This window comes from Dermacentor andersoni, chromosome 2 (assembly GCF_023375885.2).
Source record: "Dermacentor andersoni chromosome 2, qqDerAnde1_hic_scaffold, whole genome shotgun sequence".
Lineage (NCBI taxonomy): Eukaryota > Metazoa > Arthropoda > Arachnida > Ixodida > Ixodidae > Dermacentor > Dermacentor andersoni.
Genome location: NC_092815.1, coordinates 173819753 through 173891841, shown reverse-complemented (window position 1 = coordinate 173891841; position 72089 = coordinate 173819753). Strand labels below are relative to the sequence as shown.

The 72089-nt window shown below is 45.2% G+C and overlaps 1 protein-coding gene across 1 annotated transcript; it reads right to left on the bottom strand.

The window, feature by feature from the left end:
* Positions 1 to 38007: 38007 nt before the first annotated feature.
* Positions 38008 to 58221, bottom strand: LOC129387411 (uncharacterized). Its single transcript, XM_055076338.2, has 5 exons — positions 58085 to 58221; positions 47394 to 47545; positions 45052 to 45119; positions 43794 to 43880; positions 38008 to 38250 (listed from the first exon to the last, which is right to left on the bottom strand). The coding sequence occupies exons 1-5, from the start codon at positions 58199 to 58201 to the stop codon at positions 38120 to 38122; spliced, it is 555 nt and encodes a 184-aa protein (XP_054932313.1). The 5' UTR covers positions 58202 to 58221; the 3' UTR covers positions 38008 to 38119.
* Positions 58222 to 72089: the final 13868 nt, after the last annotated feature.

Below are 72089 nucleotides of genomic sequence, written 5' to 3'. Positions count from 1 at the left end.
AAAATAGTAAAATCAGTCACTGCTTCCTCCGTTCTTACGCTAAGGACAAATTATTGGTGTTGTCTTGTTGTCAGTGAGATCGGTTGTTTGGACAACGTTAAGACTGAGATGCCACCGAGAGCCGCAGGAGACCCGCAATAGTGTTTAACGTGTTGCTCACGAGATTACGCCATGGACATTCACGCTAGTCCCATCGAGCGGATTGCCACTGGTGAGTTACACGGCGGCAAAGTACATTCACGGGACATCAATCGCAGACCAGCCGCAGCGTCTGTTCGCGAAAGCGGGATCAAGACACGTTGGCCCCTCTCATGTGCGGATCGAGCGGCTTCGTCGGCGTGGGCATTCCCGCTGATGCTAGTATGCCCTGGAAACCATTGAATAAGTTGTGTCCCGTGTCATGGCTGCGACGACATATTTGTCGAATGTCTGAGGCCAGTTGTTCATTGGGTCCATGGCGCATTGGGCATTGTATGCACTGAAGGGCTGCCTTGGAGTCACTAAAGACTGTCCATTGTTGCGGTGGTTCCTGATTAATGAAATCAAGTGCAGCATGGAGTGCCGCAAGTTGTGCACCCGTCGATGTGGTCGCACATGAGGTTTTTACCATGTGTCGTTTGCGTTCGTTGTCTCCGGACATAGGCATGCACCTACCGCCTGGGTTTTCATGACGTGAACAGACCATGCTGTACCATCTTATGCTAGGCGTTGCATTTAAGAACTTATGCGCCTTCGTTAGTGGAAAGGCCAACAGCCCCACATGCAACACATGCAACAGCGATGAGGCGCTCGCACATGTTATCTGTGTCTGCCGGCGATGGGGCTTCACAATAGACTTTGACTTTAGGAAAGCCGTCCCCAGCGCTCTATAGTGTACACGGTTCGTTCGTGCTCATCTCTCTTCGTCTCTCTCTATTATCCCTTCCACTCTTTTTCTTTTTATCCTCCTTAACCCTTTTCCCTCTTGCAGGGTAGCCAACCAGAACTACCTCAGGTTAACCCCCCTCCATTTCTATGTATCCTTTTCTCTTTCACTCCACTGGTGATGACTGCATAATAAAGATAGCTCTAATACACTGTGGTTAAAACATTGACCTGATGGTACGCCTTTGCTTTGTTTTTACGAGCGTATGGTAGTATTTATTTGGACAACAATGTAAATTTGTCGCTACATCTTTCGCGATGTCGTGTCCATGTTGTTGCTTCACGCCGCGACGCGACAGAGCGACAGCGTCTGCCTGTCGCTCGTTTGTCGCTGTCGCTTGAATATCGCGTGTGTGTAATTACTGCATTATTACGTGTGTGCTGTGGTGCAGTGTTCCTGCTTCAGTGGAGCCCGCGCAGATGGGCTTTCATCCTTGCCGTAACAACTGCCACATTTGCTTCCATATCGTTCGTGCGCGCTCTCAAAGCAAGAAATACACATTCAATTCGGAACAATCTACAGGAGCCTATGGCAACGTGTGCTGACCCCAAATAGAGGAATGCTGCTATTACTGTTCCCTATTGATTCACTAAGTGGTTAGTGGATCCTCCGTTCCACGTTATTGGTAAGATGACAGACCCGATTGTTCGCGCATACGCCTAACGCAGCTTCAGACACTTCGTTAAATTAAAGCGAAGCTTTCCAGGCGTGCTCATGCGGACTTTCCTAACCATGGCGGTGGCGGCCAAAATGCGCGCTCGATCAGCTTAACGTACATTATTTGAAGGAATTTGAGCGGTGAGAACTTTGACTGGGTTATACGTTGGCAACAGAAGCCCTAATGTTCTGTGCAGCTGGTGCAGATAGCACATGGATACTGGAAATAAGCGGTCACGAGGTAATGCTGCCATTATACGATCTGCATGCGCTAGAATAAGAAAATATGTTCCTTTCGTGCTAGATTACACTGCAATTTATCAGGCTGAAAAAAAAAAGACGTATACGTCATCATAAAATACGCGGTAATAAGACGTTAAATGAAATCAAGAATGAGGTCTGTAGGCAACATGAGATGTCTTTTTATTAACATGCAAAATACTTGCCTCATGAGTTCTTGACGCAGTTTATATACAACGTTGTGAAGAATTAGGGCAGGGCGTGTCCGACCTTATATCACAAACGAGCGTGGACGCAACACGAAAGCAAAACTACTGAACTGATTCAGGAAGACAGCGGAAACGCATCGGAGATGGTTCTTTGTGAACGACGATAAATAATGTTTTGCAAGACACTTCATATGCAAATACTAGCCCTTCTTTATAAAAAAAGGCTGTTTAGACGCGGCTTCGTAGCAAGCATCACGCAAGAGCCAACCAACGGCGCGTGTCGGTGCGCTCGCGTCCTAAGAAACGACGCGTGCACTCGACCTCGTGCCAGTGGAAAGCGACATGCAGAACTCGGTGCGCCTAGTAAATGGAGACAAACGTACTGGCCTAGTCTTTAAAGAAACAGCGCTTTGTAAGACAGAATCTCGCTTTTTGGGGATTATAAGGTGACATGAGGTCGACTCGTTGAACCTGAAATACCAATTCAGTAGCTGCGCATACCTTCGTGTTTTTTTTCTTTAAGCGAGTAGTTTTCTGTGCCTGCTTCACTCGTTTTCGTGGTTGGCAGTTGGTGGTTGGACTGTTTGATGCAAAGGCACTGGTGCAAAGGCCGTATGCTCTCGAGCAACCGAGATGCTGGGCAAGTTCGTCGCCTGTCGCCAACTACAGCTGTTTGAAGCACACGTGCCACTACTGCTTTGGTTTCACTAACATTGGCGAGTGTTAGCTAAAATTGGAGCTTTGCAGTGTCTAAAGCTTTAGATTCTATAGTGGAAACGTTCGGCAAACACAGTCCTTCTCTTCTCGCCACGATCTCCCCGTACATGCAGCTTTTTCAAGTGAAGCTTTTTTTTTCCCCGGTTCTCTCAACTTTCCGGGTGCTGTGATGGTCTTTCCGCGCGTGCTGATGCGTTTCTTGCAACACCACAAGATAGCGCTCGCCTCCGCGCATCCGGGCTGGTGCCGCCGCACGCCGGCCGGCACGCCTAGTTTGTGCATATTGCACGTGCTGTGCTGGCTTTCCTGTGCAAAAAAATTTCAGGTACTGCGCTGCAGAGGTAGCGCTCTGGGCTGTGATTATGAATCATTACAATCGTCAGTAGCCTGATGAAAACGCTTGACGCTGGCGCCTCAACAGCGTGCTCGTCACGTATGCAGAATGAGAGTTTGGAGCCAGCAAAATGGCTCCAAACCGTGCACTCAGCGCCAGGACACCCAGGTCCGAAAGAACCATCGCGCGGAACAGGAACGTCTACGCTACGCAGCAAAACGTGTGCAGACCCCGAACCCATGTATACATACAGTTTTCTAATAATCAATTGAATTATGTGCAGCCACATAATTCAAATAAAGCTTAGCACTTCCGCCACGATGCGATGTACAATGTAAGACAATGATAATGCTCAGCCCTCAGAGAGTATGGACAATGACGCAGAATAACGCCTCAAGCAAACACGTGTCCCGGTGAGTTCTGTGGAATACCCGTACAAACACAGTGGTGCACGCAAAGTAACGGTTAACATCAACTCACCACTCTCGTATTGTAGTAAACGCTGAAGAAATTCCGCATTCACTACCAAATTCACCGCTAATTATCGTCAATGAAAGCAAACAGCATACAAAGGTACGCTTACATCGCTTCCCGCAGGGCATGGGATCCGCATATTTCTTTCGTTTTTCTTTATTACCTCCGATGCAATTGATGCTATACGGAATGCACCCACAAAATATACAGATATGCTTAAATCATACACAATTCTGGAACAGTCAGCCCTATAGGGCTGACAAAGCGTAATTCGAATTTGGGAGAGCTGAGCACCAGTTCCACTTTATGTATTGTCCTTTGCACTTGTATGCATTTTCTGAGCTGCCACAAAACGTGGCAAGGGTTCACCAGTGTACTACGGCGCATCTTCTACGTCAACAGCTGCATGTCTTACGGAGATCGCCAGATACTAGGCAGCCCGGCAACATAATCGCAGGGTTCTGATCATAGTGTCGAATTTTCGACACTTCAAACGTATGAAGGTTCGGCTAATATATGTAAAGCCACCTATGCGGCCAACGCAGGTGCGCTGGTTAACGGCGGAAAAGAATAGTAAACTTCGCGAGTTAGTTTAGCGCTGCCCCTGCAACCAAGAACACCTACACCTGCAACTATGGTTAACGGTTGTATCTGTTTAGGGATTGCGAAAGAAACGAGCGATAGCTTAGTAACCTCACTGCAACAATTATGGGCCATACTGCGCGTGATTCCTTTAATGAAGAGGATGTTTTTCTAGAAGCATTCGGTCATTCCCTTATATTCACAATCATGGTCAGAGATTTGTGAACAATGTTTGTGCCTGCGCCATTATGGGACTATAGACCTTTTCAGAGGGAGAGGAGAAAAGGGCGCCCGGCGAGCCTTCCCTCCTCTGTGGCTTGTGAAAAGGCGTGCGTCGCCGCTCGAATGTGCTATAGTGTGTTCGAGATGTCCTAGCTCATTCTACGTGCAATTAACGTGACGCCAGTTCACAGAAAGTCGTCGAATAACTACTGTGTAGCCTTCCGGTGCAGCTGCAACTACAGTATGCTGAAACTTCTCTTTGCTGCGCAAAAATGGGACGCCTCGAAAAAATGCATCAGCCGCGGTGTGTGTATGTGTTGTGAAGTATTTTTGGATTTATCGGTTTTTGCTCCATGAAGAGAATCGGCGTCTCTGAAATTGCAAGTGTTGATTCGAAAATCTCGCTATTTGATCCGTTGGTTTGTGAACAAACACAATAAGAGTGCTATTGTAGAGCAAACGCAATACAATCCCGAAACATCTAAGCGCCAATCCTTATGAAACACTTGCATCAGCCTCTGGCACCATTCTTACGCATTTAAAATCTGCTAGACTGTAAATTATTATGCTATGTATGTCTCTGTTAGCATCTATGAGGCCGATAGCGTGGCTCAATACAGGAATCACTGAGACTGGCAAACCAGCATAATGCATATAACCATTGTGCTAAGGCATTGCCTTTTGACATGTAAAGCAGTAAAACCAAAGGGAATCGCATAAACTGAATCCGACGGCTGTTTCTGAAGACACAATTTCCGTAACACGGGTGAGTACGTCGTAGAGGGCGGGACGACAAAGACTGAAATAAAGAAAATTGGTTTTCATCCTCTTCTACTGCGAAAAAGAAAGAAAAACATGGGATAACGCCGCACTAATACCTCGCATGGTGAGAACGCATCTTTGGTCTATGTGCTATATAGGATAAACAAATCTATAACCTAGCATGTACTGCTGTTTTGGACATTGGCGCAGTCCGCAGCCCGTCGCTCGACTACTCGAGAAGAGTAATTCACATTGTACAGTATGCTCTTGTTACTAACCAAGACTACTGTATTCGTAAGCGAAAATCTCGTTCAACGAACTACGAGTCGCAAAAAGTATCTACAGACCACGACTTCAACACTTGTCGAAGTAAATAACCTGTTCCCTGACACAACGGTATACGCGCTGTTAGGAACGTATATGGTTCCTAACTGCTCATTGCAATAGCTCATAGCTTAGGATTACAGTGATAATGCTGCTTTAAGGCCGCATAAGTGAAACACATATTGAGATGCACACAACTGATCTCCGAAACTGATTGAAGGCTCAAACAAGCGTGGAAACGTGCTTTTTTCTCCGTCCGTCTCATCGCCCAGAGAAACTCCGGCCCTGGCGCCTCAACTCACTTCAGTACGTCTCACAGAACGGTTTCCCACTTAGAAGACGCCATGTGAAACTAACTAGACCATGCGAGCTCGAAAATAACCGCTAAAAACTGCCGCCGAGAGTGTACCAGGCCTACAACAAGGAGGGACCTCCCAAGCCAGCATGCCGACTGCCAATATGTGGCATCACTGCCTGAGCGATATAACAACAAGCTCCACCCCGAAAAAACGCAGTGCATCGGCCCCTGACCTCTGACAGAGCCGGGCCAGCTGAAAACCGCTCACTCCTTAACAACCTTGCTCTGCTGGTCGAAATGACAGGTTAATTAGAGAATCAACGATCGCTGTCTCAAGCTAAAATATTTTCTTTGCCTGATCATTGAGATGTGGATCCGATATGTAATCGCGCAAGACACTCAGATTTTATCATGAAGCCAGTCACCAAACCACAAATCTGCATAGAGAAGAAGCTGTTATGAACACGCAAAAACCCCTTCACGTCACGAAAACAATCAAACATATTTATTTATTTATTATTACCCTCAGGGCTTACACAAAGCATTATAGAGGGGAGGGGCTTTAGTATATCAGTACATAAAATACAAGGAGAAGTGAAGAACAGTTATACTGCAAAAAAGATATAGCAACAACAGGTAAATGAGCACAAAAGTAACAAGGCAAAAATAAACACTTAAAAATCAAGTAACAAGAATAGAAAAACGAAAACACGGAATAATAGCAATGAAAAAAAACAATAGCAATAGGTGACAACGTGGTAGTGACGCAGTTTTGAAGTAGGCTTATAATTCGGTTGATAGTGCCCTGCGACAACGGTGTGTATCAGTGATAGCGACTAGTGACGCAGGCAGGTGGTTCCACTCAAGACATGTTCTCGGGAAGAACGAGTATGAGTAGGTAACTGTGCGCTGCGCAGGTACATGAACTTTGAAGCGATGATCGATACGTGCGGAGACATAAGATGCTGGTGTAATGTACCGGGACTTGAGCTCGTTGTTACGATAGTAGGTTTTATGAAAGAGGGAGAGACGAGATAATTTTCTTCGGGAAGAGAGAAGGGGAATGCCAAGAGCAAGTTTCATGTTAGTAACGCTAGAAGTAGGTGATAATTGTTAAGAATGAAACGGACCGATCGATTTTGCACACTTTCAAGGATATTTATTAGAGTAGCATGCCCAGGGTCCCATATCGAGCATGCGTCTTCTAGGTTAGGTCTGACATAAGTGACGTAGAGTTGCTGTTTTACTTTCGGTGGAGCTAAAGAAAAGTTACGTCTGAGATAGCCTAGCATGCGTTTAGCTTTGGACGTGATGTATTCAATGTGTCTTTTCCATGAAAGATTGTTAGCAATATGCACACCGAGATATTTGTAAAAAACTTTTTGGCTGATGCAGGTTGTGTTTAAGTCGAACAGTGTACATGCGACCATTTATTCTTAGGTTGACACTGATTATAGATCAAAGGGGAAATGCCATCAACGAACTACCATGTGCTAATGAACAGCTTTTAGACGAAATAAACATTCGTTTCGTAAACTGCGTTATACGCACACTTGAGAAGTGCCCAAATGTTTGCTTACGCAGGAATGACATGAGCAAATACATAGCATCGTATTACCCAATTTACATAGACTTCAACGTGTGCGCTGTATTTACTCAATTTTTTTTGAAGAAATGTTTGAACCGTTCCATTTAGCTTGCGAAACGTGCCGCTAAAGGTCTCGAACGCTTGTCCTGGAAATTTTTTGTAGATGCTGTAAATAATCTAAAGAGTTTAAACTCGTATCGCCCATCACGGATACCATACCCTCCTACCTCGTCTTCCGCATAATAACTTTATCACCGTGGCATATTTATGTCTCCCAGCAGATCAGGAAATCGTACCATGCAATCCGTGGGAAGCTTTTGAAGTGAGATTTAATGAGAATTTAGCAAATATCTCACAAGCGTATAATTGTCATTTACACTTTAAAGTTTAGCTGTGTATCAATCAGTACACGCCTTGTCTCTTCTACAAACACAAAGTTGCCATCCCCTCTCTTTTTCACACTACATAGGGCAAGCTTCCTTTCGTTACATTTTAATCTCCAAAGAAAACGAATTTTTGTGAATTTTCACTCGGACCGTTATTAGCTTAATCATTCATTCTTTTCCCGAACATCAGTTGTATCATGCCTCTCATTTCTTTAAAGTTCGACTCGGCGTATTGCTTATTTATTCTAGAACACCGGTAAAACATGCATATAACGGTTTCACGCATTGGTAGTCTGACAGGTTTGCTGCGGCGTAGATTTCGTCCGTCATCATCGATAGTACTTCCGCGTGCCCGCTTTACAAGTCATCACCGTGGCTCGTTGACAATGCTGTCATCGTTGGATAGCCGACTACGCGACGTGCCGAGCCTAAAAGCACGACAGCCAGCTGGTCACGTCATGTATGGCGCGCCGGGTCACGCAGGTGAGCCGAACACGACACTCGCCTGTTGTCGTGCCGAGAGTGTTCCGGTACAAGGAGCACAGAGGGTAACTGGCCTCCGCAGGGGCGTCGCTTTGTCGGTGTCATATCCCGTGTAAAGCTGTCACGCGTGACGACGTCTCTGGCTCTCTCGTTCGGCATCTCTTCTTCCACGCTCTATGGATGCTCGGCATCGAATGTGGTGCCCCCTGAGGGGCACGTCGGAGCAGAAGCGTTACTGCGACAAGACAAGCAAACCGAAAGGAAGACTCGTCGAGACGTGTGCGATGGTATTGCTGGCCGCCGCTTGGCTTGCGCTGGCGTCTCGACTGCTGGCACAGTTGGGGCCTCTGGAGTTGACCGTGGAAGTGCTGCCAAGCTTGCGAGTAGTATCACACGGCACGAAGTTGGGCTTGGGCTTCCCGTTCGAGTTTATTCTCGCCTCTACCGAAGACTTGGAACCCATGAAGAGTCCCTGCCATAACCACGCATCGGGTGCACACACACCGACGAAGTCAACGGGTAAGTGGAAGGAGTGTTGTTCGAGTCGTACGGAAGTTAAGAATTACTAGCTTCACAATCGGCGCGTCAGCCACCTGCGCTGTAGTCCTCAAAATGCGCACCAGGGGAGCTTTATACTGCGTTCAGACAGGCCAATTTAGTAAAATATCGCGTTAGAGCACTTCACCACAACGAGTGCGACTTCGGTGGCCTTTTACGGGATGGGAAACTAAAGGGTTACATGAAATTCATGACAGCTGATCGATAAGTAGGCTGTCACATTGCATATTGCTTATATGGCAAGAGAGAGAGAGAGAGAAAGCAAGGACAGGAAAGGCAGGGAGGTCAAGCAGAAGAGTATCCGGTTTGCTACCCTACACTGGGGGTGGGGGAAAGGGGAATAGAAAAAGGAGAAAGGGAGAGAGTGAGCACTGAGTACGTGTGTGCGGGACACTATGCACAGGGACACTATAAACGGTCTCTTAAACCGGTGTACCTCAGGTATTGCAGTAATGCACGATTCGCTTTTCGTGCCAGTGACGGGTGGGGCCACGGTCCGAGTATCTTTGACTCGGTGAAAGGTCGTAAGTCTAGTCGGTGCAAAGTTTCCCGCAGAGGGAGGCGTTGTACATCGTAGCGGGGGCAGGTACACAATAGGTGCTCGATGGTCTCCTCGCACCCACAGGAATCGCACATCGGGCTCTCGGCCATTCCCAAACGAAAGGAATATGAGTTTGTGAACGCTACTCCCAGCCACAAGCGGTACAGCAAGGTTGCTTCACCCCGGGAAATGCTAGATGGCACTTGTAGCCGTAGCGTGGGGTCCAGTTTATATAATCGACAGTTGAAGGCACTTGAACTCCAGAGATCTTGCGACTTTTTGCGTGCATGTAGGCGAAGTTCCCTGGCAGCGTCCGACCTCGCCAAAGGTATTGAACGCGTCTGGGTATCTTCGTGGGCAGACCGGGCAGCCTTGTCTGCTAGGTTGTTGTCGACAATGCCACAGTAAGCAGGAATCCATTGAAATGTAATGGTGTGCCCTCTTTCCAGAGCATGGTGGTGCACTTCCCTGATGTCAGATATCATCTGCTCGTATATTCTGTGACGTAATGCAGACTTGTTGCTGTGAAGGGCTGCCTTAGAGTCACAAAATGCGACCCATTTCTCTGTTGGCTCTTCGGTGACGTACATCATAGCGGCATGGAGAGCTGCAAGTTCTGCCGATGTCGATGTAGTCGTGTGCGACAATTTCAATTTAACTGTAACCTTCTTGGCTGGAACGACGAATGCGGCAGTTGAGCTGGCACGTGAGGTCGAACCATCGATATATATATGTATGCGGTCATGATACGTCTGGTGTAGTAATAGGAGCGTAAGTTGCTTCAGAGCCGGCGATGGATGATTGGACGTTTTTGTAATTCCAGGAATATCAAAATTCACTTGAGGCTATTGTAGGCAGCACAGGGGAGATGAAGGCTTTGTCGCCGGTGCAAAAGCTGACGGTATGCACTCTTGATGAGCGCTAATCACTCGTGAAAAGGTCGCTTGAGGCCTTTCGGCTGGTAGGGAGGTCAAATGATGGTCGGGGATCCTTGACAGATGGCGAATGTGCGCTCTGAGAGAGTCGAACACTACGTGTGTCTGGAGCATATGGTCCCCAGCGATGGCAATTGTTGCTGCTGTTGACGTGCACCGAGGCAGCCCTAAACGCGTGCGTAGGGCTTGACCTTGTATGCTCTCCAAGGCGCGAAAGTTCGTCTTGCATGCATTTGACAACACTGGTAGACTGTAACATAGGAGTCCGAGAAACAGTACCCTGTAGAGCTGCATCATAGAACGGGCTGGTGTACCCCAGTTTTGCATATGGCAATATTTGCATTTTACCAATAGCCTCATTATACAAACAAAAAGAGGCCAGACGGCACTGCATCCAACACACCAGCAACATGCGGGGGGTTTGTTCGTGCTCAGAGGGGCGAAGCGCCGGCATGTAAAAAATGAAACGGCTTTTGTTAGCACAGGAAGAATGGCTTTTTGAAAAGGTGTAAATGTGTGTGACATTTTAAACAACAAATCATTTTTCAATTCTACGTATATAGGTCAATCGGTGATAAATGAAGTTTCTCTGATGATTCTGAAATGTCTTCACTGCACTTCTGAGTCAATCCATGCGGAACCTGTCAGGCATTAGGCTCGACCACCTTCAATTTCGTTAAAGAAATGTACTATATCTTGCCATGTTTGACAACTATGTCCGTTGCGTACTATCGACCAGAAGAATGTTGTTCGGTTCCTGGCCTTCTTTTCGCACATACGGTGGAAACGTCCTCTGGGAAAAAGATATTGAAAGATCGGTTTTAGCACTGCTATTAAATTTATGAAATGATTGATAAAGCAATGGTTCGTTGAGGTTACATTTGCTCCATACATTTTCTTTATTTGTTATGTGGTTACACCAGGTAGAAAACGTGGAAGCTCAACAAAATTAATTTTTTTGATGTATTGTTCGCTACAAAGTCAAGTTAGAGATATTTTTTTCTGCGAGGAAGAGTGCGCAGAAACCGCCAAATATATTTCGTAGCTCGAGAACAAAAAAACGTGCACAAGTACACTGCTTGAGATTGCAAAAGGTAAGTTAGTTTCTTATATTGAGATAAAAATTACGCAAGGAGGTACCTCGATGAAAAATTAAAATAATCTCGCGTTCTTGTTAGACATAAAAATTCATATATATTTGCGAGAGTTTAAAAGATATATATATATATATATATATATATATATATATATATATATATATATATATATATATATATATATATATATATATATATATATATATATATATATATATATTTTATTTTAGGCGAAAAAATTATTTCTGACGATAGGAACTCGTGCACCTACCCAGCGTCTCTTCGCCATTCAACTTTACCTTGTAGCGACCAAATCTGCCGGAAATATCCCACTTTTATGCTCTATGTGCTAATAGTCTGTGTCGGCCATGGAAGAGCCTCAGTGGGCAACTGTAGGCGTATGCAGATTAGCCGCCATGTCGGAAGGGGCTATTTTCCTCACTTTCATGTAGCTCATGAGCCGCGCTCAATTTTCTGCTGGCGAATTTCCTCCTCGCGTTTTGTGCTGCTTGTCTATTCGGACTATTCGGGCACCTACCCCATGCAGAGTAGCGAACACTTATTGCCTCTGGCTAACTTTCCTGCTTTTATATGCACCTTTTCTATGCCGCTCTTTCTATGCCAAAAGGCACTTGCGAATCCTGGGGGATTGGTCAAAATTGCTCCCACATGCAGTGGTACATGGTGAGTTGCAAATGTCCAGTGTCCCAAATTGTCTGTCCTGTTTATACCCAGCGGCTCGCACAGAGTGGCGAAAGTTGTAGTTAACTCGACAAGGCAGCAGCCAGCGCGCGCAGAGAAACAGGAAGAGCCAAGGAAATCGTCACTTATAAAAGTCATTTCAGGCTTGAACCCGATCCTAAACAGAGTATTATGTTAAAGTTGTAAAGGGGGTTTATTCGGGTCGTAGAGAAGCAGCGACCAACGCGGCAACAGCAGGTAGGGCGCAGCCAGCGAGCGAACAGCGTACGAGCCACGCGATGACAATGGGGCTTTTCAGCCTGCCGATCTTCTTCGTCACAATCACCCCCGGAATTGAAGAGTAGCCATCCTGGCGACCTAGGAATAGGTGGGCGGATCGTAGTACTGCTTCAGCCGGTCAATGTGTACAGTCTCTCGCCCTCGTCGACGGAGATCGGGAGATGGCGATGCGGGTTCGACCACGTAGTTCACTGGTGATGTTTGTGAAACCACGCGGTAGGGCCCGCGGTACTTCGGGAGGAGCTTGGACGAAAGGCCAGGAGCAGCAACAGGCGGGACCCAAAGCCACACGAGTGAGTCGACGGGGAGAGGGTGAGGGGGAGGATTGAGGTCATGGCGCTCTTTTTGGCGGCACTGTTGAGCAGACGTCAAAGAACGGGCCAGTTGTCGGCATTTCTCGGCGTGCTGAGCAATCGCAGAAACAGGTGAGCATTCAGCAGGGTCCGGCCGGTACGGGAGAACAGTATCAATGGTGCTGGAGGGATGGCGGCCGTAAAGCAGGAAGAATGGCGAGAATCCAGTAGTGGCTTGATAGGCAGTGTTATATGCGTAAGTGACGAACGGAAGTACAAGATCCCAGTTGGAGTGGTCAGATGCAACATACATTGATAGCATGTCACCAAGAGTTCTGTTGAATCGTTCTGTTAAGCCATTGGTCTGTGGATGATAAGCAGTAGTAGTGCGGTGAATAATTTGGCATTCAGATAGGAGTGACTGCAGGACGTCTGAGAGGAATACGCGGCCCCGATCGCTCAACAGTTCGCGAGGGGCGCCATGGCGGAGAACGAAGTTGTTTAGTATGAACGAGGCGATGTATTTTGCTGATGCAGCAGGCAAGGCGGCGGTTTCGGCATACCGTGTCAGATGATCTACGGCCACAACAATCCATCGGTTGCCAGCGCCAGTAGATGGAAGAGGCCCGTATATATCAATGCCGACGCGGTCGAATGGTTGAGCTGGGCAGGGAAGTGGTTGGAGAGGTGCGGTGGAGAGATGCGGGACACATTTGCGTCGCTGGCAGGCAATGCAGGAGCGCACGTATTTGTGGACGAAGGTGTACATCCCTCGCCAATAATATCGTAGGCGAAGCCGTGTGTAAGTTTTTGACACTCCGCCGTGACCACACTGCGGGTCAGAATGAAAAGCGGAGCATAAATCTTGTCGTAGGTGGCGAGGTACTACTAAGAGCCATTTGCGGCCGTCATTTTGGTAGTTACGGCGGTATAAAAGTCCGTCGCGGATTGTGAAATGCTGCGCCTGTCGGCGTAACGCTCAAGGTGCCGAAGTTGCCGGAGGATTTGATAAAAAGTCGAATATCATGACGATCCATGGGTCTTTTCGTTGCTCCGATGCCATGTCCAGGATGTCAAATGGTGAGATGTCATGTCTATAAGTAGAAGTGCTGCTGTCTGAAGTAACTGGGGAGCGCGAGAGGGCATCGGCGTCAGAGTGTTTGCGTCCAGAACGATAGACGACACGGATATCGTATTCCTGGATTCGGAGGGCCCACCGAGCGAGGCGGCCCGACGGGTCTTTTAGGTTGGACAACCAGCAAAGAGCGTGATGATCCGTCACCACGTCAAAGCGTCGACCGTAGAGATATGGACGAAATTTTTGAAGAGCCCATACGATAGCTAGGCACTCTTTTTCTGTGACTGAGTAATTGGCCTCAGGTTTCGTGAGGGCACGACTAGCATAAGCGACGACGTATTCGGCATTAGTGTTCTTGCGTTGTGCGAGCACGGCACCAAGGCCGACACCACTGGCGTCAGTGTGAAGTTCTGTAGGTGCGCTTGGATCAAAATGGCGCAAGACTGGCGGAGACGTGAGGAGGTGACGAAGAGTCGTAAATGCATCATCAGAGGCTTCCGACCAACCAGAAAGTTCATTGTCGCCTTGAAGAAGTTGGTTAAGTGGTGCGATCACTGTAGCGAAATTGCGAACGAAACGTCGAAAATAGGAGCATAGGCCAATGAAGCTGCGCAGTGCTTTCAAATTAGTGGGCTTCGGAAATTCGGATACGGCGCGAAGTTTATCAGGATCAGGAAGAATGCCTTCTTTGGAGACAACGTGGCCTAATGTAGTCAGTTTTCGAGCTGCAAATCGGCACTTTCTTAAGTTAAGCTGGAGACCAGCATTCCGGAGACAGGTCAAAACTTGATGTAAACGCCGAAGGTGGGTCGGAAAATCAGGGGAAAAGACGACAACGTCGTCGAGGTAGCAGAGGCAAGTATGCCACTTTAGGCCACGTAGGATGCCGTCCATCATGCGTTCGAAGGTGGCGGGTGCATTGCACAGACCGAACGGCATCACAGTGAATTCATACAAGCCATCTGGTGTTACAAATGCGGTTTTAGAACAGTCAGCGTCCGCCATGGGCACCTGCCAGTAGCCAGAGCGGAGATCTAAGGAGGAAAAGAACTCCGCTCCTTGCAAACAGTCAAGTGCGTCGTCAATACGTGGCAACGGGTATAAATCCTTTCGGGTAATCTTGTTAAGCCTTCGATAGTCGATGCAAAATCGTATGGAGCCGTCTTTCTTTTTAACTAGGACGACTGGTGATGCCCAAGGACTACTAGAAGGCTGGATGACACCGCGATTGAGCATACCGTTCACCTTGTCATTGATAACTTGTCTTTCAGTCGCCGATACTCGGTAGGGACGCTGTCGAATTGGTGCGTGGCTCCCAGTGTCGATAGTGTGCGAAACAGTCGTTGTGCGGCCGAGTGATGTTGCTTGGCAATCAAAGGAGGAAGAGAAGCCTTGGAGCAAGCGAAGAAGTTCGTCGCGCTGCGTCGTCGTAAGGTCACTGGAAATAGCTGGCGTAAAAGAACCCGGTAGGGACTGTGGACGCGATTCCTCGAGAGCAGCAATATAAGTGGAGTCGTCCATCGTGTCAAATATTGAAGATGAAGTCAGTGGCTCTGCTCTGCCAAGGCTTTCACGGCGGCGTAAAGTATTTGGTTCAGCCGATGGGTTGGAGACGCACATGAGAGAGGCGCCAGCTTTGAACTCGAGGACGGCGAACAGCAGTGGTAGTGAACGGCGGCGAACTAAGAGTTCAGACGGAGCGAAGAGTACTGTGCCGTCATCTACATAGTCACAAGAGATACTGACAAGGGTGGAAGACCAGGCAGGTATAATGGTGTCTTCTGAAACAGAGATTTTGCGGCAATGGTCCTTATGGTCTGTGATAATATCCGTCCAAAACTGAAACAGCTCGATTTCAGCGCGGGCGCAGTCAATGATCGCATGATGTGTGGAGAGAAAGTCCCAACCTAATATGACGTCGTGTGAACATGATGGCAACACGACGAATTATATGATATAGAGGACGTCCTGAATGACGACACGAGCAGTGCAGGCGCCGGATGGCTCGACGTGCTGCGCGTTGGCAGTTCGAAGAGACAGTCCAGAAAGCGGTGTCGTCACTTTTCCGATCTTGCGGCAAATACGGGCATCTATCGCTGAAAGTGCAGCGCCGGTGTCGACAAGTGCTAGCGTCAATGTTCCTTCTATTGCGACTTAAATAACGTTCTTCGGGGAAGTGTGAGGCCTTATACATTTCGCTGGCACCGCAGTTCTCGCCTCCTGAACTGCGATATTTAGTTTTCCTGGCGCAAAGGGCTCCGACGCCGGTGCATGGGTGAAAGCGAGCGGCGGCGAGGAGAAGGTGAACGGCGAGCAGTGGAGAATGCGGTGTCGACAACAGGAGGAGAGTCAAAGGTGTCCGAATAGTTGCGGCGTTGGTGGAAACGTGGCGCATATGGACGCACATTGTTGGGGACGTTGGGGGTAAGGAGGCGACAGTGACGTGCTACGTGTCCAGCACGGCCACAATAAAAACAAATCGGCCGATTATCTTCCGTGCGCCAATGATCTTGAGGTCGTGCATACTGCACCAGTGGCCGGACCGGAGCGGATACGGGCGGGCGCAAAGGCGGGCGAAGGGGACCGTAGGTCTGTGGTGCAGGCCTCGAAGCGACTTCGGCGTACGTCAGGGGAGCGGCAACCGGAGCCTGCTGGAGAGAAGGTGGAATGTGGTCGGCTACCTGCTCCTTGATGACAGATTGGAGAGCGGGCGCCAACGGAGAATTCGACTGGCCGTGCGTGAGGGGAATCAGAGAAAGCTGACGAGCCACCTCTTCACGGACGAACTCCTTGATCTGTAGCAGTAGCGACGTATTATCCGGGGAAACCGCCAAGCTCGACATTGAAGTCGCCTGAGGAGGCGATTGGCGGGTGGCTAGGCGTTGTTTGCGGAGTTCGTCGAAGCTTTGGCAGAGCCTGACGAGTTCAGAGACTGTCGCCGGATTTTTCGCCAACAGCATCTGGAAGGCGTCGTCTTCAATGCCTTTTAAGATATGGCGGATCTTCTCGGCATCAGCCATTGTGACGTCAACGCGGTTGCAGAGGTCGACAACATCTTCTATATAACTTGTAAATGTCTCCCCGCACTGTTGCGCACGACTGCGCAAACGTTGCTCGGCGCGAAGCTTGCGAACGGCGGGGCGCCCGAATACCTCCGTCACGTTAGTTTTGAAGGCTGGCCACGTCGTGAGATCACGTTCATGGTTGCGGTGCCACACGCTGGCGACACCGCTCAAATAAAACGATACGTAATTCAGTTTTTTGGTGTCGTCCCAGTGGTTGTGGATGCTCACCCGGTCGTAGTCGGCGAGCCAGTCTTCTACGTCATGGTCTTCGGTACCGCTGAAGATGGGTGGGTCGCGTTGACGCAGCGGGCCGGGGCAGACCACGGTAGTCACCGGGGCAGCGGGTTGTGGTTGCGGGGATCCTTCTTCCGGCATAATGAAGACAGGCTGCAGTGTCCGGTTGCGAAGTTCCAGAATTGCGGTTGTACCCAGCAGCTCCACCAATTGTAAAGGGGGTTTATTCGGGTCGTAGAGAAGCAGCGACCAACGCGGCAACAGCAGGTAGGGCGCAGCCAGCGAGCGAACAGCGTACGAGCCACGCGATGACACTGGGGCTTTTCAGCCTGCCGATCTTCTTCGTCACAAAGTGAAATTTCTTGTGCCTCGTCCTTGAACTTTCCCACTGCTCCTGCTCCTGCTGCTTTTGTTGCTGCGGGGCATATGGCGTCGGGTGTTGGTTCAGAGCATGCATGCAGCCTGACAAGAGCGCGGCGGAGAGGAAAAGTGACGTGATAAACTTGTTTGCAGCGGAAAAGTTCAGATCTGGGTCCGTTGGTTAATATTCTTGAGAATCGTAATTTGCGTCCCAGTCAATGTGTGTGCCACGTCTCTCCTGTGTGTTGACTATTGTAATTCTCGTTTGCACCGTTCAATTGCGTTGCCGCTATGCCCTCTGTAGCTTCCTGGGCGTCGTCGCAAGACCCTCAAAACGGCTAAATTTTATCCGTGAGCCCTGCCCCCCACCCCCCTCACCGCAACAACATTGCAAGAGCTGCAGCACTTATCTTTGTACTAACGTGCAGCAGTACAGAGGGCCAGTAGATAAAATGCCAGGTATGGAGAGAAAAAAATAGAATGGATAAAGCTGGTAGAAACGGCGTAGTCAAGAAAAACACCGTTGCCATTCCTCGCTCGTGGCTCGCTTACATGAGTGGAGCACGGGATAGGGAAAGCGGATGTAAGAAAACAAGGAGACATTATTGCTAGACATGGTAGGAGTTGCGGACAAATTAGATAAATTTGAAATCAATTTGGGATACGGTATTCTTCTGCTGTTTTTGAAAATAGGCACGACGCAAATTTGCACAGGGTGTGCAGATGCAACGCCGCATTAAAGCAGTGCACCATCTAAATGACACTATGGAAGCGGCTGCCCATCAAATCAGCACTTTTTCACCCACCTCATCAGCATCGTACTTGTTGCATTGCTAGAGATCGGTGGCTCGGCCCCCATCCCAGCAGCCACTATTCGACGGGGGCGAAATGCAAGAATCATCGTGCACTTCAATTTAGATGTGCGATGAAAAATTCCAGCTCTTAGAAATTACTCCAGAGTGCGTCACTAGCGCGTGTCCCATAATCAGATTGTAGTTTTGGTACAATTTAATTAATGTTGAGCACTTCGGCAACGATACGATGCGCAGCGTGAGGCAATGATGGTGCTAATATCTCGCAGGATATGAACAATGGCGCATAAAAAGGCCTCAACTATACACGTCTTGCTATGTACTCTGTTCTACGTGCACAAACGCAAGTCGTGCACGTAAGGTAATGTCTACGATTAACTCACCAAATGGTGCTGCACTATACGCTGAAGAACTTAAAGATTGGTCTCAAAAATTGACCCCAGTTACCGTCCATTGAAGCAAACAGCACGGAAAGCTTGCCTTGTACTGGTTCTCACAGGGCGTGGAATCCTCATACTTTTTATTTATTTCTGAACCACTACTATCGAGGCTATCCACTTTAATAACGGGAAATGGGTTACGCGAATCCATACGCTGGCAAATGACTTCTATTACGACTGTCACTAAACTTTACCACGTGGCCGCCTGTGATTGACCTTAACGGAAGTACGCAATATATAATAAAAGTGCTGCTAAATTTCCTATCAAACAGCCCTATTAGTTTCACACGGGCATTCATATCAAGAGCAAATGTGGATGAGCAAATGTTTATTGCAATATAGAATAAACGTTGTGAGTTGCTCTGGCCTCTTAATACAGAAGGATTTTTCTGTAGTGTCCGATCGTCATACTCCTATCTATGCACGAAAATAACAAGGAAATGGCGCATCCCACGCATATATGTGAAGTGATTATATTAGGGTTTGCATTGGCGTTTACCGAAATGTCTTCGCTTCTCTTGTCCATGTAGCTCAACGCTCCTTGTTCCGTCCATGCTCTGCTCCCATTTTGATCCCTTAACTTCTTACTACGCACTCGTGATCGGCTGCTCACATTGACAACTTCATTCTCTCTAACCGACTCGGTAATTGTTTTGTTGCCGATATATTCAGTGCTTGCTTCTTGTTCTGTTTGTCATTTTGGACATCCGCCAAGTGGTACTCTCATATTGAGGTAGTGAGTAATAACCTAGGCAATGAGAAAAAAAAAGATGTCAAGTTTACTCGATTTTGTTTCACGATCTTCGCAACAATGCCTTTGCCATTAGTGCCCTTGACCGTGTCCTAATTCAATAAAGGTGACGGATCCTCATTCAAAAAGTTGCGCTGCACAATTGTGCAGTAAGTCAACTGTTGGGAGGATCAGTGGCTCACTGTATGGAAGTGGTAAATCGCTCTCCACATTAGTTTCTTCGAACGCCAGGAAAATGGACTTGGCGCTCGATTTAGGGCCTGCATTTTCGTCGTCTACATTCCTTTGTCCCGTTTCTTTCTGACTTCTTTTTGGCGCGATTCATAAGCTAAATAAGCGTTATACGTGCTTACTAATTGCGCCCTAAAATAAATTTAGTCTGAAGCTATAAATATGCAAGAATAAAGAGCCAATCAAGCAGGCTAATTCTGTGAACAAAATATTACCCAAAGCAGGTAGCGCAATTGAGAGGTGGGGCAGGGGTCTCACGCCTCCCTCCATCATTAGATCCCGCTCTTAGCAGTTGAATAAGCTGATTAGGAAGCAGGCAGACATCGCAGCAGACATAATATATATATATATATATATATATATATATATATATATATATATATAGGTCGGACGTCTGCCCTGCTTTCGGCTTCAGAGCGGTTCCATGAAAACTGCACGTAGTTTTCACTTATGTGTGATGGGTTTCCTCAACTCTGTAGCTCAAGCGCTGCTAAATAAATGTTTAGGCAGCCCACTTCTTCAACATTTTGATTCCCCTCGCTTCCCCCAGCTGTCCGTTCCGCTAAGACCTCTGTATACAGCGTGCTGCGACATGCATACAGGCGCTCCACGCGAACGCCAGTGCTTGTGAGCGCAACACTCACACCAGCCGTTCCACGTAGAAGGAAGCCCTGGCTTCGCTGGAGAGGAGGTTTAGCGAAGCTTGTGGTGGCATCTACTTGGCGTAGGCGCTGACGAAGCCAAGCTGGCGATGACACGTCGTGTCAACATGTCGTTTTTGCATATAATTTGAACACAGTCTAGGGAAGTTCACCACGACGCGAAACCTTCTCGTTTTTGATCGGGTTTAATGCTTCGTCTCCTTCAGGTGGAACTGCAAACTTTCTTTTAGGAAGTTGCTTGGTCTCACAGTCATTGTGCAGCACATTGTTCGGCCATATTTTCCAAACGCTTTATCCTATACTCCACCAAACTTCGATGAAGTAATCTGAAAGAAAGTCGAGAAGCACACTTTTTATGCCTTGCGACCGTCTTGGAGAAATGAAAAGGTCACGGTTTTATGTGTATTTGTCTGCTAATTTCGGTATCCTAATAATTTAAATATTCACGCACCGCACCCCAATGCCAAGCAGGAAACATATAGATGGCCTCGATGATTCTCCGCCTGTGCCGAGATCAGGACCACAGTTGTCGATTAACCAAGCTTGTAGGGACATATCATAACTTGTGGTGGAAAAAAGAATAAATAAGAAAAAAACGCGCTTGCCCATCTTAGCCAGATGGACACGCTGTTAGTACGGCGTTAGAGAAAGGTTGCCTCAACTTGCCTGCTTGTCGCACTTGGGCCAGCAGAAACACATAATCAGCACAGGCATCAAAAGAAAATAAATTGAAAAATAAAAGTGGCAGTTTCAAACGAAGGGCTCAAAGTTGGACATGATAGCGAGGATTCGCATTGCTCCGAAACTCTTCAGATGCAATTTATTATAATGCGAGAGGTGTGATGTTGGCGGGACGGCGCACGCGAGACAACTGTGGGCTCGGCAGCTGTGCCACGGCACGGTTATCGAATCTGGCTCTCTTTATCATGCAGGTTGGGGAACCGGTCAGTCTATTTACTAAAAAATCCAGTAAATATTTCCTGATACAGCTGCCGAGCCCGAAGTGTTTGACCGCTATTTGTGCCGAATGCTGTCATAATGTACGGTCCTTATTACTCCTTGCTGGTGATGTTGAAACTAACCCTATACCTGACAAATTGTATGTCGTTCTGGCTGAATTGAAAAAGCTGTCTGATGGCCAGGCAACACGATATAAAAGATATAAAAGGACGTATGCTTTCAATCGACAGAACAATATCCGATTTCAATACCCGCCTCACTGAACTCGAAGAACATTTCCAGAATCTGTCTACAGTTACATCAGACTTTGAAATCATTCAGTCAACAATTAGCCAGACAGCGCTTTTGGTTCAAGACTTGCAGCTTCGTCTTGACGATTCTGAAAACCGCTCCCGCAGGAACAATCTAATTTTCTACGGTCCGCTTGATTCATCCCCCCGTGCAACATATGCCGAGTCTGAAAAAGTTATCGCTGATCATTGCTTAAAACACCTGGAAATAGCCTTGGATCCCAAAGTAATAGAGCGCGCCCACTGACTTGGCCGTCATACCCCAAACCATCTACGCCCTATCATTGTCAAATTCATATCATCCAAGACAAAAGAAACTATTCTATCTAAAGGGCACAAATTTAAAGGAAAGAAATTCAGTGTGGGCGAAGTTTATACCCGCTGCGTCCAAAATATTCGAAAGCACTTGGTTGCATTCGCAAAAGAAACAACTAATAAATTGTCGCTCCGCTATAAGACGCTTCATATCGGGCCCAAGCGCTACTTCTTCGACGAAACGACAAACACAGTGAAGGAAATCGCATAGCAGAGAAATTTTCGGCACCGGTCCCCACAATGCCCTCTATCAGCTTGTCATCCTAGAACCAACTCCCGAACCACCCTTTGCCTTTCCGTCATTTTCACAAATATACACAGCTTCCTTCCCAAACGAGACCTTGTATCTAACCTTGTATCGTCGTCCGGAAGCAACATACTTGTACTAACAGAAACATGGCTAAACGAAAACATCAGCGATTCTGAAGTTCTGCATGATTTGCCAAATTTGCGCCTCTTTCGCAACGACCGCGAGGGTTCTCGAGGGGGCGGTGTTTTAGTCGCCGTTAATCGAGAACTACCATTCTCGCTTGTCAACATCACATCTCACCTTGAAATTATGCGGCTCATTTGCCGCACTGCGCGAATAACAACACTGATTGGTGTCTGCTATCGACCGCCACATAATAGCCCTGACTTGCCCCGTGAGTTTAACAGTGTTTTGCTACAATTAACAACTAGGTATCCAAGCGCACGAATTATTCTTTTCGGTGACTTTAACTACCCTTCTATAAACTGGCACCAACCTCGCGTTACCATTTCTCAAGAGCCTCGAGAATTTGTCGACGTGTGTCTCAATTTTAATCTTTCACAGCTAATAACTGAGCGAACACGCATCACAGAGACTTCACAAAACATTCTTGATCTCATTCTAACTAGTCATCCTGAGACCTTAGCTTCTATTACTTACCTGAGGGAAATCAGTGACCATAAAGTTATTCACACCTCATTTAACATTACTCCCGTTCAAAGGAAAGTGTCCAAAAAGCAATAAAGCTTTAGAATACGGCCGACAACGTAGCAATAAATAATGAATTAAACTCCCTCTTATCCACTTTTGAACTTCACTTCCATCAGCATACAGTCGATGAAAACTGGTCAATCTTCAAATTCAATATTAGTGATCGAACGAGCAGACATATTACAAAGTGCACTATCAACTCTGTTTCCCAAAATCCTTGGTTCAACAAAACGCTCAAAAGACTAAAAAATAAAAAGCAGCGGCTGTACCGTGCAGCTAAACTTAGACCCAGTTCTTCTGCATGGGAAAAATACTACATCGCTGAAGATGCGTACTAACCCGAGAAAATTTTGGAACGTGACAAATCCCCTGCAATCGCACGACATCACCCTTACTAATGATAACGGCGACTCTGTTAGTGATGCTCAGTGTGCCGATATATTTAATACTGCCTTTTCATCAGTATTCACGAAAGAACCTAAAGATACATTCCTTTCACTACCTTCCATTACTGAACTAGCAATGCCAGCCATAATTTTTCGTCAAAATGGCATTTCGTGTGCAATTGACAAATTGAAAATTTCATCGTCAGCCGCAACCGACGAAATTAACACAAATATTCTCAAAAACACTAAGGACATTTTATCCAATTTTTTATGCTTGTTGTTTTCTCAGTCACAGCCACAAGTATCATCCCAGAAGACTGGAAGATGGGGAAGGTCGTTCCTGTTTTCAAATCACGTAGCAGAGACTCTCCACTCAACTATCGTCCCATTTCCCTGACTAGCATCCCTTGTAAACTAATGGGACATGTCATCTACTCCCAGATAATGCAGCATCTAGTCTCTATAAATTTTTCCACTCCATCCAACATGGATTTAGAAAAGGCTTATCATGTGAGACACAGCTTGCCATCTTTCTTCACGATCTTCATTCCAACCTTGATGCTAACTTACAAACTGACGCCATATTTTAGGCTTTGCCAAAGCATTCGATAAGGTTCCTCATCAACGTCTACTCTTGAAACTTTCCAGACTGAACTTGCATCGAGAAATTATTGCATGGTCAAAAGAATTGCTGACACATCGTTCACAGTCCGTTAGTATTAACAACTACTCCTCTAACCGTCTACCAGTAACATCGGGCGTTCCTCAGGGAACTGTCCTTGGCCTCCTCCTATCCTTAATTTATATTAATGATCTACCACAAAATGTATCATGTCATGTCTGTCTGTTCACCGACGATTGCATTATCTATGCCCCAATTACTAATACCGCTGATCAAGAATCCCTTCTGGGCAATCTTAACCGCATTCAATCATGGTGCAATCACTGGCTGATGACACTTAATCCCAATAAGTGCAAGCTCATGTCTTTTCATCGTCGTCACAACCCGCATTTATTTACTTATAAGATTTCCGATGCTCCTGTCGAACTTGTCCCGTCCTATACTTACCTCGGCATCACTATCAGCAATGACTTATCATGCAACAAAACTAATATGATCTGTGAATAAAAAACTAGGCTTTCTTAAACGTCATCTTCACGGCGCCCCTCAAAATGTAAAGCTACTTGCTTATAAATCATTAATCAGGCCAAAACTTGAGTATGCTTCCGCCATCTGGAATCCACAGCAAGCTTACCTCATTGACTCATTAGAAGCTGTGCAAAACAGAGCCGCCCGTTTCATTCACCGCTCATACTCATCCTATATTAGTGTTTCATCTCTCAAGCTACAGTCCCAATTATGCAGTCTTTCCCTCCGTCTCCGTATTTCTAGCCTGTGCCTACTTCACAAATTTTATTATTCTCAGCTCAAACAGCAGCCATACATCTGCGCACCGCCATCACGCACGTCTCGCCGAATTGGTCACCCGCTGAAAGTTTCACGCCAACGTGCCCGTACGACTACATTTTGCGAGTCATTTTTCCTCCGAACAGCAAGCGACTGGAACGACCTTCCCCATGAAATTGCAGCCATCACCTGTCCATCAACCTTCCTAGAAAAAGTTACATCCTACCTGTCATCATGAAAAAAAGTTTTACTTTCTCATGTTAACCCCACCCCTTATGTAAAACCCCTTACAGGGGGTCTTTAAGGAAGTAAAAATGAAATGAAATGAAACTGGCACTGGTCAGCAGAAAGCGCACTCTGCTACCAACCGTACCGGGCGTCTCACAATGCTGGCGTGATGAGGAAGGCTACAATTCGCGCTGCATGTCTCGCATCTCAGTGGTGCACAATACGATAGGAAGAAAAGAAATTAATGGCTTTCCCGTAACCGAGAGTGAATGTAAGCATGGAATGGCAACCGGCGAATCAGATACGTTGGTAATGATACTAGCCACAATCTTAACATGACTCTAGTGCACATTCAAACGGTACACCATACCACACCATACTGTGCACTGGTCCATATGGATGTTGCCCAGCTAGTACAAGAAAACCGGCTGAAGGAGGCCAGACAGACAGTGAAAGAAGCCAGGGAGACCAAGCGCACTGCCCAGCTAGAAGAAGAGCGCCTGAAGGAGGCGCGACTAAACGTCTTAGCAAATCTCGTTTCTTGCTTCCTGATCTCGACGCAAGATGTCATGTGTTGGGTCGCCACTGGGAACCTCTTTGAGTCGCCGGTGTGATTAAGCCCTAAGCATCCACGCACATAATCCACCGTAATCCACGCAACCCGAGGCGTTAAGTCACCGGTGGCGACGGTGTTATTTCGTTTTATGTGTCCTCGTATAATTGCAAGTGCACTAAAATACCCCTTCCTGTGCCACTAAACTTAACGGCCTGGACCAGTAGGAACAGCACGCTTCCAAGCCTGTTGGGCCTAAAATTGCTAGAAGGATTCATTGCCATCACATGTCATGGTGTTCAAAAGCTTTTGAACGCTTTAGCAATGAATGAATAGTATAAAAGCTACCCTGTACTTTACCAAGTCCAGGGCTCAAAATACAAAGTTTTCTTATTTTGGTATTTATGAGAAGCGCTGCTAAATTCATTAAACATTCTTTTTTTTAGTTGTTTACAGGACAAGAGTAAAGAAATATAGTACTAATAGCAACTACTTAAAAAGAATACTGCACATGACAAATATTATAACGAGAAACAAACTTTGATTTATTGTTCCGTTTAGCTTCCCTTAGGGAATGTTTCCAATTACATTTTGTAGCAACTATTTAACGAAAGTTACGAGTACGTATATACGGCCTATAGAGCTATGATCCTTACTTCCTTGAGCTATCTACTAATTTCCTACCAGAATCTATGCTTCGCCTCTGAGGCGAAACTGCGACTTTTTGTTTGAGCAATCATAAGCTCACAGAGCTCATACAGTATGCATGTACAACTCGTGCAACAGTACATAATCTCGTACAGTATACTCGCAGATATCCTACTTAACAGCTTATTCACTGAATCTACTTTCATTTGTGCGCAAGAACCTTAAACTAATATGCCATATCGGAGCACAAACTAGCCATCAGCCTTAAAAACTAACGTACGCAACTTAAGGGCAGTGTTAAATTTTGGTGTATATGCCTGCCGCTAATAACGTTCGTAAATGTTTTATTACGTTGCCAGTGCGAACATCGCGCGACATTCGGTGGATAAAATAAAGTCCATGGTACTTAACAGAAGGGAATGACGCTAGAGACCCACTTCAACACCCAAACACTGCCAAACATGTAGCTAAGCAGAAAAGATCAGAGTATTAGGGACATGTCTAAAACATATCACAGTCGATTGTTGCTTGTTTTTTTTAATACGTCTTTATTTCTGCGTTTAATAGGCGAAGCCTAGCAGCAGAAAAGGGGTGCTCTAATGAGCACCCCTTTTCTGCTTGTTGTTAATGTATTTGGCTTGCCTTTAACCAATCAACCAGAGGGTTGGCTTCTTTAAGTGCAATTTGAAGATGAATTTAAACTAATTCAGAATTTTTTACTTTTGCAATGAACAAGTGTTGCTCGGTTACATTTTTGTTAAATCAGTGCTGACGACGAGTCTTTCTCACCATTGTGTTTCGGTACTCTCTTTGTTTACCAATAACCGGTCAGTCTTCTCCAATCTAGACGTTCTTGCGAGTTCCCTTTTCGGTCGCTACGGGATCTACAGAGTTTGTTCATCTATAGGTTCCTCCGGTAGATATTAAATACATTGCTGTCTCTCCCAACATCAAGAGTAGATGTAAGCATGAAACGACAACCGGCAGAGCAAACTGGTTCGAGATAATACTAGCCATAATCTTAATGTCGGTGTAGTGCACGTTCACAACGCCACACCGCACCACACCCCACCATAATGTGCACTGGTCCTTATGGACGATGCCCAGCTAGAAGAAGAAAACTGGCTGAAGGTCGCACGACATGCAGCGAAATATGCAGGGAAGATCGAACGCACTGCCCACGCAGAAGAATGAATTAAATTATGGGGTTTTACGTGCCAAACCACTATTTCATTATGAGGCACGCCGCAGTGGGGAACTCCGGATTAATTTTGACCACCAGGCGATCCTTAACCTAATGCACGGGATGCATCTGTTTTTGAATTTCGCCTCCATAGAAATGCGGCCACGGCCGTGATTTGATCCTGCGACCTCGTGCTTAGCAGCGCAACACCATAACAGCTAAGTCACTGCGGTGTGTACAAGCGTCTGAAGGAGGCGGGACACAGCGCTGCGCCATCTCTCGAGGTGACGCAAAACCCGCAAAGCTGAACTCACGGACAGCTGGCGTTCAATACAGCTCCCAGTACCAAAAGATGACGATGAAGTGTGTGGTGTCCTGTACTGCCTTGTGAACGTCGCTATTAGAAATGACAAATAAAACGTCAGTGTATACTCTAGAAGTTACAGCTTGAATGATATTGTGAACAAGCATAAGGAAGAACATACGTATGTAATGCGCTTCTGTGCAAAGGTTTGGGGGCCAGAGACTGCATTTATTAAGTTTTGACTGGTTGCCCGAATGATCTAGTTTTCTTCTTGCAACTTGCGCGGATAACGGCTCTGGCTTATGGCTCAAGGTCACTTGCAGGTCGCCGACAACGGGAGGTAACGCATTTCACGCTTAAAATGCCGGCTGCGACTGCCGTGCTGCTGCGCCCATCACGAAAGCACGGCTTTCGTTTCTCTAAGTCATGAAGCTCTGACGATGGTTTGGTTCAGCTATAAAACATTGACAGTGTTTTCTAGTCTATTCACCCATCCAGTGGGTGTTGATGTTACCGAATATCCTGATAGTCCTGATGCACCTCAGCAACTAAAGGAGTTATAGGAACGGAACCTTCCACCAGCGCCAAAATTTCTGTATTTAGGATACACGTTGTAAATTTACTACCCCGATCATCATAAGCTTAAGATCTTCAATAGAATTGCTGTCTAAATGTGCCATAAAAAGGTCATAAACAATCTAATTTGAAGAGTGGGACGCACAACTTTACAAAAGTGATGTGTTATGTTTGCCACCGGTAAATTTAGAGGAGGTGCTCTTATTCGATCCTTATAATCATCATCACTGTTTGCTCAAATGAAGTGGAGGTCAATTTCACTAAATTTGCACATTTGTTTCAGGACACCCGCCTCCTGGTTTACACGGAGAACCATGGTTACACCATGAACCACTTCACCAAGGATTGCGGGCGAGAACACTAGTCAACAACCGGAAGTCAACCAATGCTTCCGGAACGCGTAACACCGGCAGCTAAACCAAAGAACACTGTAGACGAACGTGTGCACAAGTCCTCAAACACGACGCTGACGCCTGCCAAACATTATGCCATCGAAAGAAGATCCACAATCCGGCCATCGGGGGCAATGGGATATCTCCACCGTGGACATCACAGGTTCCACGACTGCATCCTGCACAGCTACGCGAGCGACAACCACCCAGCCTCTATATCTGAAGATTTACAGTAAAGGACGTTATAAGCTTGCCTCGACCCAAGAACGAAGACGAATGTTCGCAAGATTTTACAGAACATGCTCACAGAATTCCTTGTTTATGAGAATGAGATAAAGGACGAGTTACATATGGTGCTTAGCGTCACCTGTGCGTCAAAAGAACACTTGCTCAAACATCGAGTGACGCTATTTTTGTTGACGCTGCCGCATAACTGCAGCTTTTGTATGCCTCAAATTAAGGCTGTACCTTAAAATACCCGTAGTCTGACGTAGTCTGAGAAAAAGTAATTCCACTTTACATGTATTTAGATAAGAGCCCAAGAGCTAAAGCTTCGCCTTAAAAGCATGCCTTCTTACACACTAGAGCTGCCTTGCCATTGGCATTACGATGGCGTGAATGTATGGATGGAGGAATCAAGCTGAGGAGTGGCCCTACCAACTTCGCACGCTAGGAGAAATTTGTGGAGGAAGTCACTTCGTATATTTCGCTGTAGTCTCCTTGTTGTCGGGGCACAAGGTGGTGTTGTTATGCTGGTTTGTGCTCATGCGTATGCTGCCTCGTAGGTATCACACCATGGCAAAATCGCCGTGTGTGCAGGGTTGCGTTAGTTTCCGGGTTTTGTTCCGCGGTGTTATCTTGACTCTCCTCTCCGGGCCAGGTGGGAGTGGAAGAATTAAAAAAAAACTTTCACGGAGGAATCATGGTCTGGGAATCTATTTGCCTTCTGCGGTGGATTGATGGTAACATGTCATCACAGGCTGAAACCGCTGTGCTTCCAGAATATGTACAATAAACACTTTGCATGTCAGCGCGCAGCTGTGCAGTGTTCCTGATGTCGACAGCGGGCGGTGCATATTGTGGCACGTAGAACAGTTGTCAGGAAAGGATGGGAAAGAAGCGGCTGCTGTAAGTAATTAAGAGGCGAACCCTCCTTACCCCAAATGCTTGTGTGTTCGGAATGCGCAAGAAAGAGGAGGTTGGCGGATGCGGCGCAAGAGTGAACAAGGCTCCACATAACAACATACGGCTGTGCACACCAGTCAAAGAGCTGGCGGTCACACGTAGGGCCGGTCAACATGCTAGTTGCACGCGGACGCGCTTACCATTAGGCACCACGCGGAAGATACCATATAACTTTGTTTCTGTGAAGCGTCACCGTGAGAACAGTATATGTCAGGCTTCAGGCAGCGCATTTAAACACTTGAATGACGGTCTCCTCTGCTGGCCTGTTAGACGGCGCACTATGGCTCCTCACAGCTCCGCGGTGCGTGGTCGCCGGAAACTTATTCAATAAAGCAACGAGAATCCTCTAAAACCACGACGAGCACACGTGTTTGTCGTAATAGACCGCACATGGCCTTGCCCTTACGTCGTAATGCGCGCAAAGTGTGCTGCCGGGGATGGTCTGCACATAATTGCCGTGCAGTGAAAATTCACCAATTTATTTTCAAAAAAGCCGGCAAAAGCAGCGAGGGACCGGCCCTCACAGTTGGACTTGCTCAGTTCATTTTGAACTCCTTTCAAAACTAGAGCACAACACTCGGACGAAGTGACTTGGGCAATGGTGTCGTGATGGTATACACCGCGAATATATATACACGTTGGGCGGGTCACTACTGCGCGCGCACGTCCGCGCAGCCTGGCGTGGTTGGGCGCCGATATCGAGAAAAGCAAACAGGACAGGAGAACCTGCTCCGAAAAGATGGCGAAGCAACGCCAACTTCCGTCGTCACTCAGCTTCACAAAAAGTGACGTCAGGGCCTCTCAGGTTTTCATTCCTACATTCATGAATGTCTTTTCAACCCCCTGTAGGTGAGCATTACAGTTTTGGTCTCAAAATACACTCGCGCCTGTGATTATTACCGGGCAGTGCACTCTGTAATCATTTGGAAACCGGTAAAGTTGATTCGATCGTTCGCATTACTTCGTATTCACATTTTCTATGAATGAAAGAAAAGTCAGTGGATGTGAAATTACACTCTTTTTCGTACTGGGAGTAAGCTAATGGGCCTATGATTTTTTAATTCTTTAACGTCTCCCTTTTTGTGCATTAGTATAATGTTTGCATTCTTCCAGTTCTCTGGGGCCCTTAAGTCAATAAATACTTCCTGTAGAAAGCCGCCAGTTTTTTCCAGCCTTATTTCTCCTCCATCTTTGATTAAATCGACTGTTCTTTCATCTTCTTCTGCCGCTTTTCACCGTTTTATGTCTTGCAAGGCCCTTCTAACCTAATCGCTAGTTACAGGAGTCTCTGCAACCTGTTCCTCACTGCTTCCAATGGACCTATCTTGACTCCTCTAGGTATTTTACAGGTCAGTATAGAATTCTTCCACTGCTTTTACTATACCTTCCAGATTGCTGATGAGATTACCCTGCTTATATTTAGATGCATACATCTTGGTTTGTCCTGTGTAAAGTTTGTATCCCACTGATTTCATGCTGTGTTTATTTTTTACGCCTTCGTCCGGGTTTCTCACGTCATAATTTCGAATATTCCTTATTTTCTCCTTGTTGATCAGTTCTGACAGTTCCGCAAATTTTATCTGATCTCTTGAGCTGGAGACTTTCATTATTTGTCATTTCTTTATTAGGTCCTTTGTAACTTTGGATAGCTTCACTACTTGTTGCCTTGGTGCCTTACCTTCTAGTTCAAATGCTGCGTCTGAAGCCAGCCTAATTATGATTTCATTCATTACCTCTATGTCATCTTCATCTCTTTGTTCTAAGGTTGCATATTTGTTTGCTAGTAGGAGCCTGGATTGCTCTGTTTTTACCCATACTGCGTCTAAGTTGGCCTGTTTATTCCTTATCAATTTTACGCGTTCTCTCTTAAACTTGAGGTGAATCCTAGACTTCACTAACGTACGATCACTGCACTTTATTCTACTTAACACTTCAACATGCGCAGAAGTTATAGATACCCTATGTCGTATCGTTTTGTATTTCGAGTATCTTAGTGAAATTTGATCGGACTTTCTCGGCATCTTGATGGGCGAATAAACTTTACAAGATTCGTAAGCAAGTGCGGTATCAGAATAAGCTCCCGCTAAGCAACGTCACAGCGGCATGAGGGTTATTTCCGTAAGAAATTTAAGATTTTTATCCTTTCAGCCTCGGGGAAAAAAAAAACATCAACGGAATGGAACACTCCCTGCCTTGCGACTTCGATCCACTCAGTGCCGCATTAGCCAACTGGTTTCGACCTAGTGTAGCTTATATGTGGCAGAACACTTCGATTATTGCTTATGATACTTCGCGAGTATAGAAAAGGATTGGAACAGCACAGTACGTTTGTAAGTTCAATCAACAATTTGGTGTAGTTTTATTGTTAGCAAAGCACTAGCGTTGTGGCGGGCCTGCTGTTGTCCGGGGCCCCTTCCTGCAGCCCAGCAGCTGTTCCCTCGCGCACCGCGTCGCGTCGCGCTGCCTTTGCTAAATTTTCGATCACCGTGCCATGAGCTAGAGCGCCTGCGCTGGGCCTTGCTATCGCTTTCAATATTTTGCCTTCGCGCCGACATGGTATTTTATTGGTAATTTCATCCAGCGAGGATTGCTCCTATAATTCTTGCTTCAGGAAATACGAAGCATGCTATCGCAAATTTTAATATGATACTGGGGCCGCTCAGCATGTGAACTTGTTACAATGGTGACAAGCGCATGAGATCGGCAACAATGTGTGCGAGTGCACGAAACACTCCCACGTGCGAACATTATGTCCTTAAGCTGTTCCCATTAGGAGGACACATCACAAACGACCTTTCCAGAGTTATCTGCGCACTCTGGTTGGCGAGAAACGAATGTGAGAATAGGCGTGGCCTAGGATGTTTCATATAAAACGCGCTTTCGGTTTTATGTTCGTATTATTGTAACTGACGCATGCTTCAGGCAATAACAAAGGAACAAATGGAAATGTATTAGAAGGTGCGAGATCTATTGTCATAAAGAAATAAGCAATAGAGAATATTTCAAATTCCGTACTTAAGTGGCTTGGCTATTTGTAGCAGCTCGCCGCACGACGGGAAGTATAACGAAGACAGGGAGTGCGCGCTCTTTATTGGAACAGCGCACAGCAGACGGCATTCAAATTGGAAATTGTTTTGCGTGGTTACGCATACGCCGCTGCTGATCTCGCTGTTTCTCGTTGTTATAAGGCATTGCATGCAATACAGTCGACGAGGTCAACGCACGCCTGATAACATTTAAGAAATGTAGTTCAAGAAGCAGTGGCAGGCATCAAAATGTTTCGCGTTTATCACAACGGGCCCACCGTGATTGAACAAAATTCCCGCAGAACCGATCTAACGATTAATTTCAGCGTCAACGCTTTTTGACAGTGATGCAATGTAGCGACACAAAGTATTGCGGCTCCGAAGCGCGTCATGTATGAGGCGTGGGTGCAGCTGGGCTCCTCTCCTACCCCAATTCCACCTGCCTGAGCACGGTGGGAACTGCAAGGCATATCCACTGAAAAAGAATTCTCTGGATGGCACTATTTGCGAGATGGCACTATTGCACTGTCGTTCCACTTACTTTCTTAACAAAACGTCGTTTTGTGCATTTAAGAACAAAAGTAACTGGAACGTAAAAGCTTTGCTCCGCACAGTTCGGGAATTAATAGTTTGAAACTGGGGTCATCCTGAAAATTCGTTCTATGTGGATCTGCCTTGCGAACTCCCCCGCTAAAATTTGTTAATTGTAAAAAGTACCATAATGTAATTGGTTTAAACTTAATTATTGATGGATTTGTTAATTAGTCGATTATGCATTTCGATTTTTTTTTTTGCAAGTGATGTCCGTATCTACGAGCAGACTAGCTAACGGACTAGAATTATGCTATCTGGCACCGGAAATTTAAAAAGAAATGTTTGAGTGTTCGCTAAAACATCCGGCATATAGTCAAATACCTATTGGCCTAGGTTGGTGTGAAATAGCTTCATTCGAGAGTATCACCTAGCCACGGATGTAAGTTTATCCAATGGTTCGTTTCGACCCCGGTTCGTTTCAATTCATACGCTATGCCCATTATATCATTAAATAGGCAGTGACCTAACCTGGCAAGAAAACGATTTGAAACACCGACATATAGCTCCCGAAAACGCGTGTGCTTTCCTAAGAATAATAACTACAATAAAAATATATCCTGTAAGGAATTGAAATAATCAGCAATCACTTTGCAAGCTGGACGTTCTCAATATTAAAAGACAGCCACGTCGCTCGAGCGAACAGGTATAATTTCATTGGGTGCTCACGAACGCTGAAGTTTTTTCATAGGCCTCATCCTCGTGCTGCTGTACTATAGAGCACTACAATACGTCGCGTCGATGGAGGTGCAGTAGGTCTGATGCCTGTACAAGGGCACGTCCAGCACGCTCTTCTTCCACCTCATTGGCGTCCGAACTGTACTGCTGGTGTTTTACGACATATTAGCTTGTTTATCAATCGAATGATTACAAATAAAATATCGCTATGGTTCTGGATGAAGTCGGCGAAATAAGAGCGCCCGTACAGGTTGCGCAAATATCCTGCTAACCGCGCCTGACTAGTATGTGCGTGTCTTGCACATTTTGGGCTAATTTCTTTATCACGAAGAAAATTATGGTGCTTTGCACTTACTTTAGTTCTACTAATGGCAATGTCTTTGCTATTGCAGTATTTTTGCAGTGTTCGCGCGTATTTTCAGCATGAAATGCGTTTAGCACCCGTTATCGGCGACCTTCAAGTGACCTTGAGCCAAATGCCAGAGCCGTTACTCCGGCACTTAAACGAGAACCGCCGGGAAAGCTGAGAGAACAAAACTAGATCACCCAGGCAACCAGTGAAAACTTAAGAGAATGGCCCCAGTCTTTTCTATAAGACCACACTACATACGTAACTTCCCAAACTAGTTAAGAAAAATTCTGCTTCGGAGTTCTTTGTATTGTTCGCTCACAATATCACTCAAGCTGCAACGCCTAGTACGCTGCAGCTTTATTTGACATTTCCGATAGCGACGTTCGAAACGCAGGAAGCGTACACCATACAATTGGTTGTCACATTTTGGAGCTAAGACATAGTTGTCTGCGCTCTTTTCAACGCCAGCGGTCCGTGAGTTCCGCGGCGCGGGTTTTGCACCGCATCCTTCAAAAGACGGCGCTGCGCTGCGTGGCTAGGCCGGCAGCTTCTGGCGCTCGGCGGATTGTTCTGATGGTTGTGAGATGGTTCCAAGTAATCTTCGTAATTAGTCCAATAAATTTCCTTTGTCGGTAGCCATTTCATGCTGACGTCTGCTTTCCATTACGGGAAAGCCGGCATTTCTTTTATTTTTGCAAGTACGTGTGCACCTTCCCTCTGCAATCACGAATGATGAGTTACGACGGGCGATTGTTCCGTTTTTTAGCTACATTAATTTTATGAGAACAGAAGATAACTATAAATTAATTATTTCTTCTGTGAATACTGCTTATCTGTGCCCCGCTCATGCAAGTAAAACATGCTGTTGATTTCAGAATGTGATATAAGTAGGCACGTGCTTAACTAACTCATGGAAAGTGCGAAACGATGAAACTGTACTTGCCGTGATACCTTGCGTGTCATCATTTAACCAATTAAAGACCAGCGTGACCATATGATCACGTTAGTCTGCACAGTGGATTTCAATTAATTAAGAATAACAAAACGGCACCAAACTCGTCTTTCACATGCCGTTAGACAGATGAGAGTTCCCTTTACGGATATCAAGTGGCAGCAGGTGTCAGTCGTTTTGTGGGAGCCCCTCACAAAGGTGGGAATAAGTGTTGCTGTGCGAGTAGCGTCGCCATGCATCACTCCAAGGGGTAATGAGTTTTTTTTTCACTACTTGTTTAAGCAATAGTCGGATATCCTTATCTCCATATTGCTCTTTGAATATGTGACTTTCGATGAGCTTTTGTGAAAGATTAATGTTTGATTTATCCATGAGCGAGCGTGTTATCTTGCGCGTTGCCATATGGTCACGCTGGGCCTTTAGGCTATCTAACTTTTCATTTTTTTTAAACTGCATTCTCATCTCTTGCACGGCTGCTGGCGCGTTCCCACAGTGGTAGTTTCTTATATTATTGTCCTAATAGGTTGATGTTGGAATAAATAGCGAAGATACTCGAAGAAGACGATGACAACGTGTCAGTGATTTATATCGACCCGCAAGAGGCTAGCACCTATTCGGATGAAGAGTCGGCCGATGAAGACTGAGGCGGGCTCATTGACAATCTAATCGGGCTAGCCAGCGCTGAAACTGTTTTCTCTGACGGACGCCTCATTGGTGGATCCGACTAGGACGATGACGACCCCGGCAGGCAAGGTGACGGAACATGATAGGTTTCTTCTGCTGTAGTTGATGCGGCCATTCCTGCGAAATTATCCACTGCTTCTAAGTGGACGAACGGTGATCTCCAGAGAAGCCTTGACATATTTCCCTACCCAAACTTTGCTGCCTACAGGAACTTTTCACCTGTTGAGTTGTTCAAAATCTTTTTTTTTTGACGAAGCCGCCGTGGAGCTGCTAGTCAAACAAACAAGAAAGTATGCATTATTTTTCAATACGCCCGATCCGGAGGTTACCAAAGAAGAATCAGGTTTTCTTGGAGTGCTCGTTTGGTCCGGCTATAACCGCTTGCCAGGGAAAAAGTGCTATTGGGACAGCCGCTTGGATATACGCAACACGATGGCCTACAATACTATGCGAAGAAATCGCTTCGAACAGATAATGCGATTCCTGCACTGTTCGAAATGCAAGCCTAACGCTTAGTGACAAGTTGGCAAAGTTGCGTCCATCGATGGCACTATTGAAAGCAAGGTTTCTGGAGCACTTTCAACCTGTGCGTCACCTGAGCTATGACGAAAGTATGACGGAGTATTATGGTCGTCATGGCTGTAAACAGTTTATACGCGAAAAGCCTATCCTCTTCGGGTATAAATATGGTGCCTAAATGCCAAGAACGGATACCTTGTTAACTTCAAAGTGTACCAAGGCAAGTAGGGGATCCCGGAACATCTGAAAAATATGAAAAGGACTTCGAAAAATTAATGGCGCCACTTCTTCAAATGGTGGATGAACTCGCAGCAGAGACGCACGACCTTCCTTTCTTTTTCTATTTTGATAATTTATTCACAGGCATGCCGCTACTCAGGCATTTCAAGGCACAGGGCCACAAAGACACGGGCACAGTGAAGCAGAACCGTGTTCGCAAAGAGTGCCCTATCGCTCGACCACAATTCGTCAAGCGCCAACCTAGCGGGCACGAAGAGCCCGTGCTGAGCCACAATGGGATAATTGTTGTCCGCTGGACGGACAATTCTGTAGTAACGATCGTAAGCACCATTCACGGCGTAGAGCCAATGTCATCTGCAGACAGCTACTCTCGTGTTCAGAACAAGCAAATCAAGGTGGCCCACAAGAAACACTGTTGCTCAGTACAAGTTTCATGGGAGGTACGGACCAGATGGATGCAAATGTAGGCGCCCACAGGATTGTAATCCGTGGCAAAAAGTGGTGGTGGCCGATTTTCACTTGACTTTGTGGTGTATCTATCAACAACGCTTGGGCGCTAATTCGTAGTACAGGGTTCAATGTCACGCAGGTGGAATTCCGCAGGCAAAGTGCACAAAGCTACCTGATGCCATGGGACAATAATCATAGAGGACCGGGTCAACACAGAACCCCAAAGACTGGTGTGTCCTGACTGGTAGACGGTATGACCATGTGGCCCAATTTGTTGCATCAATACCTAATGGCAAGAGGCGGTGGTGTGCATGAGATAATTGCAACAGCGCAGTGCACACACAATGCACAAAGTATGACGACGGCATGTGTATTCCATAATTTAAACCACGTCACACTAAATAAGTGCTCGACTATTCGCTATGTATGTTTTTTGTGATGTTTCATGGCTTGAAATAAATGTTTTTCACTTCGCGTATTTTGCTGTAGCGTAAGGGCCCAGTGTGACCATATGGTCACGGGCTATATTTCAAAAACTAATTAGGCAAGAGTAATAATGTTTTGCATGTGAATTATTAGTATAAAGGGAAGGTAATATATTAGATTTATTTCAAGATAGCAAGAAAAAAAAGAAACGGGTCCCTAATGGGTTAAGTGGTGGGGTATTTGGAGTGATTTGATTAGTACAAAATACTGCATGGCTCAGTTCACCGTATGCCACCTAATTTCCCAACTGTGCCCCCACGCTTTATCCCTGCAGTCACAGTGAGAAGAAGCAAGAATACGATACTATGCATATTCCGAGAGTGTGTGCAAAAATGTTATATACAAATTGAAAGTACCGTCATAGTCATTAGAAGAAACAAACATGACAAACGATCCGCCAGTGACTGAAAAGCAATGTTTTGTATTTTTTTTATTTAGTAAAGATGCACGAAGATTAAGCAGAACTTCGAGCTTTGAATGCTTCAAAGCAGAAATATTTGTGTCCCTCCATTTTTAACCATGGACACTCTCACAACTCTCCGGGTCGTATGCCTGCTTAGCGTTGTCGCAGTTGTCTTCGTAGTAATCCATGCAATTTTGCGGAATGTTGTTCTTGACTTGTTCGGTCACCCAAAGTACGCATTCTGTCATGTAAAGGAAATTATTAGTTACAAATATGGTCACAAGGAATGCCAAGTATAGCTTTCATGGGGATACTAACGAAGCACGCAGACTTCATTGGTGACTCATACCACATGCAATATGTACAGTCTTTTTTGTTGCTTTTTGTGCATTATATACTGCTATATAACATTGCCTTTGGCCGCTAAATCTACTCAAGTCCATGAGCTGAATTACTCAAAGAGGTGGCCATTACCTGCGGCAAGAAATTCAAAATCTCGCTACGTTCTTTTTAAGTAATAATTTCGCGGCACGTATTGCCATTTACGAATTGTTGCCAATGACACCGCACAAGGCGAAACTACTTGAAACAAATTTTCAGAATGACAGCAGTTTTGAGTTACACTGTCCCAAAGTGTAGAAGGAAAGCAGTTGTCGTTGGGCAGTTTTAGCCGTTTAACGTTGGAAATAAAACGACGTTGTGTTATTTTCGTTTAGCGGCACTATGCAATTGTATAGCCATTCCACGCACATTTGCCCCGTCGCCGTGAATGTTGGGTATAAAGTCGAACTGCGATAACATTGCGGCCGCGCTCCGTACGCATGCTGTGGATGCGAGTCAAAGCGAGCGAAGTTGAACCGAGTACGGTTGCTCAATCTCGCGCGCAAGGCACCAGGTGCATAAGGCGGGCCTGTTATACTCCTGCGGATGGCACGGCTGATCGCGGCCGCGCGGGCTCTTTTGTGAAAGCAATCTGCGGTGGGTGCAGAGTCTTTGGCCCGTCAAGGGTTTCGGGTGCTTTGTGTTCTCGCCCCTTAGTTTGCGCTGAAGCAAGAGGCAGCACGAACGGAAACTCGCTCGCTGCTGCCGCTCTTTCCCACGCCAGCGCTTTGACCGCGAGTGTCCGCTGCCATCGAGTGAGATGTTCCCGTGTTTATCCCGTGCGCGCTTGACACCGTGCGTGTCAATTCAGTCAGTAAGCAAATGCTTACAAGTTTATGCGGCCGATAAAGCTACTGTCCTTACTTCGTATAGCTGTAACATAGTCTGCCATCGCAAGTCTATGTACATTTCAATTCATTGCGCAAATAACGTCTCGCTTTTCCGGACATTCCGTCCAGAGATTGGAGGTGTGCTATCTGCCACGGGCGATATCTCAAAATTACCTGTAGCTGAAAAATGGCGCTTGGACACTAATATCGGTCTCTCTCTCTCTCTCTCTCTCTCTCTATATATATATATATATACATATATATATATATATATATATATATATATATATATATATATATATATATATATATATATATATATATATATATATATATATATATATATATATATATACGCGTGTTTGCGTGCGTCTGTGCTGTGTGTGCATTCGGTGAACGAGCGTCTCGTCGGAAATACCCGGAAGGACGCGTTTGGCGGCAGTGAAAGACGATTGTGTGCTAGTTCCTGTTATACGTACGTTATCATTCGCAATCTACATAAAACAGCTTCTTCTTTACCCAGCTTCCTGTCAGAATAATCATTTGTAAGTGTTCTAGAAAAACAAACACAACGCTTTGTATAATCAGGAAGCGATACTATTTAGGTAAGAGGAAGGAAAGAAAGAAACGTCTGAAGGTTTCTGCACTCAATCCTGTCACTTGCACGGTTTCGTTTGAGTCATGACCAAGTGCCTATCCTCCGGGGCGCCACAGAAACAACCACATAGGTTTTTGCTCCAGCAAAATAACCAGATTATTTAAAATGCGCTTAGGTGGGATTAATCCTCCTAAATCAGAACTGGGATAAACATTAACATCGACATTTAAAAACATCTTTGCTTTACAGTAGGTCTTGCGCAAGGCATTTATGCAACTCCATCTCGAAACTAACACTAAAAAGTTGGCAAGAAATTTAGCTATTTTATTCATGTAGTACTTTTTAAGTGATATGGGGGCGTGGGGTTATGTAACATTTGCGGTGAACAACGCAACGGTTTTACATGCTACATAAAGGACGCATTTCCGCTCTTTTCAACAATGCGCCTCAAAATTACTGGAACGCATGAAAATTACTCATTTAAAATAGGCTTGCAAGAATCAGACGCAAGATCAAACAGGCCCTCCAGCTAAGGTTACCAAAACAGCTAAAGATAATAAGTTGTACAATATACACCTATAAGACATGCGCGTTGTTCCGTCATCTGTCTTCTCTGCCACCAGTTTAATTTCTTTTAGTAATTGATTTTTATGTATTTGTATGTGGGAATACTGTTGACCCGAAGGTCGAAACAGGGTGGGTAAGATAAGCACAAGTACATAATACGACACATGAATGAGAGACAGTGTTTTAGCCGAACATAAAATAATAGCAATCATAAAGAGATCTCAATGTGCAAGTCGGAATACAGTGCACAATATGCTACAGAGTAAATCACATGTGACACCAATGGGGAGACAAAACAAAGGAAAACATAAAAGATTGCCAAGCTTTCCCATGCATAGTGCCCTAAAAATAATCGAAAACAAGAGAAACAATGCCGTAATTTGCTGTAAATCAGCAGCACGATGTATGTAAAATTTAATTGCCGGAACGGAAATGAGTTGAAAGCAAGTGCTCATATCGTTTTATTGAGGCTGATTGAAGGACTGCGGCGGGTAGGGAAATCCATTCTTATATTGCTTTAGGGAATAATGAATGTTTAAAGCACTTTTTTTCGCACTGCGATTGGTTCGAATCGTTCTTTATGGAAACTTCTTAAAGTGTGAGAAGAACATAGTTTTATGTAAAGGTCAGCATTCAAATTAAATGAATTGCTGTGTAATTGGCACAAGAATATTAGACTCGCGGTTCTTCTACATTCGGCAAGCTTGGGAAGTTGAAGATCATTTGACATATTAGTGACACAATCTGTGTGTCTGTATCTCGATAGTATGCATCGAGCCGCTCTTCTCTGGATTTATTGAATCTTGTCTATAAGACATTTTTTGGTGCGCGGATCCCATATAGCGCTCACATACTCTAACGATGCGCGGACGAGGGTTACACAGGCGGTTAACTTTGCCTTCAGAGTAGCCAGCTTCAACTTCCTTCTAAGAAGCCACAATTATTTCCGGGCTTTCGAGTGAATGTCGTAAAGGGCGTTTTCCAGTTTAAACCTGAAGATATTGCGATGCCGAGGCATTTAGACGAGTTAACTTGTGTTATATGATGCCCGTCAATGCTAGCGTGTTTTAGTTCTCCTATAGTCACCCGCATGTGCGATGTCTTGATGAAGCTAATTTTCCTTTTGTTTTCCGTGCTCCAGATTGCGACAACCTGCAGCGCAGAATTTAGTGCGATTTGGTCCTGGTAGCCGTTTATATCTGTGTACATTAATCATCCGCAAGTAAACGTACGGTAATATTATGAGGAATTGTGTCTGACAAATCATTTATGTAGCAGAAAAACAGAACTAGACCCATCACTGAGCCTTGACGGACTCCTGAAGTTGCACCCGGAACAGTTGATTTTGCGTTGTTCACTTCCACGAATTGTGTTATGTTAGACAGATACATTTTTATACATCCTACAATTTTGAGGTTAACTCCTAAGGCTAAAAATTTTACCATCAGTCCTCCGGGAGGAACACGATCAAATGCCTTATACGTGTCAAAGCAAACTGCCTTGATTTGTCCTGTTTCGTTAAGGGATTTTGCAAAGGCGCTTACTTGCAAATTAGTTACCCCCAATTTTAGACGTATAACTGAACTTTCGAATTTTTGAATTAAGGGCGTGACGACCAACAAAGAAGCTGTTCTTTCGTTTAAAAGACCGAGTTCGGTAGTTCTCAAGGCGGTTTGTTGTGCGTGACTATTTCCTTCGCTCTTCTCGTAGCCCACGAAATGCGAAACGTGGCGCGTGTAACGCGACCGTAAGACCGTGACAAGAGAGGCCCGAAATATTTTTCGAGAGAAGTAACTCTATCAGTTCAATGCCTCGCATTCCAATTACCTAGTCATCACGTACGCCACGATCGCCATACGGAACATGCAGGATGCGATTGAGGAAGAAAAAAATAGTTGAAATTTATTTTAGAAATGTGGTGCGCCGTGGTTGGCTTGTAAAACAAAATTATTCGCTCCACTCGTGAATGATGTTTCTGCTATTTGTGTTTCGGCGCTTGTAAGACCACTGGCAATCTCGCAGCTGCTGCGAGAGTACTGTGTTAGCTTGTCAGTAGACACCTGCTTGGGAAAGAACAAGGGTAAAAATTGGCGTCATTCCCGGAAATAAAATTTTTGTTGGAAGTTAGTGCCTTGTGTGTGCGTAAGTTCTTCTAGGTTCTTGTGTTATTGAGGCTACATGAAAAAGAAAGCTGCAAAATAATAAAGAGAGTTCTGCGGTTATTAAAAACATTTATTAACGCTGAAATCTCGCAATGCAAGTGTTAAGAGATATTTGGGAAGTTTATTTTGCTCAAATGAAGATAGAAAAAATTGTTACGAGCATGGCTGCCGCTATTTTTCACAAAGTAGGAATTAGCAAAAATAATTATTTCACTAGAAATGTCATTTCTTCTAAAAAAATGAATGGGCTCCAATCTACGCTATGAAGGCGGTTGGCCAGTGAAGCTGTGGCATCACCTAATCCAATAAACTAATGTGACCTAGCCATGTACAGAGTACTGCCTAGCCTGAGCATGATGCCGTTGTGCATACTGACGATGCTGTTCCTATTGTGACTAATCGAATGCAGGCTGCTCCTCGAGCGCCTTAACAATGCGTGGCTTGCTTTGGGCAGGAACCACTGCATTCTACCCAGACTGAGCTCGACGCCAATTTGCCTATTGATGAGCAGTGTTCACGCTGCAGTTCAGGAATCCCAACTATTCGTGGTCTTTCCAAAGCCCTAACAGAAGACAAATGAGATTAGTTGCTAGGCGGGTTATTCTTTTACATACCAAGGTGTATTTACGTCACTCCTTGCTCTATATGCTGCAGCTGCCGTTTCCCGGCAAATGCAGCTTATGCAACCGCAATAGCGGGAAATGCTTGCGGAAAAGGCCATGTGCGAATTTTAGCTTTCAGGTTCTTTTTGTTTCTTTCCCCCACGTTACCGGTGGGGCCGCGGATGCGCGGAGGCGAGCGCCATCTGGTGCTACTGCAAGGAACCCAGCGGCGAGTGCCTCCCGCTGTGATTGGTTTAGTTTTGCCCACAGACATGGCAAATGCATTGGGGGCAGAAGTATACATCTTCCCTATAAAAGTGTTAGTTACTAAGTATGAACTATCACGTGCACTGTGCACCCTGATGAGCTCTGAAACAGAACATAGGTCGTAAATTTCTTCGGCTTTGTAATGTTTTTCGAGTACGCTGCAGCGTAGCAGAGAATGAATGAATTCGAAAATTAAAGAGCAGATGTGTTGTTAATACTGTATCCCACCAGTTGTCAGGGAAGACCCAATTTGAATGACTTTCCTGAGCTGAGAAGCGCTGATTGAAGTGATCCATGTTGATAACGTGATTAGGAAACAAGTCAATTATATTGGCCAGGGCGGGGTGTAGAACCAGGCCATTTCTATCTTTTCTTACCTTCCCCGTTGTTGTAAGGAATTCGCATGACGATGCAGTTTTTGTAGTCTGAGTAGTCGTAGCTACCCATCCGAAGAGGCCCGTCATCTATTAGAGAGAGAGAAAAATTTTGTCATGTGACTCGAGATTCTTAGGATAGATGTAAAAACTGGATCATACACAGAATCGAAAAATTCACAATGTTCCAATGCGAAAAAATACAAGTCGGTCAGTCGGAGAGCTTGCAGCCATTTATCTGTATAGTCCGAGTTTGCACCCAATAAAACGTTTTCTCACCATCGTAAGGCCCTATGCAACAACATTGTTTTGGCAAATGCTTACAGAAATGCAGAAACACAAGATTTGGTCGACATTGACGTCAGGAACACGCTTTAGTTTCGTTATAGGCTCATTCCTGTTTGACATGTGTGGATTTAATTATTTCACTGCTAATATTATCTGTTCATATGCAAGAGGAAAATATTTGTAGTGCTTGCTTTCTACTACGCGAAGCTCACAGCGACATAGCTCTCTTTGAAGATTCCGTTGTACTGAGGTAATTTTGCAGTGTTCCTTTAGCTTTCAGAGTAAAACAAGTATTGTGCCTTACAGCATCTGAGCCTTACTCTCTACTGGTACTGGTAAAGGCTGATATCATGCCCCTCCTGAATAACAATTAGCAATAAAGCATGAGTTGTATATAGCGCGATATTTGTGCACAAGACTGTATGCGTGCTGTACCCTAAGAGGAACATTAAAACGAACAATAATTTTGTCTGTACCGGCGCCCCAAAGGAAAGCCACACTTGCGGTTAATATGTGCTTGTTAAGCCAGAAAAGACTCAACACGCAAGATGGGTGGCAATTCCGCCTCCAAGTTCCCGCACCAAATCACCGTGACATCGTAGACTTTGACGGCATCTGATGAGGCCTGAGAATAACGTCAGGAATCCAGACATTTTGGACGTGGCCTCGGGGAGTGTAGTGTTGTGAAATACCGCAATAATTAAAATAAATACGCTGCAGCCTATTACAGCGTCGGCTAAAAAGAGAGATGGTGTTCTCCACAGTGCTGCAGCTCATCGTCCTTGTTTTCTGTTTGGGACCTTCTGAATTTATTTCACAGTGCGAGAAGTTATGCTTAGGATGTTTCAAGACCTTTATAGTAAACAAAATTTCATTGCGAGTTCAATTTTCGCTGAAGAATATGTGCTTTTGTACACACGTAGAGCTGTCTTAGCTTCGCTCTCTTTTCGTAGAGCCGGATTAAGGTACTCACCATCTAGGTTCTTGAACATAAACTGGCCGCGCTTCGGTCCCGCTAGAACTAGATATGTAACATTGCGCCTGAAAAGACACATCGCAAGTTTCACTTCACCAAAAGACAATCCATCGTATATAATGCATGACAAATTAACACACCGCGCAGATGACTGAAATTTCTGTTTAGAAACGTGCAACAACAAGGATAATATTGCACTTCCCGATGACCTCACAAGTATAAATAAGAAGCTTGGATGTACAGATCGCTGAAGGAACAGAATACTTCCTTTAGTTTTCTTTTTTTTCCGTAGCTTCAAGCATGGTACTGGCATTTTGTACGCGTCCTAACGAAAGGTCAAGAGAAGCAAGAACACATGACCAGAAGAGCCCACTGCAGTGCAAAGCAAAATAAATGTCTCAAAGAAAAGTATTTGTTAGTTCTAGCGCAACCTATTGTGCAGTGCCTATGCACAAAAAAATACCTCTTGGCCCTCGATACCAGTGGCAGAGCATGCCTGTATGTATCTGAAAGTCGGGAAAGGATGAAAAAAAACATTGCCTCCGCTATTGACGCTCTGCTTACCCCGGTTGGCACCAATTTATCACCGATCCGCTGCACTGGCCTGGTGTTAGTATATTCTACATTCGCTGACCTGCGTTGTTCCGTGGGCATCACTTTCTATTCAGCGCTGTTACAGTAGGAAACGTTAGATTTTGCATTTTAATGCCTCTTCAGTCTTGATTAGGTGCTAAAATGGCATTTAGGTACGGACCGTACTGTACTTGCTTATCGGATTTCTTCATTGGCTGTATATGATGCCTTTACTTAACTAGGCCACACAACAGCTTGTTCTTGATACCTTTTCACTGATTTTTTTTTTCAGCTGGCAATGCCAGCCAGAACGCACAGCCCAGTGACATCGAGTAGTTATGTGAGTGATGAAAACGATGGTGAACTAGACTGCACCAACTGCCCTGCTTCTCCCTTTCACCTCATCATTATGCGTCCTCACACAGTTATGTACACTCTCCCTTCCCCAAATGCAAAGTACCCAGACATAGCAAGCTATCCAAGGATGACCTGTTTCCCATGTCTAAAATATTCTGTACCTCTTCTCCGGTTACATGCGCAGTGAAACTGCCACTTCAGGAAACCCGGGATATCAGAATTTATTATTAATGGAAATGATTTCGATTACTAGATACAATTTCATAAAGTTTATTGAGCTGAAAATATTAAAGCAACGAAGTTAACCGTGCCTCACTCCATGTAACAACGTTTTTGGGAAAACCATAGACAGTGATACACGCCAAAACAAACCTTTCATGTTAAATGTTGCCACACATGTTTTTCAGGTGTCTATGCAGTAGAGGCATTATCATGTCGGCTTGAGGCGGGTTGCTTCACTTTCAGGAAGCTGCCAATACCAGTTTCACGGCCTCGAAAGCTAAGCTTCGGCTTATCAGAGGTCGCCAGCTGCTCTATCGGGACCGAGTGGAAATGTTTATTGTCTTAGCACAGCAGTATTCCGGAATTTTTGAGTCTGGCCAAGCTACTGCAGGCAGAAACTGCACATGTTATCGTACATTGAAAATCTGACATCCAGACAAAGTTGTTTCAAGTGCTTCTGATTTTGTGAAGTTCTCAATTCCACATAATTATTACTGAGTCTCGCCTACTTCGTTAAATCAATATTTTACTGTAACAGTTTAAGTACTGTCCGTATGCCATGAAGTTCGTATACGAGATCTAGAAGAAAATCTGGGTGAAGTTGCCGCCATGTTACTATTGCACGTTGTTGCCAGCGCAATCATCTCCAAATAGGCCTAAAAGAATTTTAACAGCATTAACAGCACCCAAAATTTAAAGCGAAAATTACCATTCGCACATAGCACGTGCACATGAACAGAGCGTAAAGAACAACCTCTGTAGTTTTGAAAAAGGTTTGATAGCTAGTCATAAACTTTACTGTGACGGATAGAACGCGTTTGCACGCGCGTTAACCGGAAAGCGCCACATACAAGCGAAGCTCGTAATCGCGTCCGATCACGCATTTCGTCACAATCGTACCTCATTGCTTGCGTTCGCTTTATGGTTGAACTGAGAGCTCAAGTTTAGCCGTACTAGGCGTGACAAAAACACCTTTGCTAAATGAACTATAAATAAGTTTTCCCTGTCTTTAGTTCCGACATCGTTTCTTCATGGCGGCGTCCATGTGGTTACCTGTTTCAATAAGAGGTCGCTATCGGGAGCTTTGCCTGTAGAGTTGATTACAATAACTGCTTGCATGATATCAGAATTCTTCCATTTGATTTACCATCCCACATTCCTCATTCTTCGTCGGTTCAGCTACTTACGGTTGATGACCATGCAGTCCTTTGAGAATCCACACATATTTAGTACTCCGTGTACTTCTGTTGTAGTCTCTCCGCACGGCCGTAAGGCAATCAAGGTCTCCATCCTTGTCAATGTCGAAAATAGCAACGACGTTTTCAAAGTTCTCGAAAACCTGCAACATCGTAGGTTCCATCAGATATTGAAGCACTTTGATGTTGCCACAACTCAAACGAACCACTATGAGAAGGTTACTTGGTGTTCTGACAAATTATTGGCACCGTGATTATCAAATGACATCAGTACTCAACTTCTCTGTCGAAGAGTTCAGTAGTAAATGTTAGAACTTAGATTTTTTTACTGCGCAACGTCCAATCTGTTGCCCACTCCTTTAAACTTCCAAACGCATGAATGCCATTCGAGACAGAGCCTCTGTCACGACACCGACGTAAGCGTTATCGTTGTCATGACGTCAGTGACGTCCTTGTTGCATACAGGAGGGCAGAATCTACTACGAAATCGCACTTTGGGGGAGTCTCTCACTCAAGGTAGGAAATCATAAAGGTTCTAAGGTTGCGTATCATTTTCTTATTGATATATATTTATTTATGAGTTCTTATATTTTTTATTTTTTTAGTTCTTATATTTATTTATGAGTTCTTATATATTTATTTATGAGGCCGCCTTTGGCATATGAACCTGGCAACGTTTAACGCTAGAACGTTATCTAGTGAGGCGAGTCTAGCAGTGCTATTGGAGGAATTAGAGGGCAGCAAATGGGATATAATAGGGCTCAGTGAAGTTAGGAGGCCAAAAGAAGCATATACAGTGCTAAAAAGCGGGCACATCCTGTGCTACCGGGGCTTAGCAGAGAGACGAGAACTAGGGGTCGGATTCCTGATTAATAAGAACATAGCTGGTAACATACAGGAATTCTATAGCATTAACGAGAGGGTGGCATGTCTTGCTGTGAAACTTAATAAGAGGTACAAAATGAAGGTTGTACAGGTCTACGCCCCTACATCTAGTCATGATGACCAGGAAGTCGAAAGCTTCTATGAAGACGTGGAATCGGCGATGGGTAAAGTCAAAACAAAATACAGTATACTGATGGGCGATTTCAATGCCAGGGTAGGCAAGAAGCAGGCCGGAGACAAGTCAGTGGGGGAATATTGCATAGGCTCTAGGAATAGCAGAGGAGAGTTATTAGTAGAGTTTGCAGAACAGAATATGCGGATAATGAATACCTTTTTCCGCAAGCGGGTTAGCCGAAAGTGGACGTGGAGGAGCCCGAATGGTGAGACTAGAAATGAAATCGACTTTATACTCTGCGCGAACCCTGCGCGAACACGTGCTCGGCAAGGTGCGCTGCAGTGACCATAGGATGGTAAGAACTCGAATTAGCCTTGACTTGAGGAGGGAGCGGAAGAAACTGGTACATAAGAAACCAATCAATGAGTTAGCGGTAAGAGGGAAACTAGAGGAATTCCGGATCAAGCTACAAAACAGGTATTCGGCTTTAACCCAGGAAGAGGACCATAGTGTTGAAGCAATGAACGACAATCTTATGGGCATCATTAAGGAGTGCGCAATAGAAGTCGGTGGTAACTCCGTTAAACAGGAAACCAGTAAGCTATCGCAGGAGACGAAAGATCTGATCAAGAAACGCCAATGTATGAAAGCCTCTAACCCTACAGCTAGAATAGAACTGGCAGAACTTTCTAAGTTAATCAACAAGCATAAGACAGCGGACATAAGGAACTATAATGTGGATAGAATTGAACAGGCTCTCAGGAACGGAGGAAGCCTAAAAGCAGTAAAGAAGAAACTAGGAATAGGCAAGAATCAGATGTGTGCGTTAAGAGACAAAGCCGGCAATATCGTTACTAATATGGATGAGATAGTTCAAGTGGCTGAAGAGTTTTATAGAGATTTATACAGTACCAGTAACACCCACGACGATAAGGTGAGAGAGAATAGTCTAGAGGAACTTGAAATCCCACAAGTAACACCGGAAGAGGTAAAGAACGCCTTGGGAGCTATGCAAAGGGGGAAGGCAGCTGGGGAGGATCAGGTAACAGCAGATTTGTTGAAGGATGGTGGGCAGATTGTTCTGGAGAAACTGGCCACCCTGTATACGCAATGCCTCAAGACTTCGAGCTTACCGGAATCTTGGAAAAACGCTAATATAATCCTAATCCATAAGAAAGGGGACGCCAAAGACTTGAAAAATTATAGACCGATCAGCTTACTGTCCATTGCCTACAAAGTATTTACTAAGGTAATCGCAAATAGAATCAGGAATACCTTAGACTTCTGTCAACGAAAGGACCAGGCAGGATTCCGTAAAGGCTACTCAACAATAGACCATATTCACACTATCAATCAGGTGATAGAGAAATGTGCGGAATATAACCAACCCTTATATATAGCCTTCATTGATTACGAAAAAGCATTTGATTCAGTCGAAACCTCAGCAGTCATGAAGGCACTACGGAATCAGGGTGTAGCTGAGCCATATGTAAAGATACTGGAAGCTATCTATAGCGGTTCCACAGCCACCGTAATCCTCCACAAAGAAAGCAACAAAATCCCAATAAAGAAAGGCGTCAGACAGGGAGATACGATATCTCCTATGCTATTCACAGCATGTTTACAGGAGGTATTCAGAGACCTGGAGTGGGAAGAATTGGGGATAAAAGTTGATGGAGAATAGCTTAGCAACTTGCGATTCGCTGATGATATTGCCTTGCTTAGTAACTCAGGAGACCAATTGCAATGCATGCTCACTGACCTGGAGAGGCAAAGCAGAAGGGTGGGTCTGAAAATTAATCTACAGAAAACTAAAGTAATGTTTAACAGTCTCGGAAGAGAACAGCAGTTTACGATAGGCAGCGAGGCACTGGAAGCGGTAAGGGAATACATCTACTTAGGGCAGGTAGTGGCCACGGATCCGGATCATGAGACTGAAATAACCAGAAGAATAAGAATGGGCTGGGGTGCGTTTGGCAGGCATTCTCAAATCATGAACAGCAGGTTGCCACTATCCCTCAAGAGGAAAGTGTATAACAGCTGTGTCTTACCAGTACTCACCTACGGGGCAGAAACCTGGAGGCTTACGAAAAGGGTTCTGCTGAAATTGAGGACGACGCAACGAGCCATGGAAAGAAGAATGATAGGTGTAACGTTAAGGGATAAGAAAAGAGCAGATTGGGTGAGGGAACAAACGCGGGTAAAAGACATCTTAGTTGAAATCAAGAAAAAGAAATGGGCATTGGCCGGACATGTAATGAGGAGGGAAGATAACCGATGGTCATTAAGGGTTACGGACTGGATTCCAAGGGAAGGGAAGCGTAGTAGGGGGCGGCAGAAAGTTAGGTGGGCGGATGACATTAAGACGTTTGCAGGGACAACATGGCCACAATTAGTACATGGCCGGGGTAGTTGGAGAAGTATGGGAGAGGCCTTTGCCCTGCAGTGGGCGTAGCTAGGCTGATGATGATGATCATGACTTGTAATTACATAGGAGGCAGAAGGATTCTGGTTAAGAAAGACGCTTCAGAAGAAGGGAGGTACCATGCAACGAGCGATAGCTAAGAAAATCATACGCGCAATGTTAATAAACAGGAAGTCAGCGGTGAGAATTAGCAGATCGGCGTAGCCGATATTCTAGTTGACCATAAGAAGGCGAAATTAGTTGGGTGGGCCATGTAACGCATCTTGCAGTTTTTCATTTTGTATTATAGTTACAATAAAGCTACCAAAAAAGAGAGGTGCAGTCGAGAACGCCGGAAAACCAGGTGGCGCAACGACATTTGGAATATACAGGCACAATATGGAGGTGGCGGGGGCAAGACAAGGGTAATTCGTGATAGGCTGTACTAACCGTCTTGCCCTCGAAATAAAATCGGCTGTTACTGATAACGATGACAGTGGTGATGCATTTCATAATGGTTGTTTTTTTTTTCTAGCTATGCGCACTCTTACTTGCTTTTCCCTTCGTTTCATTACTTTAGGTAGTTTTTACGACGACCGAACTACGATGAAATAGGGAAATGTGTTTGATAAATTTTTTTTTATAAGACATGTGCCAAACGCACATCGACAGTGGCGACCATTGAAATCGCCCAGGACGAACCTATACAAACATACATTATGGTGGAAGCATTTAGAGTGCACAATAAGCACTTTGCCCGTGCCCGTTCCCATCATCTGGCAACACTACCGTCAGAAAGGCCGCATGCATCATTTTGTACAGCAATTTCGGATTATTACCGTCGCCTTCCATCAGGCTTCACTCCCGCAACTAAGCCAACAATTCCACCGTTGTGTTTGGCTCGATCTGCAGTGCACCTTACCGTACTAGGAACCAGGAAAATATCTGAGCTGTCGTCACCTGCTGTTAAAAAAACTAACGCTGCTCCTTTTGCACGAGAGGTACGCTGACCACGTACATATTTATATTGATGGATCGGAAACTCTCCAGTGTTCCTCTGGAGCCGTGGTTTTCCCAGCGAAAGCCTCCACCATCAGTTTCAAGATGTGTCACCCAACGACACCGACGGCTGCGAAACTTGCAGCTCGTCACGCTGCGCTTCGTCTCGTCAGCCAAAAACAACCAGCAAGATGGTCTATATTCAGTCACTCGAAGGCAGCACTGCAGTCTTTGCTATCAGCCCTGCGGCGTGGACCTCACTAACAACTGATATTGGAGATTACACGACTAATCCATACCTTGATTGAGAAAGTACACCACGTGGCATTTCAGTGGCTTCCAAGTACCTGCGGCGTCATAGGGAATGAATACGTCGATAACGCTGCTCGGTCGGCTCTTCAAGGCGACGACGAGGAGCCGATGCCGTCATCAAGGACAGATGCCGCTAGAAAACTTGGAATGCTCATCCATGATATCACATTCTCCTTGTGGAATGCAGGAAGTTTTCAAAACAACCGGCTGCACAACCTAGACTCTTCTCTACGCCTTTTCATTCCAGTTGGACTCTGCCATCACGAAGCTACCCTGCTTTGTCGAATATGGCTAAGGGTGACCTTCTCAAAGTCTTTTGCATTCCGAATTGGTTTGACCGATGAGGGCTCGTGCGATGACAGTGGTAGTGAGGAGACTGAACACCTTCTCTGTAACTGTCCTCGCTACAATTTGCAGAGACGATCGCTCGCAATCGTGATAACGCGCATTGACCAAAGACATCTAACAGAAGAAATTAATTTAGAATGACGACATCATGAGCCGTCGAAGCGGAGGGCGACGAAGGCACTGTTGCAGCTTTTAAGGGCAACGGTAATGGACAAGTGGCTATAGCCTGAACAGATGTTTATAGAGCTCCAACTGCTACAGTTCTGCGCGGTGACAGTGACCCATACTGACTGTATGTCTATGTTCCTCTTTCTTTATCGACTTTGCTAGCACTTTACCTCCCTCCCCTCTCTCTCCAGAGCGTAGGGTAACAAACTAGATTTTCCCATCTGGTTAAGTTCCCTGTCTTTCCCATTTCTTCTGTCTCTTTCTCTCTTCTTCATGTTTTAGACGACATAACACAATACATGAAAAGCATTTGAGACCCGAATACCCTATTATTGTTTCAGCAGATATCAATCGATTAAATATTGATTGGCAAACCATGTCACTCTAGCGTTAAAACGACCTTTTAGGGGAAGCCGTGCTGCAGATTACCTTTAATTTGTTACAGATAGCGAACCGCCGTGCTTGCTTAGCGGGTTTAGTGTGGGGCTGCTAAGCACGGGGTCACGGGGTCGAATCCCGGCCACGGCGTCCGCACTTCGATGGGGGCGAAATTCGAAAACACCCGTGTACTTAGATTTAGGTTCGTGTTAAAGAACCCCAAGCGGTCCGAAATTCCGGAGTCCCCTACTACGGCATGCCTTATAACCAAATCGTGGTGTTGGCAGGTAAATCCTCAGAATATATATTACAGTTAGTGGATACGTAATCAAGATTTAGGGGCTATATGGTTATATTGGATCTTGTCTTGGGAAGCGGACCTGTAAGAACATCTGCGACGTTTTTCTCCGCATTTGATGTGACGAGGCGTGTACTGTTAACAATAAATAATGTAAACCTAAACATTTACCGCAAAATTTGGAGGACGCTTAAGCTTCACCATTAAGAGTGGAACGCCCCATAATATTCGAATATTCCCCTAGTGTTTCTACGCTTCCCGGCAGCTGCAGTTTATGTTACCGTAATGTTCACCGGGAACGCTGGCGGCGAACGCTGTGCACGAAGGCGAGCTTTCTGGTTCTTTTTTTTTGATGGTGTGCAAAGAACAGAGGGGGCTGCGCCGCTCCTACTAAGAGATACCTCATACGGCAGCTGGAACACGCGTTTAAAGGGGTTATAGTGTTTAAAGGGGTTTGCGTTTGAGTTTCCGCGTAACAGAATTGTGTTTTCTCGTATATTCAGATTACAATCCGACGCTGTCATGTCTGTAGGTTGTGTGTACGTCGTACTTTACGACTTTCTGGGTAATTTACCTTAGCAAGTTCAATTATTTCAGTAACTTCCTCTCGCCACATGGAGGATCTGCGTGGTTGGGTATGCGTTGTTCGAAATTTATCTTTTGGGGAAGCGACGTCTAACGCGGAACGCCGACGCCGCATTTTCTGGGACACGGAGCCCTTAACGCGCTCGCAGTAGACCAATTCGTTCTACCAATTTCTGTCGTACAGGTGACGTCTCGATCGTAGACACGCTTTCTTTTCATCTGGGTACATTTTCAGAAATAACTGTATACGCGCATGAGCTATCGCAGCGCTTTAATCCTGTTGGTAATAAGCAAGAAGTTTGCACAGACTATGGCAAAGAAAAAAAAGAAGAACCTTTGAATTTCTCGCAGCAGCCCGCTGCGCGCTGACGTGCGTTCCGAAGGACCAGAATAAAGTTTTGTCATACCATAATATACTTTAAACTTCTCGGGAGGCTTTGCGAGTGGAAAGACAGCTAAAGAGGTTAAAGAAAAAAAAAGAAATGAGGTTGCGCTTCACAAAATCAACAAGATGTGTCTTCCTGTTTCGTCTAGCCTTCGAAAATAACTGGTTTCTGGCAAACAAGTCTTCTATGAGCAATTGATCGCAGCATCTCCGGTGAAATTCTGAAGGAAAGTGTCGCCAAAACATGTCAATGGGATGTCCTTGAAGTTAATAATATTCATTAGGGTGTTGAAGAGTGAAGGCGGCCAAAGCATTTATTGAACACTTACAGTGGGTGTTTACTTATTATGGGTAGGCGTCACCTGGTTTCGAAGGTTCCTTGCCCCTGATTCCTGATTTCTTTATAACTGAACGCGGCATTTTACACATGCTCCTAAAGCTCGATGGCAAAAAATGCACCGGTCCAGGTTACATGCTCCACGCTTTGGTTAGAAGATGCTGAGTGGGCTTCTATATACTAGCACGTTGGGGTCCTGTGTTCGAGCAGAGCCAACTTCCGAATGACTGGAGTATAGTCCGAGTCGTGCCGCTTCATATAAATAGTGCCAGACAATGGATAAAAATTTACAGCCTATTTATTATATTACACCAGCAAACTCTTAGAACACATAATACGTAAACATGTTGTACGTTTCGTAGATAAATATAACATCTTAGCCGAAGTTTCACCATGAATTCAGGAAAGGGTATTCCAATTAGCAGGTATTTGCCGCGATCTATAATTTTGCCAAATTCGTGAATAATTTAGGAAAAGTGCGGCAATTTTTATGAAGCTTTCTAAATTTTTCAACAACGTATCACATAATAAAATGATAAAATAATACATTACATGCTCAGGCATTGGCAGTTTTTAACTGGATATCAGCGTATGTAAATCTTGGGTGTGGGAATGTTCAGAGTAAAAGCCACCAATGAGCCCAGTTACCAGTTAAGTCAGGTGTATAAGAAGCGAACGTGCAGGCGTACGTAAAAAGAAAAGAATAAAAGTTGAATGGTTCCATTTGCTGTAACTCTTTCAATTCTTATATATATATATATGTATATAGGATAGTCGAAAAAAGACCTCTGTAACATAACACAGTATGCACAACTTTGTGTCTTTAATCAGAGATTAACGGTCACTGAGATCTGTTATTGTAAAAGGGACACAAAAGGACAATTACAGAAACGTTGCAGCGCTTGTATCGTGCCAAGAAAAAATTCACATTGCGAGAAAATTTTGTACAAAGAATCCGAATACCCTTTTCGTAATTCAAATCTCCCGCCTCTCAACCAGGGAGTAGTGACGTTGCATTCACGACTAAAAGTAAACGCGTGGCCATGGAGGAACCTAGCCAAGATCGAGCGGTGGATTCGCCGAGGCAGTTGCTTTTGGTCAAGTGGCGTGGATGGTTCGCACATCCCGCAACATCACATCGACGTGGAATTCACTGCTACTTGCAGTTTGTGCGGGTTTCGCGAGCCACGAAAACCAGCGAAGCACTACGTAATAACAAAACTACTGAAACTCGAAAGTGCACCCGCCGTGGTTGGCTCAGTGGCTATGGTGTTAGGCTGCTGAGCACGAGGTCGCCGGATTGAATCCCGGCCACGGCGGCCGCATTTCGATGGGGTGAAATGCGAAAACACCCATGTACTTAGATTTAGGTGCACGTTAACGAACTCCAGGTGGTCAAAATTTCCTGAGTCCCCCCGCTACGGCGTGCCTCATAATGAGAAAGTGGTTTTGGCACCTAAAACCCCATAATTAATTTTTTTTTAGCTCCAAAGCGCGAGCAGTGCAGAGTCGAGTGAAGATGAAACCTTTCCACCAGACCAGCTGCGTCGTTGTCAAGGATAATGACTGTTAGTTCGGTTTTCTTAAATGAAATAGAAGTGGACAACTTTAGTAGCATTTTTTTTCGCTTTATAATCCAATACAATAATGCGTTATAACTATCGGCTGAGTACTAGTGACAGAAGTTAAATGAGGACTACCTTCTTGATGGCGCCAGTACCTGAACGTATCCAGGAAATCTCTAATTGTGCCCTGCATTTACCTCAATTTCTCTATTACTACGGCTCTCTTCGCAATAATATTGGCGCCTTAGAGATTTTCGAGCACTAATCTATAACTTTATCTTTAACTAAAACTTTCCTTTATTGCCCCTTTAAATGATTCGTTTGTGCGCGTTTCATGGTGCGAGCGTTCGTGAATATCTAAACACTTTCAAAAAACTGTTTCTATCCGGTATCTCGCAAAAAACGCCCTTAATGTTTCATGGACATTTCGAGAACTTGTTTTTGTCTGAGGTGTCCTATTGCAAATATAAAATTTGAGTGATATCAGTTGGACTCAGCATGCTAGACATCTCACAGCTAAGGCATGCCGTAAGTTATAATTTTAGAAGAGCTCTAATCATAGCTAACCTAGCTGTTCGAAGACTAGCGTAGAAATTCAATGTCATCCAACTTTTAGAGTGTGGTCTTATAATATGTGACCCCCATAAAAGTTTATACTCGAAAACTTGAGAAACTCTGCAATATAGCCATATAGTTCTTTTGCAACAATTTGAGATGCAGCTTACTTACTGAACGTCTAGCCCGCCCTAACTTATCCCCGTTATCCGAAAGAAACCGACCTTCAAGACTATAGTTATTGTATCAATTTATTAAAGAACACTATCAAATTGACATTAGTGAGTGGGCTTCTTCATCAGCTGGTTATTATACGCGTTAGAGACGCAACCTAACCATAGTGCCGTTTGGATCTGCAATGATTGTTTTATGTATTCTATTTTATGCAAAAGGTCAGCGACTAAAATTATCTTAGCAACAACATTGTACCAGCACATTCGTTACTTGTTTTTTCACCTTGACTTGATCGGTGATGTAGACTCTGTTTCGTTCTCAGAGTTTTCTGTAATACTGGTTTCGTACGAATTTGTCCCTTTTATGCAAGTAATTTAACCGGTGCGATATTTTGCCATTATGTTGCATTTTCTCTTACATTGCACTCCATCCTGCTAAAACCCCTGTAATGGCAGGGGCAGTACCACTAAAATAAATAAACACCGCCATCAAACGTCCGACATAGTAATTTCCAATGCTCATGATGCATCCTGCATTTTCATGTAATCTAAAGAGTATTTTAATGAGTATCACAGGTGTGGGTGCTTCTCGTCACATGTCGCGGCACGGCGTTCTAGGTCAAGTAAGTGCCCATTTTCGGAAGTGCTGTTTGCACGGATATCACCAACCCCCTTTCCTATACTTCCGCAGGCACCTCACTAAGACTGTTGTTTGCTGCTTCTGCAAGGACTTTGTGTGTTCTTGAGATAGGTATCAATGAGATATAAAATAAGCGCTAACGTAAACAAAGCAAACAATTTTCGCAATCACGAGAACATGACCACCACGGGCATTGAGAATAGACCAAGGAAGCCTGCAGCTTTTGTTCCAAAACGCCTTCATATGTATTCACGTCCAACATTCCTGTGAATTATGCTGTTCTGCAGGTAGGTAAAGAACCGTAAATATAAAGAAACAAAATAATATTTGGATTTGTCTAGTTCTCGCACATATTTCTTAGCCCAACAGTATTGTTGAGCTGCCAGGTAATGTATCAAGAAGTAACGTATAAAGCATTGTACGTAAGTCTATGGTTATATTGTTCATCCTGAATTAACTTTTCCGAGGATAATGAGCTGGAAAGAAAGCCAGCCTCAATGCTGAGTACGTCAAAAGTGGCTAAAATATGTTTTACCGTTGCAGCTTCTCCGGGCTCCTGAGGAAGTTGGTGTTTCGGTTGGCCATTCGTGGAGCAAACTGTCAAAGCGTAAATGATCAAAACGATCAAGTGCTCCATGGAGACCAGCAACATTGTCGATAAGACACTGGTGATCACCCTTGGATGCGCCAAGCTTTGTTCGTATATATAAGCAATAACGGTGGCATTGAGCCTTAGTCGTTTTGTTGTAAATACTTTTAGAGTCGTAGTGCAAATTGAGTTGGACCCCAATCAAATGGCTTGGCAAGAGAATGACAAGAGTTAATTTCGTTGTATAGAGCACAATATTTTGTCGTAATATGCGGCACTGCTCTGCTTGTGCGAGTTGACTTCTTATTTCAGACAGGCTGAAGAATAAATATGTCAGAATCGAAGTCACCCATCGGCTTTACAAATAGTCATAGAGGTCGAGCGCTAGGAAAAAAAGCAGATATTTGGGCACATTGGTTCACTTTAATTTGGTTCTTTTGACAGGCACAGAAATTACTTCCGGCTTGTTCGAATGAAGCAGTGAAGGCACAGTTCAAGCTGAGTGGGGAGCGTGCCTACTGGCTGTATATGATTTCGTAAGTGTGACCAATTTCGTAGCTGAAAGCCTCACTCCCGTTAGAAAGGTTCCTGCGGTCTACGGGCCCTCACGGTAGACCTAAAGAACGCCGCCCCCTACTGCTCTATACCCTGCGCGGTTGAATGTGCTCGCCTCTCTTTCTCTCTCTCTCTCTTTCTCCCCCTTCAACTTTTTTTCTCTTTTTCTCGTGCAGAGTAGCCAACCCGAACTACCTATGGCTAACCTCCCTGCCTTTCTTTGCAGCCCTTTCTGTAACCGCCGTGGTTGCTTAGCAGCTATGGGATTTGGCTGCTAAGCACGAGGTCGAGGGACCGAATCTCTGCCACGACGGTCGCATTTCGATGGGGGCGAAATGAGAAAGTACTCGTGTGGTTAGATTAAGCTGCACGTTAAAGAACCCCAGGCGGCCCAAATTTCCGAAGTCCCCCTACGGTGTGCTTTATAATCAAATCGTGGTTTTGACACCTAAAACCCCATAATTTCATTTTAACGCAAAAGCGCTAAGGAGCCCGTGTCACAGAAAATACGACGTCGGCGTCCGGCGTCAGCCGTCGCAAGGCAAAAAGGTTTTCGAACCACGTATACCCATGCATTCCATATGACGCAAGGATTTGACTGAACTAATTTTCTCATGCTAAAATACATAGAAAAATCGAACACTACGACTTCCACACAACCTACAGACAATATAGCAATCGTATTGTAATTTGACTATACAAGGAAACATAATTCTGTTACGCTAAAGCCAAAAACGTGCGCAGCCTCAATCTATTGTCTAATCCAACAGCGCGACTGCAATTTAAGTATTACAAACTTTCTGAGAGGAACCTATAGGGGCTCTATCTTTTTTATGCGTGTTCGCCCTCCGGGGACGCTGCTGCTTTTCTTGCATTTGTGTTAATGGAAGTGATTGCTAACCATTTCTCCCACACAAAAAAGAAACCCCTTCACACATACAAACCGGCCACGATGCGCCGAGGCGTTCACAGACCAGCCTCGGCGCCCGCCATTTTGCGCGCGCCGGCACGAGGGGTGTCTTTGAGGCCACAGGGTGGCGCGCCCGGTTCCTTACATTAAATTCAGCTGGCGCTCGCCTCCGCCGCATAGCGGCCCACGCAAGAGGCTGTGGTTCCACCACAAAGCTGGCCTTCCTGCATAGCGTTCTCGGCAAGCGTTTCCAGGTAAACATTACGGTTACATACGCTCCAGTTTCCGGGAAGCGTAAGAAGCAGTCAGGAATCTTTGAATGCTATCGCGTTGCACTGTTAAAGGCGAAGTTTAAAAGCGTCCTCCATTTTTTTTTAGTCCTTTTCTGTCCCTTCCTAGCGGTTGCCAAATTTGCGCTTCAACGCTAAAAAACGAACATCATGCGCTCGCATTGTTCCTGTACAGGTTGGTTTGTCGTCTTTAATGGTGCTGGCCGTTTAGAGTTCGTGCTAGAATCAAAGCAGCGCTAAAATGAAAAAACTGCGCATCCTCAATCTATTCCCGAACCCAACAGCGGGACTGCAATTAAATTATTACAAACTTTCTGAGAGAAACCTAGGTGCTCCCTCCTTTTTTATCTGTGTTCGCCCTCCTAGGACACTGCTGCTTATATTGCATTGCTCTTAATGGAAGTTATTCGTAAGTATTTCTGCCATACAAATAAAATAAAAACGGATCCTGCGTATTAGCGGTTCCTAACATTGTTTTTTTCCCAGCAAGCTGCCAATCGTCGTAGTGAACAAAAAAGAAAGGGCAGACTGCAGTTAACGGAGGTGAAGTTTTGAGCTAGTGTACCCTGTTTATGTCGCAGTAATTGTCTCGAACTTTACTCCAGCAGATCACTACAGGGAGCACGTGTGGTATTTTTTTGCAAAACTGTCTGTAACATGTACTCGTTTCTTCCCTGCAATTCAGAACTTTTCAACTCATATAAAAAGCAGTATGCGTTCATTGAATTACCTGAGGTACAAAAATGCTTATCTCTTATTTCGGATGCTATGTATTGTGTCGAGCTAATCGTTGACGTTTTCCCAGCGGCATGAAAACCTTGCAAGTCGTTTTCCGCATTCTGCACAAATGGAACAAATTCTAAGCTTTGCGTAACACAATACGGCAAAACAAACTTTTGTGAAACATCTGGGCAGGGTTTCGCAACCTCTAAAGCATATTTGTATGAAGAGGTAATTCCGGTTCTTATCTGCTTGTTTTGCCTCTTTGGCACTGGCACAAACATTCTGTCGTCAGCTACAACCATGGAAATTGGTCGATTGGGACCACTTGCATGGTGCAGGCTGGAATTGCCGCGTACATTCAAACCGACCAAGCTTGCGTGCTCTAGCGAACCATTTGTCGTAGTCAGCCGCTCTTTCCTTATCCTTTGTTCTTGTCACCTTTTCATATGCGCTTGACGTTGGACTTGTGTTGCGAGACGTCCTCGACGAATGCAACATAAGGAACAAGGCACTGCCCAGAAACTTGTGGTATAAAATTTGTAAACAGCGATAAAGTGCCTCAGAAAGGCTGACCAACGTTTCGAAAGGAGGACCTATTTTCGTCATAGGCGCCTCGTCATCCTCAGAATGTTTGTTTTAAAGGGTTAGGGCAGTGACGTCACGTGCGGGTGTTGTCGGTGGCGGTTGGTTATAAAGGGAGAACTTCAGAGATAATGAGCGCTGTCGCCTGACGTCTGTGAGCTTCGTTCACAAGATGAGGGGACAAGAGCGGGAGCGTGAGAAGGCGGGGAGAAAAGAAAAGAGAGATAAGGTAAAAAAAAGGAAAAACGTGGGGACACCGAGAGGGAAAAAAGAAGAGAAAGAACAAGAAAAAAAAAGGAAAGAAGGGGGCATCGGAGGGCGCTGGGGAAGCGAGAGGTTAGGGGGCATTCAGGGGTGTCGTTGGCGGCATGGTATTGTGGCATTAGAAGAGCCGGTCAGGCGGTCAGTGCGCTAGTAACACACAAGACCAAAAAAAAAGATACATCAGTTGAAACAGTGACTTGAGAAGCATAGCAGCGATGCGTCGAGTAATTTTGAAGTAGTTAAGATGGCGACAAGGAGTCTGCGGTGAAATGTATGGGGTGACTGGAAGGCAGCGGCATGGTCTTTCAAGGGGACATTAGCCGCAGTCGCTCAACGTAGATGTCGTTATGGCGGTATACAGAAATGGCGATACCCTGTGTGGTTGAGGCGCCGAAAAAGGCATACTGACTTCTGGGACTTCGGAATGTGTTGGTAAGGGTGTTTAAAAAATACCCTCACCACTGAACGTCACTGCAATAACCCTTTAGAACTAAGCCGAGGATGACGAGGCCGCCTTTGACGAAGATAGGTCCTCCTATCGAAACGTTGGCCAGCCTTTCTGAGGCACCTTATCCCTGTTTACAAACTTTATACCACAGTGTGCTATTCCATCTATCAGCTCCTTCCTTGATTGCGGGAGCCCGCAAACTTAGGTGATGGCGAACGGAAAAGGGAGAAGGAAGAGGAGAGCGTACGGCTGCGGGGGCTCAGAAGATTGACGAGAAGGAGGCGGTGCCGGTTCGTGGAGCGGAGAAGAGAAAAGCGTGCCTAGGTGGTGCCAGGAGGCAGCCGCGCTATTCCAAGGAACCGGACTGCTCCGAGGATAACCACGGGCGACGGTTCATGGTCGACCTGAGCCTGGTGTATGGAGCCGACTGGCAAGTCAGGCGAGAGGACCCGGGCCTGCCCCACAACCTGGGCCTCGCTGCCCGTAGCTTCTCGTGCGCCCCGGCCCGACCAACGCTTCCCGAAGAGCACGGCTATGACCCGTGCACCAACCATTCCTAAACGCTGATCCAGCACCCGGCCCTACTGACGTCTCCCGGAGAACGCAGCCGGGACCCGCTCATTGAGCGTCCTGGCCCGGACTAACAATCTGGGCCGACGCAATTTTTTCAGGGTTTCAGTTTTTCAGTTCAGTTTGTTTGTTTATTCAGACACACATTGCCTGGGTTGAAAGGACTAAAGGCAGATGAACTCTGCCTGACTAAGGTCCCTCCACCCATACATTTGCTCAGGGTAAACCCGTGTTTATATCATCCCTGAGCCCGACACCCAAATTGTCAGATTCATTAAACACTTTTTATTCTCTTCTCCCAAGACACTTACGTCTCGTTGAGTGTGGATACTAGGCCACAAAAGTCTAGCATTAAACGAATATGCAGATACACTCGCAGTAGTCTCCCACGATGGCCCTATATTCCCCATTTTACCTGTGTCACCTTTCATCACTGCGGCATGATTCAGAAAACATACTACTACAAATAAGTTGACGCAATCGTCATTGGCAACATCTGATTTTTCGCACCTCAGTTTTCCTTGGAACAACAAATGGTGCTCCTCTAGGAAAGTTGAAATAACGATTACAAGACTTCGGTGCGGAGTCCCCCCACTGAACTTTAACCTCCACATGTCTGGTCTGGCTATATCGCCATTGTGCCCTGTATGGAATGAGAGTGAATCTATCGAACAGTTCTTTTTGACATGCAGACGTTGGATTAGTCAACACAAAAGAGTTTTAAAAGAACCTTTCCAAAATCTTGATTTTAATGTGACTCTTTCTGTAACTATTTCCTATTTGGCTACCGTACTGAGTTACAGCCATAGGAACGTTTGTGAAGCCGCCTGCTTTTTGTGTGAAACAAAACGAATTGCATGTTATAATTCTTCTAAATACTTATAGTGTTAACAAAAGTAAAAATATTATCTAGACAATTGATTATTAACACATGTAACAGTAGACAGCTTAAATCACATTTGCAAGCTGCTTACTTCAAATCACCCTAATTTATAAAAAAAAATCGCTAACTGTTCCTTCACCGGTTCATTCATGACCGATCCCCCCAAGTGGGATTCGCCAGTTCACTAGTGAACAAGAATAAGAACAAGGAGTCCGACTTATCGCGTCGTTGACGGGTGCAGTAGAGAAACGTTTAGAGCAACTCTACAGCTTTTATTGCACTCTGTTCTTTTGTTCCTGCGAGCAATAACGATGTTTTCTTCTGAGTGCTCATGCATGTGTTGTAAATATAACCTAATCGATCTAATGAGAGTAGTGTGAGAAGATTGCATTTTGCGTACAAACGCTCTGTCTATTATACGCACCGAGGTTACTCTTGCGTGCACGATATTCTCCCAAGAACCTGACATTACCCCTCACCATTTTCATGCCACGGCGATTAGTTGCTTTAAATGGGTCGCGGTTATCAGGCGTGAGTAATACCTATTTCAGGCAAACGACCACTCTAATTCTTTCATGGTAAATATAATCGGTGACGCATTAAGAAACAAAAGGGAGGAGACAGGAGTATTGGCGAGAAGTATAAGTGCGATTAGAATTCCTAGGAAACATCAACAACTTTGCGGTATGTATGATATATGTCCGTATATATAGACGACTTCAGTGACTGGATATGTGCAGCACGGCTTCTGTCACTAGGTGTGATAGGGAATAAAACACACATCTGAACAAATCACACACATTATAAGAAACTAGTGTAGTCGGAATAAAACTGCTTACCACCTCCAAAAGGAGGAGCTGACGCTAATTTTCTGTGAAATGATCACTGAATGTTCGCAGTTCTAGCACTTCTTTCAAGCGCCCATTCGAGCTACAGACTCCGACTGCCTTCGTTCACACTACGGACACTTGTAGCCACGCGACCACTGTGTGCTCATTGTAACTGAACAACTATGTCGCCTGCCATGTAGGTCGAATATATACCTGCACAGACTTATTTTAACGTAGCGTTTTGGCTACCACGTGGAAAAAAACGTTTCCCATTATAAGAGAAAGTGCACAAGAGTGGTGATCTCCTTGGGAATTTTGCGGGTAGCTATTGGTGAGAAAGCTCAAATGGCCAATTGAGCGAATAATTTAGCGTCTGTAGTATGTAGCAGCGAAACAGCACCTAAGCTTCCACTGGCTGCCACTGCACTTGACGAGCACCGCTCGACGGAGCAGAGCGGGTGAAAGGGCACACCTACTGAACGATTGCCCACCAGGTGTCGCGCGAGGGGAGAGGGCATCACTGCGACGCCACGTCACCTGCGCTTTCACCTTCGTAAACCTGTGTTATCCGCATGTTCCTTTTTCGCCCAAGTTCTCTCCTGCGTTTTAACAGCGTCTCGCCAAGGCCAAATTAAAACACCCCAAGCGTCTCAATGCGATAGTTTGCCCCCGACGAGTTCATAACTAGAAGGATCACTCAGCGGCGTTCAATTCGACTGTAATGCTATCGGATTCCCAACTTATAAGAAGTGCTTAAATGTTCTCGCATTTTTCTCAAATGTTGGTCAGGGCGCCACTACGCAAAGCGATTTCATCACTTGTGTACAGCGCGTACTTGAGATTTTGATACTTGGAACGCTTAGCGAAATATTGATACATGCATATTGCGTGTTTCTTGTGGACGATGCACGTGGGCGCCCTGACGAAGACGACGAACGCTCTTTCGCTCTCGAGCTGTCGGCTGAACTGGCCAGCGCTGCAGTTATACTTTGTAAATACACTTTGCCAATAGTCTCCAGTTCTGAATCCTTCGTTCGTGCAACATATGGGTGGAGGTGAGGGGTTAATTTTTGAGATATACTGCAGGCAGCAATTCTGCCCAAGAAGGGAAGGCTACAAACATAAATAAAACTATTAGGTGCATAACGAAATTAGAAAACACAAAGGAATTCTGCAGTTGGCGACGGGAAATCATTCCACATTCGATCGTGTTAGGCAAAATAACTTCTAATTGCGAAGCATTACTGTGCCTAATCGGGGCCAATGTGAAACGCGAGGCCGTCGAAGGTAACAGCGTTTGTCGCCGATGGGCGCGCATATCCATGCACCCGCACTCTGGCTGCAATTGGTTTGGCGTATTGGCTCGCTAGCGGCGAGGCAGGAGGCGAAGCCAGGGGTCAGTGAGCCACGCGCGACCGTGGAACGCGAGCAACACGAGGAGCGACGCATAGCCAAAGAACAGCGATGTCCAGCGGCGCGGCAAGGAAACGGCCACTGAGCAGGTCGCTGAGACCACTTTCCGACCGCTCGGTTTGGCCGCTAGGTCACAAAGTGGGCAATCTGCAAAATTTGCGAGAACGGGAGGGCGAGCACAGCCATCAGACGAGCGAGCCCAGCCCCGGAAGTTTGCGTCGCCAATTTGGGCCTCGATTTGGGACGTGAAATTAAATCCTGAATGTTTGTGATGCTTTATTAATTAGACATGTAATATCGAAAAGAAAGTGTCTGACGTTTGCAACATATAATCTGCGCCGGAATCGTCATACGAGAGAAGAAAACCAATTTCAGCGGCGTATATTTTGTTTTATTCCGCTAGGTGGCATCGCACACACAAAAACAAATTGGCGGCAGCGTGCAGTCGGTGATAGTAGCTTTGTTTCCTCTGATCGCTTGTGATCCAGTTCAATATCCTCCCACAAGAACGTGAGACTGGGCCCATAGGTGTCAGCCCACCAATGTGAATTGTTGGTCGCTGTCATGGAGAAACGGCCATTTCACGTGAGGGTAACATGTATGTTGAGCCCAGAGATTGCGCTGGAGCGAAAGCGGCAGTTTTGGAACCAACTCGCTGGCCTATTGAACGCGGAGGGTTTGGTGACATAGAGCCGGGCAATGACAAGTATTTTGGCGGAAACAGATTTTTCTCTCCCGTCGGGATGCTGCCGAAGTTTCGGCAAGCGACAAGTCAGCCACAGGTGGCTCTTTTGATTGAGATGTTTACAATGCTGTTCGTATTTGCAGCAGCACGGGTAGAGGGCGCCTGCCCGGCCTTTGTGGCCGCATCCAGCAATTGTTTGGCACCTCGATGGTGACGGGCGTGTGCGAGCCCTTTCTTCAGGTGCTGGATGAAGTAAGCTTTTGATAACCTCAGCAAAAACAGAGAAAGCTGCAAAATTTTGTTGGCAATTGCGTCGTGTATACTGCATCTCGTAGGCAATGTTATGCCGCAGTCACGCAGGGCGCTTTCAATCGCGATCGTGCCTAATTTAAATGTCATTTCCAGACAGCGATTGGTATTCTGCGGAAGGGAGGCAGTACTAATGGAGACATTTTATTCAGATTGGGCTCGATTGCGATAGAAAGTTCCTCTGTGACACTATTATAAAAGATATAGTTTTTCTCCCTTTGTGTGCATGTGGGCACTGCTGGCGTGCACAAGACGATTTACTGCTAGGATTTCATGGTATTTTTTTTGTGTGTTGTCATAACAATGCGTTAGTTGTGTATTGGGAGGAGCAATATAGATGAACTTTTTAGCACTGCTTCTTCGTGTCTCAAACATAAATCAGCCCGCCGTAGAGGTGACCGTGGCAGCTGGGTCTGTAGGCACCACAGCTACAACGAGCTGCGTTTCATGTGAAAGTAACCTTTTGTTCTTTCCTGTTGCCTCTCCTTTTCTGAAAACTGTTCGTCTATCGAAAGTGCAAACTACTTCTACTCTAACCATTGAGTAAATTTACTCTTTACAATGAGCGCTGGGGCAGCCAGAGAGCTCCCCTGAGCCACTGCCCCACAACCCTCCAACTGCCGAGTGAACATCTGGCCCCAGCTCAGTGAGAATCTGTAATTGAACAGGGAAATCCTGAAATTTCACAGCTTTAATGCTCTGGACGTAACGTAGTTGTGTGTTTCATTCGTTATAAAGTGTTTATATTTGTCTAAGCTGGCCACATCGAGTACAGCGTCGTCCTCGTGGAGCCAGTCAACGCCTGGCCATCGACTATGCTATAGGTGTCGTGCAGAATGACTAAACAAATGAAGTGTTTATGTCCTTGTCTGTTTATATGGTGGAGCATAATAAACTGACAGTAGACAGGCGTATTTTTTTTTTAATTTTATGGACTGTGCAGAGGCACACAAACTCACATACATGACTAACAAAAGTTTGAACAGCTGAAGCGTAAAAGAAACAAAGGACTAAGGGAGACAGAAGAGAAAGTAGCTGCACATTAGAACCACGCCTAAAAAACGCGGACACTTGCCATCAGTCCCAAACTCTAACTGCTTCATACACATTCATGACTGCCATTAGCAGTTGTGCAAAAAGGCAATGACTGGGTGGACTGGAGAACAGGGACACGTACATGCCATCAGTCACCCTATCTAACAGCTTCATTCAACGACATCACTGACAGTAGGCAGTTCTGCAACGAGGCAATGACTGGGTGGACTGGAGAACGTGGGTACTTGCTATCAATAACATAATAACAGCTTAAAAGAGAATCATCACAGTAGCAGTTCCGTAAATATGATTGGGTGGACCAGAGAACATGTCTACTTGCCATGAGTCGGACAATAACACCTTAAGACATTCCAGCTTCAAAGAAAGCTGTTTCCTTTGGGGAGTTCCACAAATATGGCATGTTGCCTGTAATTAAATGACGTGCTTTAAAATTCTCCTACATATTTGTTGCTCATTTAGAACCTTGGCCGCACACTTTCAAATATTAACTAAGCAAATATTCCACATATGCTGTATTTGGGCCACTCACATTTGAAAGCACGTGCTGATTGTGATAGTTCTCCCCATTCGCACAAAAATTCATGAGGGAAACATTTCTCCCAAGGCAGCAGGGTAAATTGTGTGGTGTTTGTAAAATACTCCTACAATGCTCTGGACCTTTGGCATCATAATTAACTTACAAAGACTGTACCTATCGCAAACTTTAAATTTAGCCTGCAGATCACCTGTAAAGGATATTTAATTTTATCAAAATATGAACACTATGTTGCGATTATTTGATTGACGACACTGGAGAACACAAACACGAACCCCCACAAACTATTGAAAAACAGAAACGGAAAGGGGATTCAATAATAGTTTGCAACGCTTGTAATTAAGGCAGGAAAGGGAAACTTTGCACATAATACACTCATGATTCTGCCTTTCTCCACCAAATTTGGTGTTCGTACCTTGTTCTTGTAGTCTAGGAAGCATTGCGTATAACGGCAGTATGACAGCTTGAAATTCTTGAATAACTATTTTATACTGGGTCCACAACATGCTCCTTACTAGCAGTGACATGCAAACAGTGGGCCTAGCGAGTTTTCGTACAGATATACATCACTTCATCGCTTGCTCACTCACAATCTAAAACTCATTGCTACGTCACGGGTGAACTTTCTAGTCATGTCATAGCTTAAAAAAAGAAACGAAATCGATATTTGTTTGCAGAACTGCTTGAAAACCAAAAAGAAACATGCGCCATGGCACAGCCAGTTGAGATGCAGACAACGAGAAACACTTCGCGTATTGTTGTTCTTGTCTCTGTCTGCATCTGAACTGACTGTGCCATGGCGGATGTTTTTTGGTTTTTCAGGTAGTTCTGCAAACAAATATAATTTGCTTGTGGAAACCTGAATGAGCACAACTCTTTCACTTACGGCGTCTCCGTATGAAGTGGTGATTTCCTTCGCCGCCTTTTTCCTCAAAAAGCGAAGGAGTGACAATGAACACGGGCGCGGTTAATATTCCAAAGACACCTATATGCAAAGAACATCGTCTCATATGAAGCGGCAAAACACCAATGGAGAAAAGATGTTTGAAGACGGACGACTCCACGTTTTCCGGAAGCGATGGTTTGTCGCTATTCAAATTTCTCTTCGACAACAGCATCAATCATTTACAAGAGTTAACACATCCTGCTTTATGTAAAGAAAGAGCTATCTTTCATGAAAAACAGTCAGTGGTGATGCTTCTGTTACTGAATAGCTTTGACCTTGTTTTCATCCGCATCTCGATTTGGAGACCCTGTGACTCAATCAACCTTTCTTTACCACGCCGGCGACCCATCGCCGCCGTGCGAAAGTTTAAAACTGCCGAAACTTTTTGGACTTCTTGCGCGATCTAGTTCGTCGCCGAAGAAATAAATTGTGTTTTTTGCTATTCCTTTTAATCTTTAGTGTTGGCAATTTTAAATGGGCTACATATCTCGGCGCATGCTGTTTGATCTTGAATATGACAAAGCCTATTTTCTGCACTATCAAACGAACGACATCGGTCAGGCAATTATGCCGTGTCCTCAAATGGTGCCCTGGATATGGGAGACGCCTAGCTTGATGCCAGATAAATGGAATTTCATACGAGCGAAGCTGCCCCGCAGAGGCACTACAGTCAGTTGTTTTGGATTTGAGAATTTTGCGTGCGCTGCTATTTACCATTTTCTTTTAATGTCACTCTTGAATAACTCATTCTGAGTCACCGTCCTTGCTCTAAACATGATGCGATTGTGTGAGGTAGGATGCGAAGGACCACTGCCCTCAGTAAGTCCAGGCGCCCTTTCCGTAGCGATGTAAGTACGAGAAGTGTGTGGCGAAAACCGGGGCCACTGCCGCAAATGCGATATTTTCCTGTGCATCGTAGGTGAGAATGACTGTGTCTTCCCATACCACAACCTGCGAACTCGTTGATGAACCACTCGCACAACCTTGAATAAATAATTGCCCTCCTATCGGTAAACTGCCAAAGCGCACTTGCGAAAAAAAAGTATTCAGTCACTATGTCTCCATATGATGACCTGACCGAATTTGTATAATAATGTTCCTAGGGAAATGAATTTTTTTCTTCCGACTCTGGACACCTAGAACATAAATACCTGCAAGTTCTAAAAATGTCCGTGCAGAGTACCATAATTCGCGACTGAAGGGAAAACACAGTTGACCTTGATAACCAAGTACTTCAGGCCTCCAAAATCATTCGTTATACAGGTCACTTCGTTGTAAAACTCATGCACTGCATGTATTACACTAGAATCGGAACAGAATCATTCCGTGATTATAAAGGTCGCTTTGTTCTTGATGTGTTTGACTGTGCAGAATCCATTCTCACTAGGCATTTGTCCGATTGTGCCGGATGGATGCTGATGTAATACTTTTTCTAACTTTTTCGTGGCGTTCTTCATGACGTTGACCGACTGGCTACAGCAACCGACCAGGTGGTGGCTGCTGCTGAGTGACAGCCAGAGCAAATGGCCAAGACACCGCGACCAGTGGACCAGCATTCACAGCTACTGACCATGCTTATGCAGCAAGCAGTAGCTGCAAGAAGGCAGCAGTGTATTTTATTTGAACGCTTGCGTATTTTCTAACACTTGCATTCGTAAAGTTATGGCGCTGCGAACTTTCAGGTACATAAAGTACTTACGTACCCCTATATGCTTGAATGTTCCTTCTGTAAGAACCAATATATCGGTGAAATGGGACACCAATGACCGTCAAGTTAAACGGGCCTCGCGCGCTCACATCTAAAGAACTCCCCAAATCCGCCACCGAGCATTTCATTCCAACCAGCTCATCACAATTGTGAACTAAACCTCTACATCTTTCAGTGAAATTTCCGTTCTGAAAGAGAAATGAAACACTGAGAATCATGCCTCATCCATAAATTCAAGACATTGCAACCAATAGGCATAAACGCTTCAATGGGAGCCTTAGAATATATTCCCTCTGCTAAATTTCAAGCTATAGGTAGCAGCACTTAGTTATTTTCATTCGGTTGCTTAGTGTTCGTTTTTCCTCCCCTTCTTTTTTCTTTATTTATATACTTATTCCATCTCAGTTATTTTTTGCGCGAGCACCATTTTCTGCTGCTACTTCATTATCTCTTTCAGAAAGACAATAGCCCACTGACCTCTAGTGAAGCAGGTAATAAAGGGACTGAGGACCCCGGCCTTCAGTCCCCAGGAGCTGCGAAGCAACTGACCACGGCGGCGGTTAGACCTGTGACGCAGCAGCGGGTGATAAGAATCTCTGGATCCGGACAAGCTGCCATTGGAATCTGCACCTGGCAGCGTTTAACGCCAGAACGTTATCTAGTGAGGCGAGTCTAACAGTGCTTATGGATGAATTAGCAGGCATTAAATGGAATATAATAGGGCTCAGTGAGGTTAGGAGGACAAATGAAGCATATAAAGTGCTAAAAAGCACGCACGCCCTGTGTTACCGGGGCTTAGCAGAGAGACGAGAACTAGGAGTAGGATTCCTGATTAATAAGGATGTAGCTGCTAATATACAGGAATTCTATAGCATTAACGAGAGTGTGACATGTCTTGTTGTGAAACTTAATAAGAGGTACAAATTGAAGGTCGTACAGGTCTACACACCTACATCCAGTCATGATGACCAGCAAGTCAAAAGCTTTTTATGAAGACGTGGAATCGTTGTTAAGTAAAGTCAAAATAAGATACACTATGGTGATGGGCGACTTCAATGCCAGGGTAGGCAAGAAGCAGGCTGGAGACAAGTCAGTGGCGGAATATGGCGTAGGTTCTAGCAATAACGGGGGAGAGGTATGAGTAGAGCTTGCAGAACGGAATAATTTGGGGATAATGAATACCTTCTTCCGCAAGCGGGATAACCGAAAGTGGACGTCGAGGAGCCTGAATGGCAAGACTAGAA

Coding starts and splice junctions, on each gene's coding strand:
- LOC129387411 (XM_055076338.2), bottom strand. CDS start 58,201: ATGTTGCTGGTCTCCATGGAGCACTTGATCGTTTTGATCATTTACGCT. Junction 47,546..58,084: donor AGCCCGGAGAAGCTGCAACG/GTAAAACATATT, acceptor ACGATGTTGCAG/GTTTTCGAGAACTTTGAAAA. Junction 38,251..43,793: donor TCCTTACAACAACGGGGAAG/GTAAGAAAAGAT, acceptor TTTACATGACAG/AATGCGTACTTTGGGTGACC.